We start from the raw sequence: 70833 nt of genomic DNA, 5'->3' as shown, positions 1-70833 counted from the left end.
GACAGCAGAAGAGAAAGGTAAAGTAATGAATCCTACATGCCACATGCATAACTCTTCATTCAAGGCTATTTTCAAAATGAGAAAAAAAAAAAATCATCTTTTCCTCAGAGAGGAAAAGTGGAGTAACTGGATTGTGTTGCCTTGCCTACAGTTACCAGAAAAGTCAACAGCAGAGTTGAAAACTCCTGAAGCTGGCTAACTACACCTCTAAATGTTTTACTACTGTGTTATAATTCTGTCTTCAGTTAATAGAACCCGATATACAACAAAGAGATGGGAGCACATGGAGATGCATTGGAGAGCCTACGCTGGAGGTAACACATTCATTTTTTACTCAAACAAATCCAAATTAGAAATGTTGAAAATGACCTGGGGCCATTTCAACAGCCAGCAAACTAACACAACCAACCTTTGGCTTTTATTCAATCCTTTGCTTGTTTTACCTGGACCTTGAAGATCTGTCTGCAGCCTTCCTCTCTGCAAATATATCACACTCGTCCTATTGAGAACCCTTGGCTCATCACAGCTGCTTCGCCACGCCTGCTTCCAGAAGAACTGGCAACTACAAGCTGGGAGCCAAGAGATACAACACTTCACTTGGAAAAGGGCCTTCCATGAATCCTAGAATCCCAGAATGGTTTGGACTGGAAGCGACCTTAGAGACAGATTCTCTTCTTCCCACATCCTGACATGGGCAGGGACACTTTTCCACTAGTCCAGGTTGCTCCATGTCCGCTCCAGCCTGGCCCTGGACGCTTCCTGCCATGGGGCTCCTACACAGCCTCTTTGAGCAACATGTGCCAGGCCTCAGCACCCACACAAGGAAGAATTCCTTTCCAATATCCCATCTACCCCAGCCTTCTGGCAGTTGGAAGCTATTCTTCCTTGTCCTGCGAGTCCAGACCCTTTTCCAAAGTCCCTCCCCAGCTATCTTGGAGCCCCAGCAGGCACTGCAAGGGGCTCGAAGGTCTCCCTGGAGCCTTCTGTTCTCCAGATTGGACACCCTCAGCTCTCCCAGACTGTCCTAGAGCAAAGAAGCTCCACCTTTCAAAGCACCTTAGAAGCCTCCTACCGGCCAAACTCGATGGCAACGCTGGCCTTCCGGGCCCTACGGATATCGCTTCCGGTGTCGCTCGGAGTCACTCCCGGCTCTCTTCCCGCCCCCCATGGGGCCCTCAGGCGATGCCGCTCCGACGCAGCTCCTGCCGCTGTCAGACCAGCGGGGGGGCGGGGGGCCAGCCCAGACTCATCCACAATCCACACTGTCCTCGGCGGCTGCTGCGGGCTCATGGCGGCCCACACACCCGGAAGCAGAGCTCCGAACACAGAGGATCATAGCCCCACATTTGTGTTCGTCTCTGCACAAGGCACGCCAGACTTGCCATGCCCGGACTTTTCAGTTCAGCACGAGAATGAGAATACACCTGCGCCATGGGGGAGGAAACCTCTAAAGACTCCCTCATACGTGGTCGCTCAACTTAATGCCTAGGCACTTGCCATTCCTAAGGCTACACTAAAGCATTTTTTACCTTGCGGGTAAGAAATGCCATTGTTCTGGTGCACAGCAAAAGGCGCAGCACAGGCAGACCAGGGCAAAAGCTGGGCCAGTGCCCTTCCTCACACCTCCGCTGTGCTGTACTCCAAGCAGCTAGAGCGAAGCGAGAAGGACGCGAGGAAGAAGAAGGCGTTCTTAAAGTAGCCCCCTGGCAGCAGCCCTGAAAGGGCGCATAACACACGGCGTCTCGCTGCCCTCCGTTCTACATACTCGCGGCTCCCTCTGCCGACTCATAAAAGTTGCTACCAGAACAGAGGCGGCCAGATTGAAGAGGCAGTGCCTAGGTTCACCTTCTACTTACTGCACGTAAGCCACATCCAGCTCCTCGCTGCACTCTGGATTTCCCTTCTCCGTGGCACTTACCGTGGTGCTGTGTGTGTGAAACTCGGCGCCTAGAAGTGACCGCCAATGCTTTCAGAGCGGGCTGCAAGGGAACCAAGGAGCAGCACAAGCAGCAGTGCTTCAGCTTGCTCCTTCTGACTGCTAAGGGCACTTGGGAAGGCAAGCGAGAGTCAACCACCTTCCTCTCCTAGTAGCCTCTAAAGTGGTGCACACAAGCACGGCACTTGTGCCGCTTCGTTCACCGCCCTCGCCCACGCCTGGCGCCGCTTTCAATTGCCGGCGGCCAGAAGCCGCTGCAGGGGCACCAAATACCCAGCAGTGTGCCGGCAGCCAAGAGCTCGAGAACGCTGCTTCTGCCCAAGCCCGCCTAGGGCGTGCAACTTTGTTCTCAGAGCTCCGTGCAACAGTCTGCTTCTCTCGCAGTTCGAATGGAAAACGAAAGCTTTACGCCTACGCCCTTCACAGAGATCCGTTGCCAGGACGAGAATGTCTTGTGGCCGGAGCTCGCCCCCGCCGCCAGGAAGCTGCTCTTAGCGCCACGTTGCAGGGACACGTCTCGCTTCTTGACTTCGTGCTTAGCGCTCTCCGAATTCGCTGCTAGCTCCACGGTCCTTCTCAGCTGCAAGTAGCAGCGCTCGCAGTACATAGAGCTTCGCAAGCACCGAAGACCCGAAGGGACATAGCGCACACGACAATGTGCCAGGACAGAGACGTGTTCTACATTGTCCCTTCTCGTCGTCCAGTTTGTGCCTCTGTTGCTCCTGCTGTTAGGAATCGCTCCTTGAAAGACGAGCGAGAGCGTCTTTCTGGGTGCATTGCACTGAGTGAGTGCTCGCTAGGGACTTTGCACTCAGAGCCAAGGCAACAGGGCGTGCTTGTCCGCAGAACTGAGAGCACGCTGTTGGGCAGAGCTGAAACTGCCCGCTGCAGTTCAGCTCTCTCCGGACGGCAGACGCCGAAGAACGAAGCCGCTTTTGAGGGGCGCAGTGCAGCGAAGAGCACACGAGCAGCCAAAGAGCTCCTTCACAATCGCTTTCACTTCTCAGTACTCTTGCTGCTTGGAAAAGCAGCACACAGCCCTTGCACGCCAGGGCAAAAGCTGGGGCAGTGCCCATCCTCACGCCTTCGCTGTGCTGTACTCCTTGTAGCTAGAGCGAAGCGAGAAGGACGCGAGGAAGTAGAAGGCGTTCTTAAAGTAGCTCCCTGTCAGAGCCCTGAAAGGGCGCATAACACACGGCGTCTCGCTGCCCTCCGTTCTACATACTCGCGGTTCCCTTTTCCGACTCGCAAAAGTTGCTACCAGAGCAGAGGCGGCCAGATTGAAGAGGCAGTGCTTAGGTTCACCTTCTCCTTACTGCACGTAAGCCACGTCCAGCTCCTCGCTGCACTCTGGATTTCTCTTCTCCGCGGCACTTACCGTGCTGCTGTGTATTTGCAAGTCGGCGCCTAGAAGTGACCGCCAATGCTTTCAGAGCGGTCTGGAAGGGAACCAAGGAGCAGCACAAGCAGCAGTGCTTCAGCTTGCTCCTTCCGACTGCTAAGGGCACTTGGGAAGGCAAGCGAGAGTCAACCACCTTCCTCTCCTAGTAGCCTCTAACGTGGTGCACACAAGCACGGCACTTGTGCCGCTTCGTTCACCGCCCTCGCCCACGCCTACGCCTGGCGCCGCTTTCACTTGCCGGCGGCCAGAAGCTGCTGCAAGGGCGCCACATAGCCAGCAGCGTGCCGGCAGCCAAGATCTCAAAAAAGCAGCTTGTGCCCAAGCTCGCCTAGGGCGTGCACCTTTGTTCTCAGAGCTCCGTGCAACAGTCTGCCTCTCTTGCGGTTGTAATGGAAAAAGAAAACTTTTCGCCTACGCCCTTCGCAGAGATCCGTTGCCAGGACGAGAATGTCTTGTGGCCGGAGCTCGCCCCCACCGCGAGGAAGCTGCTCTTAGCACCGCATTGCAGGTGCACTTCTCGCTCCTTCACTTTACTATGATTTTGAAATTAAAGGGCTCTCAGGCTGACATATGGGGGTAGGAATAACAGTTCTTTACTGATATGTATATATATAGGTAACAAGGGAAACAAAACACAACAACAGTAACTGTGAGATCCACTACACCAGAGCAGAAAACCCAGCAAAGAGTTCTCTCGGGTGTGGACACTTTCCTCTGAGGTCCAGTTACGCTTCTGGTGCTGCCTGCCAGCCCCTGGTGAGCAGGGAGTGGATGTGGTGATCTCACGTGTCTGGAAGGCTGCTGTGGTGAATTGCGTCTGTGTCCCAGATGGGAAGAGCGGAGGGGAGACTCTGCTCACAGATCCCAATGCTCCAAAAGGATGTTCAGGGGAGAGAGAGAGCATCCGAGCAGAGAGGTTGCGGGATCCCACAGAGCAGAGTTTCTAGTGACCGTCCTTCTCCGAGCCAGACCAGCAAGAGAGCCAGAGCCCGAGATGGTAGGCCCCTACCCTACCTCTCCTTTCCGATGTTCTCCCTCTCCCCACGGCCTGCAAGAGGAACTGTCACCTTAGCTATCTGAGCTTGGGTGTAGCCTGAAACACTTAGCATAACAATGGGGAAAATTCCACAGAAAAAAAAAGGGAAAAATTCAACCCTCAACATCCTCCCTGAAATTCCCATGGAATAATCACATTTAAGGTGTTTTGAATTTTGAATACTCCAGTTCCGCTTCCAAATTCCCACCAAACTGCCACGGAATCATGACATTTTGGGTGTTGAGAATGTAGAATCTTCCAGTTCCCCTTCCAAATTCCCACCACAACCATGGAATAAGAGCATTCCAGGCATCGGGTGTTTCGAACTTTCCAGCTCTCCTCCCAAATTTCCATAGAATAGCTGCATTCCTGGTGTCGGGATTTTTGAATCCTCCATATGCCCTGTTAAATTCCCACAAAACCCTAGGAATAATGGCATTCAGGGTGCTGGGAATTTTGAATCCTCCAGTTCCCTTCCCAAATTCCACTGGAATAATGGCATTCCAGACAACAGGAATTTCAAATCGTCCCTATGCCCTCCCAAATTCCCATGGAATAACAACCATCCAGGCATGGGGAATTTGGAATCGTCTTGTTCCCCTCCCAAAATCCCATGGAATTACAGTATTCTGGGCATTGGGAATTTAGAATTTGCCACTTCCCTTCCCAAATTCCCAGGGAATAACAGAATTCTGGGCATTAGGAATTTGGAATCCTCCAGCTCCGCACCCAAATCCCCAAGGAATAACAGAATTCCAGGTGTCAGGAATTGAGAATCCTCCAGTTCCCCTCCCAATTTCCTATGGAATAATGGCATTCCGAGTGTTGGGAATTTAGAATCCTCCAGAAGCAGTCCCAAAATCCCACATTATTCCCATGGAATAAGAGCATTCCAGGTGCCTGGAATTTCGAATACTCCAGTTCCGCACCCAAATTGCCATCGAATAATGGTTTATCTGGGTGTTGGGAATCTTGAACCCTCCAGTTCCCCTCCCATACTCTCATGGAATACTGCCATTCCGGGTGTCAAAAATTTAGAATCCCCCATAAGCCGTCCCAAAATCCCACCAAATTCCCCTGGAATAGCATCATTCCTGGAGTCAAGAATTTAGCATATTCCCTTTCCTGACCCAAATTCCCATGTAATAAAGGTATTCCTTCCAGGTATCAGGAATTTAGAATCCCTGAGCTGCCCTCAACAAATTCACTGGAAATAATGGCATTCAAAGTCTTGGGAATTTGAAATCCTCCAGTTCTCCTCCCAATTTCCCAAGGAATAATGGCATTCCAGGTGTCAAGAATTTAGGATACTCTCATTCCCCACACTAATTCCCATGTGATTACAGCATTCCCGGTTTTGGGAATTTTGAACCCTCCAGTTCCCTTTGCAAATTCCCATGCAAAAACGGCATTCCAGGTGTTGAGAATTTAGAGTCCTCCTGCTTCCCTCCCAAATTCCCACCAAAACCTTGGAAGGATAGCATTCTAGTCTTTGGGAATGTAGAATTCTCCAGTTCTCCCTTTAAATTCCCATGGAATAACCAAATTTCAGGTGTTGGGGATTTCGAATACTCCGGTTCCACTCCCAATTTCCCTCCAAACTGCCATTATGCCATGGAATAATGACAATTCGGGTGTTCAGAATTTAGTATCCTCCAGTTCCCCTTCCAAGTTCCCACCACAACCATGGAATTACAGTATTCTGGGCCCTTGAAATTTAGAATCCTCCAATTCCTCTCCCAAATTCCCATGGAAATAACCTCATTTTGGGTGTTGGGAATTTCAAATACTCCAGTTCCCCACCCAAAATCCCATGGAATAATGGCATTCTGTGCATTGGGAATTTAGAATTTGCCAGTTCCCCTCCAAATTCTGAGGGAATAACAGAAATCCAGGCCTCAGGAATTTGGAATCCTCCAGATCTGCACCCAAATCTCCATGGAATAATAGCAATCCAGGGGTCAGGAATTGAGAATCCTCCAGTTCCCCTCCCAATTTTCCATGGAATAATGGCATTCCAGGTTTCAGGAATTTAGAAACCCCTTACGCCCTTCCAAATTCCCACAGCATTCCAGGTGTCAGGAATTTAGAATCGTCCAGGTCCCCACCCAATTTCCCATGGAATAATGGCATTCCGAGTGTCGGGAATTTGGAATCTCCCATAAGCTGTCCTAAATTCCCATTAAATTCCCAAGGAATAACAACATTCCGGGTATCAGAAATTTCTAATTACCCATACACCCTTTCAAATTACCGCTGAATTCCCATGGAATAACATCATTCCAGGTATTAGTAATTTAGAAACCTCCAGCTCCCCTCTCAATTTCCGATGAAATACTGGCATTCCAGGCATCAGGAATCTCAAATGATCCATATGCTCTCCCAGATTCTCATGGAATTACAGCATTCGGGGTATTGGGAATTTCAAACCCTTCAATTTCCCTCTCACATTCCCATGGAATAACGACATTATGGGCAGTGAGAATTTAGAACCCTCCAGTTCCATTCCCAGATTCCCACCAAAACTATGGAGTTACAGCAGTCCGGGCATTGGGAATTTAGAATTCTCCAGTTCACCTTAGAGATTCCCATGGAATCATGGCCTTCTGGGCACTGGGAATTTGGACTCCTCCAATTCTCCTCCCATATTCCCATGGAATTATGGCATTCCAAGCTTTGGCAATTTGGAATCCTCCAGCTCTCCTCCCTACTTCCCACCAAAACAAATAATGTACCAAAATTTACTCCCCAAAAATACTGCAAAGAAGAAATATTGAGATTCTTGTCGATTTTTTTTTTAATTTCAATTTTTTCTCTTTTTACCTACCCATGGTGTCCTATGATTCTGATTTAGAGCAAAAAGAGCACTAGACAAAGAAAGCTTTATAACAAAAAGCCAGGCACTTAGACATGGTAAAGTTCTGATTTTTAATATTTTGGGAGGTTTTTTATTGCTTTTTTCCTCTTCTTTTCAATGCAATTGCATCAAAAGTAATGAGAATGAAAAAAAAAAGGCCACAGTCCATCATCATTTTCACCATTTTACAGAAGTTTCAATAAATATTCCGGAAGGAGGATGGGCAAAAGCAGCACTCTACAAACAGGAGGCAACTTCCAGTCCCATCAGAAAGGAAAAGTGGGATTATCTTGGGGAAAAAAAGACAAAAATATTTTTTTTAAACCCCCAAAAATTCCCAAATAAAACCAAAAATGTGGGTCCGCCCAAGCCCTGGTGCCCAGTTGTATTGAAATTTCTTCTATTCCACCTCCAAGTTATTAATTTCCAATGGATTTGTTTGCAATTTTATTTTATTTTCCCCTTATTTTTCTTCTTAAAACTTCTCTTTTTTTTTCAGTTCCTTTGTGCTTGTTTCCACTGCAATCTCCATATTCCCTGTGGTATCCAGGATTTTTCAGGATCCACATTGTGTCCTGCCTCTCTTGCCCATAACCAGCCCCATGAAATCACAACAAAATATCCCAAAAAAACCCCTCGGAAGACGGAATCAGCACAAGGTACATCAGCACCGTCATTGGAGTGTTCCTAGACAAATGGGCCTAATATCCGGGATGAGCATTCACTATCTAGATGATCCATGAATTCCGGCAATGTGGAGGTGGAGAAAGCTGCTAAAATTGGGATTTTGCCATTCCAGGAGCATTTTTGAGTTAGGTTTTACTCCCATGGTGTATAAAATCCTTCCCAGTTTTAACCAGTCCCTTTGGAATGCTGCACATGGCTCACCCGGGCTGGAAAAAACTTGGAAAATCCTTGGTCACATACCTGAGGGAGAGGTTTGTTAATCCTGGCTCATCCCAGGAACATCCGTTCCTCAGTCCAGGATGGATGGATTACAGAACTCCTCAGGCCTGGAGCAGCTATGGCACCCCCCAAAAAACCTGAATTCCTGGATCATTTTCCATCAGGAAATCGGGTTAATTAAAGTCCAGGTTGATTTCCCAGGGTTGCAGTCCTCAGCAGTCCAGTGATTCTGGTGATCCAAATCCCAGGAATGATGCAAGAGGGTTGGTATCTCCTGGAAAAGTGGGTTTTATGGTTTATTCCTTGGAACCTCAAGTGCTCCGATGCTGGCACATCCTGGCATTCTCATCCCCCTCAGATAAATCTGCTCCAATTCCAGCTTTTTTCCTACCATGATTCAACTCCTCCAGCTAAATCCACCACCACATTTGAGGAATTTCCTGCCAACTCCAAACACAGGAAGTTCACTCATTGCCAATTTGCAGTTCTGGGCTCATCGAGGCAGGAATGGGGAACATTTTGGGGGTAAAATCTCAATTCATCTGACTCCCCACTACCTCATCACGTGCCCCAGCAGAGGAGCCTTGTGCTCCTTGTCCTCAGCCAGCCCAGCCTGGGCACCTTGGGGATGTCCCCACCCTCCTACTGGGGGGCTGTCCCGGCCTCGAGGGCTTCAGCTGCAGAGCTGGGAGAGGCTTTGGGGAAGCGCCAGAGCAGCCGGGTGTCAGGAACAAGGCGGCTGCCTGGGGGCAGCTTATGGCCTCTGACACCCAATTCCTCAGGGCTCCCCACCACAGCCCCTCAGGTGCCTCCTGTCACCTTGTAGCCTCCTGGCACCCACTCTCTCACATGCACCCCTCGTGCCTTCCCCTTGTCCCATCAGGGCCTCCACAGCTCCTCATCCCTTCACAGACCGTTGTGACACAGTGCAGCATGGTTACCGTGGAACAGAACGGAACAGGGTATCCAAGGACCCCTTGTAACACGTGGTGACATAGGAGCTGGCGGTGACACGGCCACGCCAGAGTGCCTGGAGCACGCGACGGGACAGGACGCACCAGAGCAGTGCTGTGAGGAGCCCCCGCACAGTGCACTCGTTTGTGCCTGACCCGGAGCTTTTCCAAAGCTTTATTCCTGCCAGTCACCTCGAGGGCAGACCACAGGGCCTGGTGATCTGTGGCCTTCCTGAGTCTGCTATTCTGCAGGTGCCCTTGAGGGCAGAGTGTGGGACTTGGTGCCCCACAGCTTCTTCAAAGCATCGCCCATCCCCGCCGCAGCTGCCCTCGAGACCACATTGAGGGATTTGCTGACCACAATCCCTGACGAGGAGTCTCTCATCATTGTGGTATGAATGTTTGAGACCAGAGTGCAGGACCTGCTGTCCTGTACTCTTCCCAGGACATCAGTCTTGCAGGTGCCTTCCAGGCATGACTGCAGGACTTGCTGACTCGGAGCTTTGCTGAGGCATCTCTCCTGTCAGTAGCCATCAATCCAGTCTCTGACATGGAGCAGAGACCCCCAAGAGTGCCCAAGCTGTCCAGGGTGAAGAAGGAGGAGGAACAAAGCCCTGGAGCTGCCTCAGCAAAGGACACTGAAGAGGTGGTGCCGTTCCAGCCAGCACAGGAGGGTGAGTGGCAGAGCTGGGCCACAGGGCTGATGGCTGCTGACACCTTGGCCCCATTCCACCCCACCCACTGTGGACATGGCCAGGGACAGGACGGAAGAGGGGCTGAGCAGACACCCTGCAGCAGCCGTGCTGCTCCATCCGCTGGGGCATCCCAGGGCTGTCCCTGCCTGGGGAGCACAGGGCTGGGCTGTGTTCTCCGGCCTCTCCCGCAGCCCCTCAGCTCTGGCTGCGCTCACTCTTTGCCAGGGACAGCCATGGACCCGACACAAGAGCAGGAACCCACCGGTGGCCGCTTCCGCAGAACAGCGCAGGTACCTGCAGCCATCCCCAACTGGGCTGGGCCTGCTGTCACTGCTCAGCCCAACTCCATGAAACATCCCTGTCTTCCTGCCCTTCTCCTATAGCTGGTCTGCGAATTCCTCAAGAGAATTCGGGAGGAAGAGACCGTGGGCACTGGGGTCAGAGCATACCCCCACATCTTCAAAACCAAGGCCAGTGCTGCGCTGCTGGATATGCTTGTAGAAGAGGGTTTGCCGAGTCCAAAGCAAGTAAGCAGCCTGTGGCCAGGGTTTGATCCTCCCAGGAATTCCTTGGCCTCTCAAGCCACTAGGGCCTCCTGGTCCCTGTAAGCCTTTGAGGCCATTCCAGTGTGGTGGGAAGGGAAGCACTTTTCTGGGGAAGCTGGGGACATTACTCCCTCTGGCAGCTTTCCAAGTCTCCTCGTGCCTCCTTCAGGTGCCTGCCATGGTTAGGTACATCCACCAGTGGTCATGGCAAATCAGTTTGCTGAGCACAGGCTGGACAGAACCCTGATGGATCTCACCGAGGCACAGCCCAATGATGTGGTGATGACTCTCCTGCGTGTGGCCCCATCGTGTGACAGGTATGGGGCCCACCTGCCCAGAGGGCTTAGGGCCCACCAGCCCAGACCCTGTACAGACTGTTCCAGGTGTCTGAACAACAGAGAGTTCCAGGCCCTCTGGCTGCTCCCTTTTCCCAGCCCTGGCATGTCAGCCCCTGAGCCTGCTGTCATGCTCCCTCCCTGCCCCTCAGGGACCTGTCCCCACAGGGCTGGGCTGCCTGGGTCTTGCCAGCGAGGGACAGTGGGCAGAGGCAGAGCTGGCAGCCAGCTCAGCTCCCCGCTGCTGCCCAGGCAACAGTTCTGTGTCTGAGACTGCCCTGAGACAGAGCTCTGGCCCCACAGAGCTGCCATGACCACGTGGAAGACGATCATGTCCTCGAGCAGGATTGCGAAGCTGGTGCAGCTGAGACTCCTGGACGTGATGCGGAACTGGCCAGAGCACAGCACATGCACATCTGATGGGGACAGAACGGGTGTCTTTGCCCTGGCTGTGAGTTTTCTGGAAGTGGCCTTTGCTCACCCCAAGGCCGCCTCTCCAGCAGCTCTCCACCCTCCTTTCCCCTCTGCATCTCCCTGTCTCAGGTGCTGGGCTGAATCCTGGCCTAGGGGTAGCTTCAGGGGCACCAGGCCTGGTGCTCCCCCTGCGTCTCCCCTGGTCTCTCCTTGACATGCTCGGGCCCTGCCGCACCGACACCTCGGCACTGAGCGCTGTCTCGGGGTGCTTTGTCCTTTGCAGGCAACTCTGGTGATGTGGGAGATCCTCCACGTACCCTGTGTCGCACATACAGTGCCGATGTATTTTCCCCGCCTATTTGTCCACCTGCTCTTCCAAGTGTTCTTCAGCACTCTGGATATGCCAGAGGAGGTCAATAGCTTCTGGAAGGGATGCCAAGAAGAACACGGCCTTGCTACCAGCCCCAACAGGTTCCCCACCGTAGTCCTTCTGTCCCTGCCACATCTCCTGGCAAGGAGCCAGTGCTCCCAGCATGGCCTGAGCTTTGCTCTGTACACAGGTTTGCAGTGCAGACCCTGAAGTCCCATGGAACGCAAGCGTGGCTGGGAGACGCTGCTCTGTGTTGACACCCACCACTATGCTGTGGGTCTGCTGGCCAGGTGAGATCCCCCTCTCCCCTCTGCCCATGCATATGTGCTCGGTACCCGGGGTGTGCCACACAGTCCCTGTGGTCATAGACCAGAGGGCCTTGTTACAGAGGGATGGCCGAGCAGACTGGAAAAGGCTGGGAGAGGAGGGTGCCCACAAGGAACTGCCTCTCAAATGGCCCAGGCCCCCTTGCAGGATGGTGGGCAAAAAACAGGCCTCTGGGAGTCAATCCCGGGAGAGTTTTTTCCCCCCTGGCTCACAGTCTTAGTTACTTTTACTCCTGCCAGGGAGATGTCCCGTGTCTCCCTACCCTTGTGTTCCCGGATCTTTCACTACCTGCTCTGGCTTCTCAGCACACAAGAGGCATCCTGGGATCTGCCTGCCCTGGCATTCCCTGTGGAGGTGAGCCTGATGGCCAGCGCTGCCGCGCTGAGCTCCCTCCCAGTTCTTTGTCCTCTCATCGCCACAGCTGCCTGGGATGGTGCCCACGCCCCGTGCTGCTGTCTGGGCCCAGCACTGTGCAGTTCTGGGCTCCTGCTGGTCAGGTCCCCTGCCATTGCCCTGTGCCTTTCAGATCCTGAAATACCAGGATTTGAGTGAACGCAGTGGGAAATGCGTCCTACAAATCATGTCATGGCACTTGAGGAGCGAGTGCAGGGAGAGGTGTTGCCTGGCGCTCAGGGCCCTTCTGCAGCTCATTGGCGATCCCTCCATGGTGAGAAAGGGCAGTGGCTGAATCTCAGCTGGGAAAAGTAGCCCCTTGGGCTTCCCAGGGCTTCGGGTGCTGGGGCACCTACTCCCAGCTCTCCTGCCTCCCTCTTCAGCTGCCAAAGTGCTTCGAGACAGGACTTAAGCCTCTGGGTCAGCAGGGTGGGGCTTCACAGACTTGTGTTCTGTAAAGATCAAAAAAATGTGCAGCCTGACTGAAAGTCTTGTGGAGCTCGCGTAGGACACAGATGGAGAGATAGTTAGGATGATAGTCATGGTACTCAGCTTTATACTTTTCAAAAACAACATGCTGATACCCAGCCCTATTGCCATGCAGCTGGCTGAGGTGCTCCTGCCACTCTTTGACCATGTAAGGTTCTGTGCCCCCAGCCACAGCCACTGGGTGCGGCCAGGACACTTGGTGCCCTATGGATTTGCAGGCTAGCACCCAGCTGAGCCCTGAGCAGACGATGCTGAGTTCTTATTTTCTTCCTTTCATACAGAATAGCCAGGTGCAGCAGGTGTCCATATTAATCCTACAAACATTGGTGACTCTTCTACTGGAAAAAGAGAAAATGGTCTTGAATACACACGTGCAGCAGAGCCTGCTCCCTCTCTTCTTCCACTGCCATGATAAGAATCCACATGTGGCAGAGGTGAGGACTCGTGGGCTGCTGGTGTCCCCCTGGGAGGGGCTGGGCTGCCTCTCCTGCCCTGGCACCTCCCGGGCTGCAGCCTCCTGCAGGCCTTGGCACAGGGATGTGGCTCCTGTGCCCTGAGCTGCGGTGCCATCTACACATCTCTGCTGCTCCCCAGGCCTCTCGGGAAACCCTGCTCTGCGCAGCCAAGTTCCTGAAGAGGAGGAATCTCGAGATGCTGCTGAAGAAGGAGCAGCTGTTGCAGTTCGCCGAGTGCCTGGTAAGGAAGGCCTGGAAGTGCCAGGCTCAGCCTAGAGAAGCCCCCTGAGCGCGGTGCTCACTGTGTGCACTTGGCAGCTGTGACCCTGCCCAGTGCTGCACGCGGGGGCCGCACGGGCTCTTCTCCAGGCTCCTGTGGGCCCGAGCCGGGTGCCGACGGAGCCCCGGCCCAGCGGGGCGGGGCAGCACGGCGGCTCCCCGGGCAGCACCCGGCCCTCTGCCCCCTGCAGAGCCCGGCACCAGCGGCTGCTGGCCGCGCCTCAGGGCTGTGCGGGCAGCGGAGGCCGGGGCCTGGCAAAGGGACACAGCCCGGCCCGGCTGGACCCTTCCCTCCCGCCGCTCTCTCTAGCCGGCAGAGGACAGGAGCCGAACGGCCGAGCACCTGCGGCAGGCCCTGCCGTACCTGCGGAGCCCACAGGAGCCCCTGCGAGAGGCAGCCATCAGGTTCATGGGTGAGCCCCGGCTCCCTCCCCGCCCCTCCCCGCCGCAGCTTGGCCCTAGCCCCGGCTGCTGCCCCGGCCGCGGCATCCGGGCCCGGCGCCGTGGAGCCGCGGCTGCCCTCGGGGCTGCTGCCGCCCTGTCACAGCCGTGCCCTTGGGCGTCAGTATGCGGCAAGTGCCCGGGCTGAGCCCTGCCGGGCCAGGAGGGCGTGTGGCCACAGGGCTGGCAGCTGGCAGGCAGCTGTGTCGCTGGGCAGAGCCATGACACGCTCTGTCTTCCCAGGGATCGCCGGACAGAGCTTAAGGGGGCAGCAGGAAAAGTTGCAGCTGATCTACAGAGGTGAGTGAGGACAGCGGGCTGGCAGCGGGGGTGGCAGGAGTAGCTGCAATTCCTGTCCCGGCGGCGGAGGGCTCTTCCCTGTGCGGACGGTGGTCGGCGTGGGCAGAGTACACAGACATTTCAGGGGCACATGGGGGATTCGTGGCCAGCAGCTTTGGGCTGATCCCAGTGGTCCCTTGCTCCCTGCTGGCCATAGCTAGAGCGGGCAGGGATGTCCCTGCCACGGGGTTCTTGTTGTGTCTCCACAGACGTGGAATCTGACCGTGCCTCTGTTCCTCTCTTCCAGCCGTTGAAGAGATGGGAGATGACACCAGCCTTGCCGTCGGAAGCCTGGCAATTCAAACCTGGTGCATGCTCCGGGGAGTGGAGCGGCCTAGCATCTCCGTGTTCCAGAGGCTGCAAGATCAGCTCCGCCGGCCATGGAATACACGGCCTCATCTGTCAGGCCTCGGCCATCTGTCCTGCTGGAGATCTGCATTGAGCTGATCTGGGAGGCTCTGTCTGCTGTGGCCACCTGAGCCGTTGGATTTTCTTTTTCTTCACGGCTGTTCATTTCTTCTTTTTCTTTAGTTTTAGGATAGAAATATAGGATGTGTTAGAATAGACAGATTCCCAGGAGCTTTCTTTTGCTGCCAAGGTGTGCAGTGCATTGAGGAAGAGGGGAGAAGGGTTCCTGTGCTCAGCAAGCTGCCCAGGCATGTAATGTTGTAGGGAAAATGGCCAGATGCCCCTTGGCCTTTGGTGGTTCTGCTGAAGCCTTTGTGCTGGTGACAGAGCGGGTGGGCAGGGGCTAGAGCTGCGGGAATCCCTGCGAGACCAATGCCTGGAGATGGCCACGACTCCTGTTCCACCCAGGAACCACCATCAGTGTCCTCCTGCCCAGGTGTTGCTGGCTGGATTGCTGAGTGCTCCTGTGGTGTGTCATGACTGGGCTCCTCTGGAGCTGCAGTGAGGCTGCAGCGCTGCTGCCGGGCAGGTTGGCCGGGCTGGGGGAGACCCTGAGGGGACGGATCCACAAAGCTGTGAGGGGCTGCGGAGGCTCTGATGGGACAAAGCAGTGGGAAGGCACGAGGGGGATGTTTGAGTTGTGTTAGGAGGCTACAAGGGCAGAAGAGGCACCTGAGAGGCCGGGGGCAGTGGGAAGCCCTGAGGAACTGGGTATCAGAGGCCATAGGCAGCTGCCTTGTTCTGACACGTGCCTGCTCTGGTGCTTCCCCAGAGAAGAAGCAGGGGCTGTTTTGCAGCCGTTCCCAAGGGAGAATGGAAGGGTGCCCTCCCTCTGGTCTCGCTTGTCTTTCTGACTGGGTTGGAGGCAGGGGCTGCGATTCCTCACTTGTGGGGACCAGAACCACACCCAGGATCCCGGCACTGCCTGACAGCACTCCGGACACTGGCACGGTCACGTGTCCGAGTCTCGGGCACTGTGCTGATGCTTCATGTGCTCTTTGGCACACCCAAAGCTCCCTGTTAAGCCGTGACGGTCTCTGGTTCTGCCCTCTTCCTGACCCTGTGCAGTGATGAAGCATTGCTGTGGTTTCAGGAAGCTGTTCTTGAAACCTTCCAGCATTCCAAGCTCCTTTGTCCTCTGTGCATGCTTGCCATGGAATCCCTCCCAGCTGCGTTCAGAGCATACTCAGGTTGGCTTTTCTAAAACCCAGGGCTTCAGGGTGCTCAGCAAGACCTTTAACTCCTCAGTGTTGTGGAACTGGACCTTCAGCACAGAGACTTTTCCAGCGTGACCTGCCCTCGTTCCTGTGACTGTCTGCAGAAAGCACGGCACGGAAGAGAACAGCAGGAGGGGCCTGCGTGTCCCAGGGCTCTGGATTTGCGCCACTTGAGCTCCACAGCGATGCAGGCAAAGTGAAGAAGCCAAACTGTTTATTGATGGAAGGTGAAGCAAGGGGATGATCTGGAAGAGAAAAAAGGGGATGGGGAGGGTGTGAAGGCTGGATGGAGGGAGCAGGCAAAACGGACAAATACTGGAAAGAAAAAAAGAGGATGGGCAGTGTCTGAAGGCTAGAGGGAGGGAGCTATCTACAGGCAGGGAGAGGGCTGAAGGCTCAAGAACTGTGCCAGTCATCATCTCTGCCTGGAGCTGCAGCAGCCCGGAGAGGTGGTCCCCTCTTGAGTGTCTCCTGGTGTGTTCTTGGGACACTGCTTCACTGGATCCTGAAGATGATTCTAATTCTTAGCTCTCTGGGGAAACTGGGCTTAATTGTCCTGGCGAGACCATGATGGGCTGGCGTCTTGTGTCTGGACTTAAATAGCAGGAAGAGATTTGAACACAGCCATGATCAGATCCCAGATCTGTGGTGGCACCACGAGACCCCCATGCCAGGGCCATCCCAGCCCTCTCCAGCCATGGCCAGCAGGGAGCAGGGACCACCTGGATCAGCCCAAAGCTGCTGGCTACAAATCCCCCATGTGCCCCTGAAATGTCTGTGTGCTCTGCCCGTGCCACCCTTTGTCCACACAAGGAGCATAGCCCCCTGCAGCCAGGACAGGGCTTGTAGCTCCTCCTGCCAGCCCCTGCTGCCAGCCCGCTGTCCTCACTCACCTTCATTGAGCACCTGGAGCTCTTCCTTCTTCTCCCTCATGAGTGCCCCGGCGATCCCTGGGAAGACAGAGCGTGTCATGGCTCTGCCCAGCGACACAGCTGCCTGCCAGCTGCCAGCCCTGTGGCCACACGCCCTCCTGGCCCGGCAGGGCTCAGCCCGGGCACTTGCCGCATACTGACGCCCAAGGGCACGGCTGTGACAGGGCGGCAGCAGCCCCGAGGGCAGCCGCGGCTCCACGGCGCCGGGCCCGGATGCCGCGGCCGGGGCAGCAGCCGGGGCTAGGGCCAAGCTGCGGCGGGGAGGGGCGGGGAGGGAGCCGGGGCTCACCCATGAACCTGATGGCTGCCTCTCGCAGGGGCTCCTGTGGGCTCCGCAGGTACGGCAGGGCCTGCCGCAGGTGCTCGGCCGTTCGGCTCCTGTCCTCTGCCGGCTAGAGAGAGCGGCGGGAGGGAAGGGTCCAGCCGGGCCGGGCTGTGTCCCTTTGCCAGGCCCCGGCCTCCGCTGCCCGCACAGCCCTGAGGCGCGGCCAGCAGCCGCTGGTGCCGGGCTCTGCAGGGGACAGAGGGCCGGGTGCTGCCCGGGGAGCCGCCGTGCTGCCCCGCCCCGCTGGGCCGGGGCTCCGTCGGCACCCGGCTCGGGCCCACAGGAGCCTGGAGAAGAGCCCGTGCGGCCCCCGCGTGCAGCACTGGGCAGGGTCACAGCTGCCAAGTGCACACAGTGAGCACCGCGCTCAGGGGCCTTCTCCAGGCTGAGTCTGGTGTTTCCAGGCCTTCCTACCAGGCACTCGGAAATTTCCAGAGCTTCTCTGTCTTCACCAGTTGCATGAGATTCCTTCTTTTCAGGAACTTGGTCACACGAAGCAGTGTTTCCTGAGAGGCCTGGAGAGCAGCAGAGATGTGCAGATGGCACCACAGCTCAGGGCACAGGAGTTGCATCCCTGTGCCAAGGCCTGCAGGAGGCTGCAGCCCGGGAGGTGCCATGGCCGGAGGCAGCCCAGCCCCTCCCAGAGATCCACCAATGTCACACAAATCCTCACCTTCACCAGGTGCTGTTTCTCATCATGGCAGTAGATTAAAAGTGGGTACAGACTGTTGTGAATAATTGTCTTCAGGGACTTTTTTCCCTCACCCACTACCAATTCCATCACTTTACAGAAGACGTGAATGGAGAGCAGCTGCACTTGGCTGTTGTCCTAGAGGAAAATGAAAAACTTAAGCGCTAACTACTCCAGGCCCACCAAGGCAAAGGCCTTAAAATGCAGAGGACACAAAGTTTCTGGGAAGCACCCAATGCCTATGGCTTGGGATACAGAACCTTAGGTGGTCAAAGAGCTCCAGGAGTGCCTTGGCCAGCTTCGGGGCGGTGGTGCTGGATATCAAGATGACTTTGTCCTAGAGCACATTCGTGAACACATGGAGGGTCTTGCCAGTCACCTCTCCATCTGCATCACCCAGCAGCTCCAAAAGACTTGGAGACAGGCTGCACATTTTTCTGGCCTATGTGGAACAAAAGGCTGTGCTGTGAAGCCATGAGCAGCTGCAGCACCACCACCGCCCTGGCACTGCAACCCCACCCTGCTGCTGCAGGGCCCAGATGCCAAAGGCCTGTCCTGAAGAAGTCAGGGAGATGAGGCAGGAGAGCTGGGAGCATCTGCTGCAGCTCCTGAAACCCAGGCAGCCCAAGGGGCTGCTTTCTCCAGGACAGCTTCAGCCGCTGCCCCCTTCTCACCGTTGAGGGATCCTTGCTGAGCACCACAAGGCCTCTGAGAGCCAGGCGACGTCTCTCCCTGTACTTGCTCTGCAGGTGCCTTGACATGATCTCAAGGATGCTGTCACCACATTTAGTGAAATCCAAGCAGTCCAGGACCTGAAAGGCACAGGCCAATGATGGGATCCAGCCGGCAGGAGCCCGGAACCGCACAGGGCTGGGCTCAGAGAGCAGCATAGGGCACGGGCACCGTCCCAGGCAGCTGTGGTGATGAGAGGACAGAGAGCTGGGAGGGAGCTCAGCGAGGCAGCACTGGCCATCAGGCTCACCTCCACAAGGAATGCCAGGAAGGGCAGATCCCAGGATGGCTCTTCTTTACTGACCCACCCAAGCAGGTGGTGAGGAAATCCCCGATCAGAAAGAGAGGGAGACATGACGCATCTCCCTGGTAGGGGAGAAAAGGCACCAAGACACTGAGGTGGGCAGGCAAACCACTCCCAGCACAGACTCACAGAGATCCAGTCTTTCCCCAGCATCCCTGGAGGTCATGTGGGCACTTTGGGAGGTGGTTCCTTCTGGACACCTCGTCTCCCAGCCTTTTCCAGTCTGCTTGGCCATTCCTCGGTGACAAGGCTCTCTGGCCCATGACCACAGGACTGTGTGGGGCACCCCAGGCATTGGGCACAGATGTTGGGGTCAGAGGGGAAATGGGCGGTCTCACTGGCCAGCAGACCCACGGCATAGTGCTGGGTGCCAGCACAGAGCAGTGTGTCCCAGCTATGGTTGCACTCCATGGCCATCACCTCAGGGTCATACTGCAGACAGAAGAGCAGAGCCTTCATGGTCTGCACTGTAAACCTGTGTGGAGAGCAAAGCCCAGGTCACACTGGGAGCACTGGTGCTGGCCACAAAGGCATGGGAAGGACAGGAGGGCCGGAACCTGTTAGGCTTGCTGGGAAGGTGGTGATCCTACCAGCACACCCTTCAGAAGTTATCAACTTCCTCTGGCATCTGCTGTGTTGTGATGACAACATGGAAGAGTTGTCAACATCCATCAAATTGGATTTAGAGCATGTGTTCCTATCTCGCTGTGCACATCTCCAGCATCAGTGGGGAGCATGAGTCCTTGCTGTGCTCCACTGCTGAGCTGGAAGCTTGGTGGATACGGCCAGGACGTTCTCTGTTTCCCCCACAGCTGGGACCTGCAGGCACCTTGGCACCCCTTGGCACAGGCTGTGCTACCCAACAAAGTCCGGGAGGCCGGGAGGAGAGCCCGGGGGCAGCACAGCTGCTTAGGCAGTCACTCCTTCCAGGGACCCGGCCAAACCCATCCCTGAGTAGCCACTGCCAGCCCTGATCCTCCTTGCCCCGTGACAGCTCCCCCAGCCCAAGGGGACACAGTCAGCCCCTCTCAGGACACACTGGAGCTCTGCTCTCCCCCTCTGCCCTTTCCCCACCATGGTTACCCCTTGCAGCCCCTCCCAGCTTTCGGGCAGTGTCTCCCACGGAGGGACTTCAGCAGGAGTGCTCAGTACCCGAGACCCCTGAGCCTGTTCGGGATAATTCTTCTGTGCTGTGCCGGTCTTGCCCAGCCTGTGCAAGAGTAAACATTAAAAATTGATGCAATTTTATTATTTATTGCAGAAGAGTCCAAAGATTCTAGGTTTTGTTATAAATGAGGAAAAAAGTCTCAATATTCAGCAAAATTTAGATTGCTTTATTTGATATAGATCGAGCAATGCAGCACTGGAGAACGTGAGGGGTCACTGCCCACTCCATGCTCCACCGAACCCCGGCCTGCAGCCTTTTCTTATACTATGGTTTATCTCCCTAATCAATAATTTTTGGTTTTTTAGCTGTCATAATTTTGCCAGATAAGCAGTGGCGGTCAAATAAACATCCTTATACAAATTCACAAAGTCTCTGGTGATAGTCAGTTTCACAGATAACCATGTGGTCCTTGTAGATAACCACCAGCGAAGTTCTGGAAGTCTGGTCCTTGAGATAGGCAGAATTGATCAAACAAAGGCAGGAAAGATTATCGGGAAGTCTGATTTTGCAAGCTGGTAGTAGATACAACTTACTTGGAAAACATATAACATAACATAACATAACATAACATAACATAACATAACATAACATAACATAACATAACATAACATGGTGATTTAAAACAGAATGATTTAATCATATAATTTCCTTTATCTAGTGTCTATGCTTCGCTTCAGGGCTTAGTATTCTGGTTTATACTAACCCCAATGCTTTTGTGATTAACACGACTCTTTTATCAATTATCACAGTTTCTATAACTGCAAAACTACTTTGATAAATACAGGACTGCTGGGGGAAAGGGAAATAAACATTTCGGATTTATGTTCTATGAAAACTGTTTTTAATTGCTGGAAATGAAAAACATTCCTAAATGTTTCAAAATGAAAAACAAAGATAACATGAGGTGTCTGTCTGTAGCAGGAGCCCCATGCCCAGCTGCTGCCTGCCCAGCCCTGGCTGTGCCAGACAAGGAGCTCCACCAGTGCTGCTGGTACCACTCAGATACCAGAGCTGAAGTCCAAAGGTGATGCTGGACTCAAGCACTGTGTTGGCTGGAAGGCTCCACCTCCTGCCCTGGCTGGAGAGTGGGGCCAGTCCCTTTGGGGACAAAGGGACCTGTTCAGCATGCTAGGTAGCAGCATATACACAGCAATTAGCTGGTATTTCCGTTGTGGCATGGAAAACGCACACGTGCTTGGAGATGCAAGATGACAGATCCAGTCTATCCAGACTGAAGTCGTCGGCCAGTCTTGAGAAGGGTCAGAAGTGCTCCTGTGGAGAGAGAAGTGTCTGAGGCCCCAGCTGCCGGTGGCACACAGGGACCCTCCTGCACAGCAGAGCCCAGAGCTGGCAACGCTCCCCAGCACGGCTGGAGCTGCTGGCACACCTTGGCCCAGCTGCACAGCTGCCCCTCAGGGCCCTGGCGAGAAGGGGATGGCTCTGGGCAGGGTCCCTGGCCAGGAGTGGGCCCCAGAGCGCGTCTGCCTTCCAAGGGCATTCTGCTCCCTGCTCTTTCTCCTCCCCACCTTGCTTTGTCTCTGCCTGCTGCTCCTGGGGCTGCTCTTGGCCACGCAGCCTCAGTGGGAGCCAGCACTGGCTGCAGCCCCAGCGGGCTCCCCAGGACAAGGCCCAGCAATTAAGAGGCCAATTAAAGCACTAGGCTGCAGCAGAACCCTCAGCAGAGTTATATGGACAACCACTGACCATCCACAACTCCACAGCAGCCTCACTAGGAATGTTTCCTTTCTACAAGCAGCCATCAAATGAAGCTGTGTGAGGGGGAGAGCGACAAAACACTCACCATTTTCTCTTCCAGCAATACCAGATTCTGACACACAAAATGAAGACAAGCTCCAAAACAAAGAGGCCTGCCATTATCTCTACCCAACAGCGTGTTCCCTCACAGAAACCCTTTCCAATGCCCTTCTGGGAATCAGGAAGATGTGTTGAGGTGTTGGCTGCATCTGTGAGAGCAATGGGGATCGTGAGCCTGTGCTGTGCTCCACTGCTCAGCTGGCAGCTCGCTGGATACGGCCAGGACGTTCTCTGTTTCCACCACAGCTGGGACCTGCAGGCACCTTGGCACCCCTTGGCACAGGCTGTGCCACCCAACAAAGCCCAGGAGGCCGGGAGGAGAGCCCAGGGGCAGCGCAGCTGCTTGGGCAGTTGCTCCTTCCAGGGACCCTGTCCAAATCCATCCCTGAGCAGCCACTGCCAGCCCCGACCCTCCCAGCCCTGTGACAGCTCCTCCAGCCCAAGGGGACAGAGTCAGGCCCTGTCAGGATCCAGTGCAGACCCTGACCAGTCGGGAGCCAGGGCTGGCAGTGGCCCTGGGCTCGCAGCAGGGATCCCATTCGGGGCTGCTTCTGTGCCTTGAGCCTCTGGGCACTCAGGGCAGCTCTGGGAGCAGCTGCAGCAGGAGGGACCTTGGTGCACGACTCCCGTATCCCAGGGGCTGGGAACGAACTCCAGAGGCCTCCAAGCCAAAGCACCTCCAGCTTTGGCTGCTGCCAGGCCATGCAAGGGCAGGCCCTGGGAGAAGAGCTGCTGCCACACAGCCCTGCTGAGGGCTGAGCCTGGCACAGCAATTACCTCCTCTGCCTGTGCCCGTGCCTAGCATTGCCTCCTTTCCTACTGGAAATGCCTCCTTCCATAGAGCCTCGCTGTCCATCCCTTGAGAAAGGAAGAGGTAGAGCTGCATCAGATGGAACCATTACATATCAGGGAATTGGCCTCGTCAGGAGGCAATACATGTCAAAGACATGGATAAGGATCAGGAAAAGGCCCAGGCTCTTGGGGCTATGACAAGGCTCTCTCTTGTCCAAACCAGCACCTCTCCTAACCTACCCTGAGACCAGGAAATGGCAGGGATCTCAGGGTGTGCATGGCCCGTGGGGCACTTTGGGTTCCCTGTCAGCTGATGCCAAATGCCTTCCTACAGAGGCTGGGGAGAAGCTGCAGCCAGGCCAGACTGGGAAACAGTCCTGCAGGGTGTGACAGCAGCAGCAGGGCAGCGAGACTTCCTGCTGTGCCAGGCATGGTGTGTCCAGATGTGCAGAGAAAGCCCCTGGCTGCTGAGTGTCAGGAGAAGGCTGAGGGAAATGCACCCACCTTGTCTTCCCTGCCACATTTCCTTCAGCTTTTGCTGCCTGAGTTTGGATAAATCATGAAGTTTCTTGTGTTCTAAAGCTTTGTTCCTTCCTCTTGGAGGACCTTAGAGCAACAAAATTCCATTTCCCAGAAATGGATCCCACAAAAGCAGTGCTCAGCCTGTGGGGTCAGCAGGGACACACAACTCACCCCTGCGATGGGAGCCAGGCTTGTGCGCAGCAACCAGCAGAGTTGGAGAAATCTTCCCTGTAGACACACCTTTAACTCAACAGCCACAGAGGCTTCTGTCATCTCTGCACTGCTGGCCGACGTTTGGGCTCTGAGCTGGCAGCTGTCACAGGGTTAACGCCTTGACCTACCCTCACCATCTCCCAAAGACTCATTCCTGAACGTGGGTTGGGAAGCCACATCACCTTCACCAACACGTTCATCTGCAAAGAAAGGCAGGACAGAACAGCTCCCAGCACTGCAGGAGATCCTCAGGCTGCCTGGGTGTCTGGGTTTGAAAGACAGGTACCTGCCAAAAGAGACAGGGGCCTCTTTTTTTGATAGGGAGAGTATAATCCCCCTCCTTCACTCTATTAGGATTTTGAAATTAAAGGGCTCTCAGGCGAAGATATGGGGGTAGGAATAACAGTTCTTTACTGATATATGTAACAAGGGAAACCAAACACAACAACAATAACTGCGAGATCAACAACAGAGCAGAAAACCCAGCAAACAGTTCTCTCGGTTGTGGACACCTTTCCTCTGAGGTCCAGTTACATTTCTGGTGCTGCCTGCCAGCCCCTGGTGAGCAGGGAGGAGACGTGGTGATCTCACGTGTCTGGAGGGGCGCTGCGGTGAATTGCGTCTGTGTCCCAGATGGGAAGAGCGGAGGGGAGACACTACTCACAGGTTCCAGGGCAGTGTCAGTCCTGATGATCCAAAAGGATGTGCTGGAGTCAGTAGGACGTGCTGGAGAGTGTCCAAACAGGGAGGTTGCGAAATCGCACAGCCAAGGAAGGCAGCTCCCGGCGTCAGCGTGGCAGAGCCGAATTTCTAGCGACCGTCCTTCTCCGAGCCAGACCAGCGAGAGAAGCAGAGAGCAGCTCCTACCCCACCTCTCCTTTTCCGCTATTGCCCCTTCTCCTCCCACTTCGAGAGAAACTGTTAACTTAGCTATCCCAGCTTCTGGATGTAGCTCCAAATACTTAGCATAACAATAGGAAAAATTACACAGAAAGAAAAGGGGAAAATTCTACCCCCAACACTGGGGCCAGCAAAGGAGCCCAGCAAGGCACAGCCCCGGGGCACAGCCCTGGGTCCTTCCCTTCCCTCTCTGCCCTTCTCAGTGGCTGCACAGAGCACACGGAAGGAGACACTGGCATTGCACATGGGAAGAGGATTGACAGCTAAATGCTCCTTCCTCCCACTGACAGCAATCCGCTGGGATCACCAGGGCTCAAAAAGCGAGCGGGGCAAGAATTCCACTATCCTTCAACCTTGAGGTGATCTTAAGGGAAATGGCACATGGGTGAGCTCTTGCCCCAGTGACACTGCATATTCTATCAGGAAAGGCACATTGAGAACTTGCCTCCAGCATCTCAGAAGATCTTCAAAGCACCATTCACCAGCAATTCCAAATAATTCAAGCCAGGTTCCCAATCTAGAAGGAAGCACAGATCAGAGTATTTCCATGGTGTCCTGGGATCCCCTTCTGCCTTAGGGAACTGGGCACTGCAAGGGGGTCGGGTAAAGCTGTGGGAGTCAGATCAGAATGGATGTGGCCAAAGCTGCAGAGAGGTCTGAGAAGCTCTGGGCTGGCTCCTGATTGTGAAAAATGAGGTCCACTTTCCTGGTAGATTTTAACAAGTTTAATAAAAGACGATAAAGCAAAAAGTTAACAATGGCCCAGTGCTTGGCATTCTGCCAAGAGCACACCTTAACTCAGAGAACATTTCCTTAAATGCATCAATTTGTTGCATATTCGTGAACCTTCATGCATAATTCAAAATCACCCCCCAAACTCTAAACCAACATTTTTACTTTTTTATTTTTTTTCCTTGTGGATCCTTCTTGTCAGAGCACTCTCTGATAATGGAGATCAAAGAATCCTTTCCTTAAAGTTGTGTTCATCACCCCGCCTTCATCCAGAACAGATAATCCAAGAATGTGAAGAATTTCCTGATTATCTTTTTACCAATCTCTGAGTTAGTTACATGAACAGAAGCTTTTCACATCACCATGTTATAGTCCAAGAAATATATTTATCACACTATTCTTTTCAAGTTCTGTTAACAGCAGAACTAAAATAAACTATATTCATTCAGCAAAGCTTTCCAACATTCTACATAGAGCATTCATTTTAATATTTGTGAAAAACCAATAATATAAGATGTACTTATGACACTCATGTCACCTCAGTGGCATGTAGGGCACCAGCCACCCACTTCCCCATCAGCGACCTCCCTGTCACCTCAGTGGCATGCAGGTGCCTGGCATTCAGAGACCATCATGACACCTCAGTGGCACACGGGACATCCACCTCCCTTGAGTGATGCATGAGGCACTTGTGTCAGGAAAATTAATCCACAAACACCAGAGGTTTATGTCCAAATAGGAGACAGAGGAGTCCTGTTACTTTATCTGAATAAAGGGACAGGCCATGGGACATTCCCCTGGGGAGTTTCAAATTTTTAGAGGATGCAGCCTCCTTTTTGTCCTCATTTCCTGGCCGCATTTCCCTCTCTCTAACCCCATTGGCTAATACAGGTACTAATACAGACCCCTTCTAATGTAGACCTGCACTTTTTCTTTTCCTATGGAATTGATGGTTCCACCCATTGCTTCTTTCATCTCTCATTATCTAGCTTTACCCATAGTTTGTTTGTAAAGACAAATCTCTCTCATTCCTTTCACCTGCAACCTGCTCTGGGACCCTAATATTCTCTCAGTGACCAAATGTCCCCTCAGCATCACCTGGGACACCCACCTTTTCCTCAGTGACCCTCACGTCCCATCAGCAACCCCAGGGGCAGCAGCCACCCTCTCAGAGACACAGCCCCAGCAGAGTGGGTCATGCTGGCCCTAGGCCAGCAGCAGGTAGAAAGCCGTAGGGCTGGGGAAAAGGCTCCGCTCTGCTTACAGTCTGGGCCATGGGCCGGGACAGCTCCATTTCCCCCTTCAGGATTTGGAGACAGGGGCTTGCACTCTCCTTATAGGGCTGCCCTTGTCTCCTCGTAGCCAGAGGAGCACGACAGCAAAAGGCCAACGACAGCAAAGCAGAGAGCCAGCTCTGCACACAGGGAGGTCACACAGCCCCAAGCCAGCCATGGCACCCTGAAAGTGCTCACCACACTCTCTATGTGCCTGCCCTGGCAATGCCACCAATGCCCTTTGCCCACAGGGCCTTTCTGCAGGCTTTCTCTTGGGCTCGAAGCCGCTGCTCGTCTCACTCAGTCATGCCTAAAGCCAAGGATCTTAGCCTCCCTCATCACAACAGGAACATGACTCAGCACCCAGGCAGTCGAGCTCCTGGCATGAGGCTGAGGGGACTCCAGTGCCGAGGACAGGGTGGGCACACACCCAGTGCTAAACCTCCTGGGTCCACAGCTCAGAAAGGCCGGCATCAGGGTGACACTCCTGGTTATAGGGAGCCCCTTAAACAGCCTGCTGTCGGAAATACATTGGGAAAGCACCAGAGTGGGCAGGCTACAGGAACAAGGCAGCTGTCCAGGGACTACTTATGGCCTCTGACACCCAATTCCTCAGGGCTTCCCACCACAGCCCCTCAGGTGCCTCCTGTCACCTTGTAGCTGAGAGGAATGTTGAATTGGTCTTTACAAATGAGCTGTGGATCTGCTTGTAGATAAGGCTAGCACTGAGAGATAAAAGAAACAATGGGATGGATTCCACTGTTTGATGAATGGAGTTATTTGCCTTTACAAACAAACTGTAAGGCTGTTGATAAATGAAATTGGATATCGAAAGATGAAAGAAGCAACGGGGGGGGAAAACTATGAATTCTATAAGAATTAAAAATTAAAAGGGAGGGTTATACATTAGAGGGGAATTTCAGGTATCAGGCGTTCCGGGAAGTCTGTGCCTCTCAAGTACCTCAGCCAATGGGGAAAGAGAGAGGGAAATGTGGCTGGGAAAATGGAATAAAAAGGAGGCCGCGCCATCCGAAAATTTGAGAGATCCCAGGGGAATGTCCCATGGCCTCTCCCTTTATTCGAACAAAGCAAAAGGTCTGTCTCCTTTTTGGACATAAACCTCTGGTGTTTGTGGATTAATTTTCCTGATATAGCCTCCTGGCACGCACTCCCTCACATGCACCCCTCGTGCCTTCCCACTGCCTTGTCCCATCAGAGCCTCCATAGCCCCTCATCCCTTCATGGCCTCCGACTGCCTGTCCCCTCAGGGTCTCCCCCAGCCCGGCCAACCTGCCCGGCAGCAGCGCTGCAGCCTCACTGCAGCTCCAGAGGAGCCCAGTCATGACACACCACAGGAGCACTCAGCAATCCAGCCAGCAACACCTGGGCAGGAGGACACTGATGGTGGTTCCTGGGTGGAACAGGAGTCGTGGCCATCTCCAGGCATTGGTCTCGCAGGGATTCCCGCAGCTCTAGCCCCTGCCCACCCGCTCTGTCACCAGCACAAAGGCTTCAGCAGAACCACCAAAGGCCAAGGGGCATCTGGCCATTTTCCCTACAACATTACATGCCTGGGCAGCTTGCTGAGCACAGGAACCCTTCTCCCCTCTTCCTCAATGCACTGCACACCTTGGCAGCAAAAGAAAGCTCCTGGGAATCTGTCTATTCTAACACATCCTATATTTCTATCCTAAAACTAAAGAAAAAGAAGAAATGAACAGCCGTGAAGAAAAAGAAAATCCAACGGCTCAGGTGGCCACAGCAGACAGAGCCTCCCAGATCAGCTCAATGCAGATCTCCAGCAGGACAGATGGCCGAGGCCTGACAGATGAGGCCGTGTATTCCATGGCCGGCGGAGCTGATCTTGCAGCCTCTGGAACACGGAGATGCTAGGCCGCTCCACTCCCCGGAGCATGCACCAGGTTTGAATTGCCAGGCTTCCGACGGCAAGGCTGGTGTCATCTCCCATCTCTTCAACGGCTGGAAGAGAGGAACAGAGGCACGGTCAGATTCCACGTCTGTGGAGACACAACAAGAACCCCGTGGCAGGGACATCCCTGCCCGCTCTAGCTATGGCCAGCAGGGAGCAAGGGACCACTGGGATCAGCCCAAAGCTGCTGGCCACGAATCCCCCATGTGCCCCTGAAATGTCTGTGTACTCTGCCCACGCCGACCACCGTCCGCACAGGGAAGAGCCCTCCGCCGCCGGGACAGGAATTGCAGCTACTCCTGCCACCCCCGCTGCCAGCCCGCTGTCCTCACTCACCTCTGTAGATCAGCTGCAACTTTTCCTGCTGCCCCCTTAAGCTCTGTCCGGCGATCCCTGGGAAGACAGAGCGTGTCATGGCTCTGCCCAGCGACACAGCTGCCTGCCAGCTGCCAGCCCTGTGGCCACACGCCCTCCTGGCCCGGCAGGGCTCAGCCCGGGCACTTGCCGCATACTGACGCCCAAGGGCACGGCTGTGACAGGGCGGCAGCAGCCCCGAGGGCAGCCGCGGCTCCACGGCGCCGGGCCCGGATGCCGCGGCCGGGGCAGCAGCCGGGGCTAGGGCCAAGCTGCGGCGGGGAGGGGCGGGGAGGGAGCCGGGGCTCACCCATGAACCTGATGGCTGCCTCTCGCAGGGGCTCCTGTGGGCTCCGCAGGTACGGCAGGGCCTGCCGCAGGTGCTCGGCCGTTCGGCTCCTGTCCTCTGCCGGCTAGAGAGAGCGGCGGGAGGGAAGGGTCCAGCCGGGCCGGGCTGTGTCCCTTTGCCAGGCCCCGGCCTCCGCTGCCCGCACAGCCCTGAGGCGCGGCCAGCAGCCGCTGGTGCCGGGCTCTGCAGGGGACAGAGGGCCGGGTGCTGCCCGGGGAGCCGCCGTGCTGCCCCGCCCCGCTGGGCCGGGGCTCCGTCGGCACCCGGCTCGGGCCCACAGGAGCCTGGAGAAGAGCCCGTGCGGCCCCCGCGTGCAGCACTGGGCAGGGTCACAGCTGCCAAGTGCACACAGTGAGCACCGCGCTCAGGGGGCTTCTCTAGGCTGAGCCTGGCACTTCCAGGCCTTCCTTACCAGGCACTCGGCGAACTGCAACAGCTGCTCCTTCTTCAGCAGCATCTCGAGATTCCTCCTCTTCAGGAACTTGGCTGCGCAGAGCAGGGTTTCCCGAGAGGCCTGGGGAGCAGCAGAGATGTGTAGATGGCACCGCAGCTCAGGGCACAGGAGCCACATCCCTGTGCCAAGGCCTGCAGGAGGCTGCAGCCCGGGAGGTGCCAGGGCAGGAGAGGCAGCCCAGCCCCTCCCAGGGGGACACCAGCAGCCCACGAGTCCTCACCTCTGCCACATGTGGATTCTTATCATGGCAGTGGAAGAAGAGAGGGAGCAGGCTCTGCTGCACGTGTGTATTCAAGACCATTTTCTCTTTTTCCAGTAGAAGAGTCACCAATGTTTGTAGGATTAATATGGACACCTGCTGCACCTGGCTATTCTGTATGAAAGGAAGAAAATAAGAACTCAGCATCGTCTGCTCAGGGCTCAGCTGGGTGCTAGCCTGCAAATCCATAGGGCACCAAGTGTCCTGGCCGCACCCAGTGGCTGTGGCTGGGGGCACAGAACCTTACATGGTCAAAGAGTGGCAGGAGCACCTCAGCCAGCTGCATGGCAATAGGGCTGGGTATCAGCATGTTGTTTTTGAAAAGTATAAAGCTGAGTACCATGACTATCATCCTAACTATCTCTCCATCTGTGTCCTATGCGAGCTCCACAAGACTTTCAGTCAGGCTGCACATTTTTTTGATCTTTACAGAACACAAGTCTGTGAAGCCCCACCCTGCTGACCCAGAGGCTTAAGTCCTGTCTCGAAGCACTTTGGCAGCTGAAGAGGGAGGCAGGAGAGCTGGGAGTAGGTGCCCCAGCACCCGAAGCCCTGGGAAGCCCAAGGGGCTACTTTTCCTAGCTGAGATTCAGCCACTGCCCTTTCTCACCATGGAGGGATCGCCAATGAGCTGCAGAAGGGCCCTGAGCGCCAGGCAACACCTCTCCCTGCACTCGCTCCTCAAGTGCCATGACATGATTTGTAGGACGCATTTCCCACTGCGTTCACTCAAATCCTGGTATTTCAGGATCTGAAAGGCACAGGGCAATGGCAGGGGACCTGACCAGCAGGAGCCCAGAACTGCACAGTGCTGGGCCCAGACAGCAGCACGGGGCGTGGGCACCATCCCAGGCAGCTGTGGCGATGAGAGGACAAAGAACTGGGAGGGAGCTCAGCGCGGCAGCGCTGGCCATCAGGCTCACCTCCACAGGGAATGCCAGGGCAGGCAGATCCCAGGATGCCTCTTGTGTGCTGAGAAGCCAGAGCAGGTAGTGAAAGATCCGGGAACACAAGGGTAGGGAGACACGGGACATCTCCCTGGCAGGAGTAAAAGTAACTAAGACTGTGAGCCAGGGGGGAAAAAACTCTCCCGGGATTGACTCCCAGAGGCCTGTTTTTTGCCCACCATCCTGCAAGGGGGCCTGGGCCATTTGAGAGGCAGTTCCTTGTGGGCACCCTCCTCTCCCAGCCTTTTCCAGTCTGCTCGGCCATCCCTCTGTAACAAGGCCCTCTGGTCTATGACCACAGGGACTGTGTGGCACACCCCGGGTACCGAGCACATATGCATGGGCAGAGGGGAGAGGGGGATCTCACCTGGCCAGCAGACCCACAGCATAGTGGTGGGTGTCAACACAGAGCAGCGTCTCCCAGCCACGCTTGCGTTCCATGGGACTTCAGGGTCTGCACTGCAAACCTGTGTACAGAGCAAAGCTCAGGCCATGCTGGGAGCACTGGCTCCTTGCCAGGAGATGTGGCAGGGACAGAAGGACTACGGTGGGGAACCTGTTGGGGCTGGTAGCAAGGCCGTGTTCTTCTTGGCATCCCTTCCAGAAGCTATTGACCTCCTCTGGCATATCCAGAGTGCTGAAGAACACTTGGAAGAGCAGGTGGACAAATAGGCGGGGAAAATACATCGGCACTGTATGTGCGACACAGGGTACGTGGAGGATCTCCCACATCACCAGAGTTGCCTGCAAAGGACAAAGCACCCCGAGACAGCGCTCAGTGCCGAGGTGTCGGTGCGGCAGGGCCCGAGCATGTCAAGGAGAGACCAGGGGAGACGCAGGGGGAGCACCAGGCCTGGTGCCCCTGAAGCTACCCCTAGGCCAGGATTCAGCCCAGCACCTGAGACAGGGAGATGCAGAGGGGAAAGGAGGGTGGAGAGCTGCTGGAGAGGCGGCCTTGGGGTGAGCAAAGGCCACTTCCAGAAAACTCACAGCCAGGGCAAAGACACCCGTTCTGTCCCCATCAGATGTGCATGTGCTGTGCTCTGGCCAGTTCCGCATCACGTCCAGGAGTCTCAGCTGCACCAGCTTCGCAATCCTGCTCGAGGACATGATCGTCTTCCACGTGGTCATGGCAGCTCTGTGGGGCCAGAGCTCTGTCTCAGGGCAGTCTCAGACACAGAACTGTTGCCTGGGCAGCAGCGGGGAGCTGAGCTGGCTGCCAGCTCTGCCTCTGCCCACTGTCCCTCGCTGGCAAGACCCAGGCAGCCCAGCCCTGTGGGGACAGGTCCCTGAGGGGCAGGGAGGGAGCATGACAGCAGGCTCAGGGGCTGACATGCCAGGGCTGGGAAAAGGGAGCAGCCAGAGGGCCTGGAACTCTCTGTTGTTCAGACACCTGGAACAGTCTGTACAGGGTCTGGGCTGGTGGGCCCTAAGCCCTCTGGGCAGGTGGGCCCCATACCTGTCACACGATGGGGCCACACGCAGGAGAGTCATCACCACATCATTGGGCTGTGCCTCGGTGAGATCCATCAGGGTTCTGTCCAGCCTGTGCTCAGCAAACTGATTTGCCATGACCACTGGTGGATGTACCTAACCATGGCAGGCACCTGAAGGAGGCACGAGGAGACTTGGAAAGCTGCCAGAGGGAGTAATGTCCCCAGCTTCCCCAGAAAAGTGCTTCCCTTCCCACCACACTGGAATGGCCTCAAAGGCTTACAGGGACCAGGAGGCCCTAGTGGCTTGAGAGGCCAAGGAATTCCTGGGAGGATCAAACCCTGGCCACAGGCTGCTTACTTGCTTTGGACTCGGCAAACCCTCTTCTACAAGCATATCCAGCAGCGCAGCACTGGCCTTGGTTTTGAAGATGTGGGGGTATGCTCTGACCCCAGTGCCCACGGTCTCTTCCTCCCGAATTCTCTTGAGGAATTCGCAGACCAGCTATAGGAGAAGGGCAGGAAGACAGGGATGTTTCATGGAGTTGGGCTGAGCAGTGACAGCAGGCCCAGCCCAGTTGGGGATGGCTGCAGGTACCTGCGCTGTTCTGCGGAAGCGGCCACCGGTGGGTTCCTGCTCTTGTGTCGGGTCCATGGCTGTCCCTGGCAAAGAGTGAGCGCAGCCAGAGCTGAGGGGCTGCGGGAGAGGCCGGAGAACACAGCCCAGCCCTGTGCTCCCCAGGCAGGGACAGCCCTGGGATGCCCCAGCGGATGGAGCAGCACGGCTGCTGCAGGGTGTCTGCTCAGCCCCTCTTCCGTCCTGTCCCTGGCCATGTCCACAGTGGGTGGGGTGGAATGGGGCCAAGGTGTCAGCAGCCATCAGCCCTGTGGCCCAGCTCTGCCACTCACCCTCCTGTGCTGGCTGGAACGGCACCACCTCTTCAGTGTCCTTTGCTGAGGCAGCTCCAGGGCTTTGTTCCTCCTCCTTCTTCACCCTGGACAGCTTGGGCACTCTTGGGGGTCTCTGCTCCATGTCAGAGACTGGATTGATGGCTACTGACAGGAGAGATGCCTCAGCAAAGCTCCGAGTCAGCAAGTCCTGCAGTCATGCCTGGAAGGCACCTGCAAGACTGATGTCCTGGGAAGAGTACAGGACAGCAGGTCCTGCACTCTGGTCTCAAACATTCATACCACAATGATGAGAGACTCCTCGTCAGGGATTGTGGTCAGCAAATCCCTCAATGTGGTCTCGAGGGCAGCTGCGGCGGGGATGGGCGATGCTTTGAAGAAGCTGTGGGGCACCAAGTCCCACACTCTGCCCTCAAGGGCACCTGCAGAATAGCAGACTCAGGAAGGCCACAGATCACCAGGCCCTGTGGTCTGCCCTCGAGGTGACTGGCAGGAATAAAGCTTTGGAAAAGCTCCGGGTCAGGCACAAACGAGTGCACTGTGCGGGGGCTCCTCACAGCACTGCTCTGGTGCGTCCTGTCCCGTCGCGTGCTCCAGGCACTCTGGCGTGGCCGTGTCACCGCCAGCTCCTATGTCACCACGTGTTACAAGGGGTCCTTGGATACCCTGTTCCGTTCTGTTCCACGGTAACCATGCTGCACTGTGTCACAACGGTCTGTGAAGGGATGAGGAGCTGTGGAGGCCCTGATGGGACAAGGGGAAGGCACGAGGGGTGCATGTGAGAGAGTGGGTGCCAGGAGGCTACAAGGTGACAGGAGGCACCTGAGGGGCTGTGGTGGGGAGCCCTGAGGAATTGGGTGTCAGAGGCCATAAGCTGCCCCCAGGCAGCCGCCTTGTTCCTGACACCCGGCTGCTCTGGCGCTTCCCCAAAGCCTCTCCCAGCTCTGCAGCTGAAGCCCTCGAGGCCGGGACAGCCCCCCAGTAGGAGGGTGGGGACATCCCCAAGGTGCCCAGGCTGGGCTGGCTGAGGACAAGGAGCACAAGGCTCCTCTGCTGGGGCACGTGATGAGGTAGTGGGGAGTCAGATGAATTGAGATTTTACCCCCAAAATGTTCCCCATTCCTGCCTCGATGAGCCCAGAACTGCAAATTGGCAATGAGTGAACTTCCTGTGTTTGGAGTTGGCAGGAAATTCCTCAAATGTGGTGGTGGATTTAGCTGGAGGAGTTGAATCATGGTAGGAAAAAAGCTGGAATTGGAGCAGATTTATCTGAGGGGGATGAGAATGCCAGGATGTGCCAGCATCGGAGCACTTGAGGTTCCAAGGAATAAACCATAAAACCCACTTTTCCAGGAGATACCAACCCTCTTGCATCATTCCTGGGATTTGGATCACCAGAATCACTGGACTGCTGAGGACTGCAACCCTGGGAAATCAACCTGGACTTTAATTAACCCGATTTCCTGATGGAAAATGATCCAGGAATTCAGGTTTTTTGGGGGGTGCCATAGCTGCTCCAGGCCTGAGGAGTTCTGTAATCCATCCATCCTGGACTGAGGAACGGATGTTCCTGGGATGAGCCAGGATTAACAAACCTCTCCCTCAGGTATGTGACCAAGGATTTTCCAAGTTTTTTCCAGCCCGGGTGAGCCATGTGCAGCATTCCAAAGGGACTGGTTAAAACTGGGAAGGATTTTATACACCATGGGAGTAAAACCTAACTCAAAAATGCTCCTGGAATGGCAAAATCCCAATTTTAGCAGCTTTCTCCACCTCCACATTGCCGGAATTCATGGATCATCTAGATAGTGAATGCTCATCCCGGATATTAGGCCCATTTGTCTAGGAACACTCCAATGACGGTGCTGATGTACCTTGTGCTGATTCCGTCTTCCGAGGGGTTTTTTTGGGATATTTTGTTGTGATTTCATGGGGCTGGTTATGGGCAAGAGAGGCAGGACACAATGTGGATCCTGAAAAATCCTGGATACCACAGGGAATATGGAGATTGCAGTGGAAACAAGCACAAAGGAACTGAAAAAAAAAGAGAAGTTTTAAGAAGAAAAATAAGGGGAAAATAAAATAAAATTGCAAACAAATCCATTGGAAATTAATAACTTGGAGGTGGAATAGAAGAAATTTCAATACAACTGGGCACCAGGGCTTGGGCGGACCCACATTTTTGGTTTTATTTGGGAATTTTTGGGGGTTTAAAAAAAATATTTTTGTCTTTTTTTCCCCAAGATAATCCCACTTTTCCTTTCTGATGGGACTGGAAGTTGCCTCCTGTTTGTAGAGTGCTGCTTTTGCCCATCCTCCTTCCGGAATATTTATTGAAACTTCTGTAAAATGGTGAAAATGATGATGGACTGTGGCCTTTTTTCATTCTCATTACTTTTGATGCAATTGCATTGAAAAGAAGAGGAAAAAAGCAATAAAAAACCTCCCAAAATATTAAAAATCAGAACTTTACCATGTCTAAGTGCCTGGCTTTTTGTTATAAAGCTTTCTTTGTCTAGTGCTCTTTTTGCTCTAAATCAGAATCATAGGACACCATGGGTAGGTAAAAAGAGAAAAAATTGAAATTAAAAAAAAAATCGACAAGAATCTCAATATTTCTTCTTTGCAGTATTTTTGGGGAGTAAATTTTGGTACATTATTTGTTTTGGTGGGAAGTAGGGAGGAGAGCTGGAGGATTCCAAATTGCCAAAGCTTGGAATGCCATAATTCCATGGGAATATGGGAGGAGAATTGGAGGAGTCCAAATTCCCAGTGCCCAGAAGGCCATGATTCCATGGGAATCTCTAAGGTGAACTGGAGAATTCTAAATTCCCAATGCCCGGACTGCTGTAACTCCATAGTTTTGGTGGGAATCTGGGAATGGAACTGGAGGGTTCTAAATTCTCACTGCCCATAATGTCGTTATTCCATGGGAATGTGAGAGGGAAATTGAAGGGTTTGAAATTCCCAATACCCCGAATGCTGTAATTCCATGAGAATCTGGGAGAGCATATGGATCATTTGAGATTCCTGATGCCTGGAATGCCAGTATTTCATCGGAAATTGAGAGGGGAGCTGGAGGTTTCTAAATTACTAATACCTGGAATGATGTTATTCCATGGGAATTCAGCGGTAATTTGAAAGGGTGTATGGGTAATTAGAAATTTCTGATACCCGGAATGTTGTTATTCCTTGGGAATTTAATGGGAATTTAGGACAGCTTATGGGAGATTCCAAATTCCCGACACTCGGAATGCCATTATTCCATGGGAAATTGGGTGGGGACCTGGACGATTCTAAATTCCTGACACCTGGAATGCTGTGGGAATTTGGAAGGGCGTAAGGGGTTTCTAAATTCCTGAAACCTGGAATGCCATTATTCCATGGAAAATTGGGAGGGGAACTGGAGGATTCTCAATTCCTGACCCCTGGATTGCTATTATTCCATGGAGATTTGGGTGCAGATCTGGAGGATTCCAAATTCCTGAGGCCTGGATTTCTGTTATTCCCTCAGAATTTGGAGGGGAACTGGCAAATTCTAAATTCCCAATGCACAGAATGCCATTATTCCATGGGATTTTGGGTGGGGAACTGGAGTATTTGAAATTCCCAACACCCAAAATGAGGTTATTTCCATGGGAATTTGGGAGAGGAATTGGAGGATTCTAAATTTCAAGGGCCCAGAATACTGTAATTCCATGGTTGTGGTGGGAACTTGGAAGGGGAACTGGAGGATACTAAATTCTGAACACCCGAATTGTCATTATTCCATGGCATAATGGCAGTTTGGAGGGAAATTGGGAGTGGAACCGGAGTATTCGAAATCCCCAACACCTGAAATTTGGTTATTCCATGGGAATTTAAAGGGAGAACTGGAGAATTCTACATTCCCAAAGACTAGAATGCTATCCTTCCAAGGTTTTGGTGGGAATTTGGGAGGGAAGCAGGAGGACTCTAAATTCTCAACACCTGGAATGCCGTTTTTGCATGGGAATTTGCAAAGGGAACTGGAGGGTTCAAAATTCCCAAAACCGGGAATGCTGTAATCACATGGGAATTAGTGTGGGGAATGAGAGTATCCTAAATTCTTGACACCTGGAATGCCATTATTCCTTGGGAAATTGGGAGGAGAACTGGAGGATTTCAAATTCCCAAGACTTTGAATGCCATTATTTCCAGTGAATTTGTTGAGGGCAGCTCAGGGATTCTAAATTCCTGATACCTGGAAGGAATACCTTTATTACATGGGAATTTGGGTCAGGAAAGGGAATATGCTAAATTCTTGACTCCAGGAATGATGCTATTCCAGGGGAATTTGGTGGGATTTTGGGACGGCTTATGGGGGATTCTAAATTTTTGACACCCGGAATGGCAGTATTCCATGAGAGTATGGGAGGGGAACTGGAGGGTTCAAGATTCCCAACACCCAGATAAACCATTATTCGATGGCAATTTGGGTGCGGAACTGGAGTATTCGAAATTCCAGGCACCTGGAATGCTCTTATTCCATGGGAATAATGTGGGATTTTGGGACTGCTTCTGGAGGATTCTAAATTCCCAACACTCGGAATGCCATTATTCCATAGGAAATTGGGAGGGGAACTGGAGGATTCTCAATTCCTGACACCTGGAATTCTGTTATTCCTTGGGGATTTGGGTGCGGAGCTGGAGGATTCCAAATTCCTAATGCCCAGAATTCTGTTATTCCCTGGGAATTTGGGAAGGGAAGTGGCAAATTCTAAATTCCCAATGCCCAGAATACTGTAATTCCATGGGATTTTGGGAGGGGAACAAGACGATTCCAAATTCCCCATGCCTGGATGGTTGTTATTCCATGGGAATTTGGGAGGGCATAGGGACGATTTGAAATTCCTGTTGTCTGGAATGCCATTATTCCAGTGGAATTTGGGAAGGGAACTGGAGGATTCAAAATTCCCAGCACCCTGAATGCCATTATTCCTAGGGTTTTGTGGGAATTTAACAGGGCATATGGAGGATTCAAAAATCCCGACACCAGGAATGCAGCTATTCTATGGAAATTTGGGAGGAGAGCTGGAAAGTTCGAAACACCCGATGCCTGGAATGCTCTTATTCCATGGTTGTGGTGGGAATTTGGAAGGGGAACTGGAAGATTCTACATTCTCAACACCCAAAATGTCATGATTCCGTGGCAGTTTGGTGGGAATTTGGAAGCGGAACTGGAGTATTCAAAATTCAAAACACCTTAAATGTGATTATTCCATGGGAATTTCAGGGAGGATGTTGAGGGTTGAATTTTTCCCTTTTTTTTTCTGTGGAATTTTCCCCATTGTTATGCTAAGTGTTTCAGGCTACACCCAAGCTCAGATAGCTAAGGTGACAGTTCCTCTTGCAGGCCGTGGGGAGAGGGAGAACATCGGAAAGGAGAGGTAGGGTAGGGGCCTACCATCTCGGGCTCTGGCTCTCTTGCTGGTCTGGCTCGGAGAAGGACGGTCACTAGAAACTCTGCTCTGTGGGATCCCGCAACCTCTCTGCTCGGATGCTCTCTCTCTCCCCTGAACATCCTTTTGGAGCATTGGGATCTGTGAGCAGAGTCTCCCCTCCGCTCTTCCCATCTGGGACACAGACGCAATTCACCACAGCAGCCTTCCAGACACGTGAGATCACCACATCCACTCCCTGCTCACCAGGGGCTGGCAGGCAGCACCAGAAGCGTAACTGGACCTCAGAGGAAAGTGTCCACACCCGAGAGAACTCTTTGCTGGGTTTTCTGCTCTGGTGTAGTGGATCTCACAGTTACTGTTGTTGTGTTTTGTTTCCCTTGTTACCTATATATATACATATCAGTAAAGAACTGTTATTCCTACCCCCATATGTCAGCCTGAGAGCCCTTTAATTTCAAAATCATAGTAAAGTGAAGGAGCGAGAAGTGCACCTGCAATGCGGTGCTAAGAGCAGCTTCCTCGCGGTGGGGGCGAGCTCCGGCCACAAGACATTCTCGTCCTGGCAACGGATCTCTGCGAAGGGCGTAGGCGAAAAGTTTTCTTTTTCCATTACAACCGCAAGAGAGGCAGACTGTTGCACGGAGCTCTGAGAACAAAGGTGCACGCCCTAGGCGAGCTTGGGCACAAGCTGCTTTTTTGAGATCTTGGCTGCCGGCACGCTGCTGGCTATGTGGCGCCCTTGCAGCAGCTTCTGGCCGCCGGCAAGTGAAAGCGGCGCCAGGCGTAGGCGTGGGCGAGGGCGGTGAACGAAGCGGCACAAGTGCCGTGCTTGTGTGCACCACGTTAGAGGCTACTAGGAGAGGAAGGTGGTTGACTCTCGCTTGCCTTCCCAAGTGCCCTTAGCAGTCGGAAGGAGCAAGCTGAAGCACTGCTGCTTGTGCTGCTCCTTGGTTCCCTTCCAGACCGCTCTGAAAGCATTGGCGGTCACTTCTAGGCGCCGACTTGCAAATACACAGCAGCACGGTAAGTGCCGCGGAGAAGAGAAATCCAGAGTGCAGCGAGGAGCTGGACGTGGCTTACGTGCAGTAAGGAGAAGGTGAACCTAAGCACTGCCTCTTCAATCTGGCCGCCTCTGCTCTGGTAGCAACTTTTGCGAGTTGGAAAAGGGAACCGCGAGTATGTAGAACGGAGGGCAGCGAGACGCCGTGTGTTATGCGCCCTTTCAGGGCTGCTGCCAGGGGGCTACTTTAAGAACGCCTTCTTCTTCCTCGCGTCCTTCTCGCTTCGCTCTAGCTGCATGGAGTACAACACAGCGAAGGAGTGAGGACGGGCACTGTCCCAGCTTTTGCCCTGGCGTGCAACGGCTGCGTGCTGCTTTTCCAAGCAGCAAGAGCACTGAGAAGTGAAAGCGATTGTGAAGGAGCTCTTTGGCTGCTCGTGTGCTCTTCGCTGCACTGCGCCGCTCGCAAGCGGCTTCGTTCTTCGGCGTCTGCCGTCCGGAGAGAGCTGAACTGCAGCGGTCAGTTTCAGCTCTGCCCAACAGCGTGCTCTCAGTTCTGCGGACAAGCACGCCCTGTTGCCTTGGCTCCGAGTGCAAAGTCCCTAGCGAGCACTCACTCAGTGCAATGCACCCAGAAAGACGCTCTCGCTCGTCTTTCAAGGAGCGATTCCTAACAGCAGAAGCAGCAGAGGCACAAACTGCATGACGAGAAGGGACAATGTAGAACACGTCTCTGTCCTGGCACATTGTCGTGTGCGCTATGTCCCTTCGGGTCTTCGGTGCTTGCGAAGCTCTATGTACTGCGAGCGCTGCTACTTGCAGCTGAGAAGGACCGCGGAGCTAGCAGCGAATTCGGAGAGCGCTAAGCACGAAGTCAAGAAGCGAGACGTGTCCCTGCAACGCGGTGCTAAGAGCAGCTTCCTCGCGGCGGGGGCGAACTCCAGCCACAAGACATTCTCGTCCTGGCAACGGATCTCTGTGAAGGGCGTAGGCGTAAAGCTTTCGTTTTCCATTCGAACTGCGAGAGAGGCAGACTGTTGCACGGAGCTCTGAGAACAAAGGTGCACGCCCTAGGCGGGCTTGGGCAGAAGCAGCGTTCTCGAGCTCTTGGCTGCCGGCACACTGCTGGGTATTTGGCGCCCCTGCAGCGGCTTCTGGCCGCCGGCAAGTGAAAGCGGAGCCAGGCGTAGGCGTGGGCGAGGGCGGTGAACGAAGCGGCTCAAGCGCCGTGCTTGTGTGCACCACGTTAGAGGCTACTAGGAGAGGAAGGTGGTTGACTCTCGCTTGCCTTCCCAAGTGCCCTTAGCAGTCGGAAGGAGCAAGCTGAAGCACTGCTGCTTGTGCTGCTCCTTGGTTCCCTTGCAGCCCGCTCTGAAAGCATTGGCGGTCGATTCTAGGCGCCGAGTTGCACACACACAGCACCACGCTAAGTGCCGCGGAGAAGGGAAATCCAGAGTGCAGCGAGCAGCTTGACGTGGCTTACGTGCAGTAAGGAGAAGGTGAACCTAAGCACTGCCTCTTCAATCTGGCCGCCTCTGCTCTGGTAGCAACTTTTGCGAGTCGTAGAAAGGGAGCCGCGAGTATGTAGAACGGAGGGCAGCGAGACGCCGTGTGTTATGCGCACTTTCAGGGCTGCTGACAGGGAGCTACTTTAAGATGGCCTTCTTCTTCCTCGCGTCCTTCTCGCTTCGCTCTAGCTGCATGGAGTACAGCACAGCGAAGGAGTGAAGACGGGCGCTGCCCCAGCTATTTCCCTGGCGTGCAACGGCTGTGTGCTACTTTTCCAAGCAGCAAGAGCACTGAGAAGTAAAAGCGATTGTGAAGGAGCTCTTTGGCTGCTCGTGTGCTCTTCGCTGCACTGCGCAGCTCGCAAACGGCTTCGTTCTTCGCCTCCTGCCGTCCGGAGAGAGCTGAACTGCAGCGGTCAGTTTCAGCTCTGCCCAACAGCGTGCTCTCAGTTCTGTGGGCAAGCACGCCCTGTTGCCTTGGCTCCGAGTGCAAAGTCCGGAGCGAGCACTCACTCAGTGCAATGCACCCAGAAAGACGCTCTCGCTCGTCTTTCAAGGAGCGATTCCTAACAGCAGAAGCAGCAGAGGCACAAACTGCATGACGAGAAGGGACAATGTAGAACACGTTTCTGTCCTGGCACGTTGTCGTGTGCGATATGTCCCTCCGGGTCTTCGGTCCTTGCGAAGCTCTATGTACTGCGAGCGCAGCTACTTGCAGCTGAGAAGGACCGCGGAGCTAGCAGCGAATTCGGAGAGCGCTAAGCACGAAGTCAAGAAGCGAGACGTGTCCCTGCAACGCGGTGCTAAGAGCAGCTTCCTCGCGGCGGGGGCGAGCTCCGGCCACAAGACATTCTCGTCCTGGCAACGGATCTCTGTGAAGGGCGTAGGCGAAAAGCTTTCGTTTTCCATTCGAACTGCGAGAGAGGCAGACTGTTACACGGAGCTCTGAGAACAAAGGTGCACGCCCTAGGCTGGCTTGGGCAGAAGAAGCGTTCTCGAGCTCTTGGCTGCCGGCACACTGCTGGGTATGTGGCGCCCCTGCAGCGGCTTCTGGCCGCCGGCAAGTGAAAGCGGAGCAAGGCGTGGGCAAGGGCGGTGAACGAAGCGGCACTAGTCCCGTGCTTGTGTGCACCACGTTAGAGGCTACTAGGAGAGGAAGGTGGTTGACTCTCGCTTGCCTTCCCAAGTGCCCTTAGCAGTCGGAAGGAGCAAGCTGAAGCACTGCTGCTTGTGCTGCTCCTTGGTTCCCTTGCAGCCCGCTCTGAAAGCATTGGCGGTCACTTCTAGGCGCCGAGTTGCACACACACAGCACCACGCTAAGTGCCGCGGAGAAGGGAAATCCAGAGTGCAGCGAGGAGCTGGACGTGGCTTACGTGCAGTAAGGAGAAGGTGAACCTAAGCACTGCCTCTTCAATCTGGCCGCCTCTGCTCTGGTAGCAACTTTTGCGAGTCGTAGAAAGGGAGCCGCGAGTATGTAGAACGGAGGGCAACGAGACGCCGTGTGTTATGCGCACTTTCAGGGCTGCTGACAGGGAGCTACTTTAAGATGGCCTTCTTCTTCCTCGCGTCCTTCTCGCTTCGCTCTAGCTGCATGGAGTACAGCACAGCGAAGGAGTGAAGACGGGCGCTGCCCCAGCTATTTCCCTGGCGTGCAACGGCTGTGTGCTACTTTTCCAAGCAGCAAGAGCACTGAGAAGTAAAAGCGATTGTGAAGGAGCTCTTTGGCTGCTCGTGTGCTCTTCGCTGCACTGCGCAGCTCGCAAACGGCTTCGTTCTTTGCCTCCTGCCGTCCGGAGAGAGCTGAACTGCAGCGGTCAGTTTCAGCTCTGCCCAACAGCGTGCTCTCAGTTCTGTGGGCAAGCACGCCCTGTTGCCTTGGCTCCGAGTGCAAAGTCCGGAGCGAGCACTCACTCAGTGCAATGCACCCAGAAAGACGCTCTCGCTCGTCTTTCAAGGAGCGATTCCTAACAGCAGAAGCAGCAGAGGCACAAACTGCATGACGAGAAGGGACAATGTAGAACACGTTTCTGTCCTGGCACGTTGTCGTGTGCGATATGTCCCTCCGGGTCTTCGGTCCTTGCGAAGCTCTATGTACTGCGAGCGCAGCTACTTGCAGCTGAGAAGGACCGCGGAGCTAGCAGCGAATTCGGAGAGCGCTAAGCACGAAGTCAAGAAGCGAGACGTGTCCCTGCAACGCGGTGCTAAGAGCAGCTTCCTGGCGGCGGGGGCGAGCCCCGGCCACAAGACATTCTCGTCCTGGCAACGGATCTCTGTGAAGGGCGTAGGCGAAAAGCTTTCGTTTTCCATTCGAACTGCGAGAGAGGCAGACTGTTACACGGAGCTCTGAGAACAAAGGTGCACGCCCTAGGCTGGCTTGGGCAGAAGAAGCGTTCTCGAGCTCTTGGCTGCCGGCACACTGCTGGGTATGTGGCGCCCCTGCAGCGGCTTCTGGCCGCCGGCAAGTGACAGCGGAGCAAGGCGTGGGCAAGGGCGGTGAACGAAGCGGCACTAGTCCCGTGCTTGTGTGCACCACGTTAGAGGCTACTAGGAGAGGAAGGTGGTTGACTCTCGCTTGCCTTCCCAAGTGCCCTTAGCAGTCGGAAGGAGCAAGCTGAAGCACTGCTGCTTGTGCTGCTCCTTGGTTCCCTTGCAGCCCGCTCTGAAAGCATTGGCGGTCACTTCTAGGCGCCGAGTTGCACACACACAGCACCACGCTAAGTGCCGCGGAGAAGGGAAATCCAGAGTGCAGCGAGCAGCTTGACGTGGCTTACGTGCAGTAAGGAAAAGGTGAACCTAAGAACTGCCTCTTCAATCTGGCCGCCTCTGCTCTGGTAGCAACTTTTGCGAGTCGGCAAAGGGAGCCGCGAGTATGTAGAAGGGAGGGCAGCGAGACGCCGAGTGTTATGCGCCCTTTCAGGGCTGCTGACAAGGGGCTACTTTAAGAAGGCCTTCTTCGTCCTCGCGTCCTTCTCGCTTCGTTCTAGCTGCATGGAGTACAGCACAGCGAAGGAGTGAAGACGGGCACTGCCCCAGCTTTTGCCCTGGCGTGCAACGGCTGTGTGCTGCTTTTCCAAGCAGCAAGAGCACTGAGAAGTGAAAGCGATTGTGAAGGAGCTCTTTGGCTGCTCGTGTGCTCTTCGCTGCACTGCGCCGCTCGCAAGCGGCTTCGTTCTTCGGCGTCTGCCGTCCGGAGAGAGATGAACTGCAGCGGTCAGTTTCAGCTCTGCCCAACAGCGTACTCTCAGTTCTGCGGGCAAGCACGCCCTGTTGCCTTGGCTCCGAGTGCAAAGTCCCTAGCGAGCACTCACTTAGTGCAATGCACCCAGAAAGACGCTCTCGCTCGTCTTTCAAGGAGCGATTCCTAACAGCAGAAGCAGCAGAGGCACAAACTGGATGACGAGAAGGGACAATGTAGAACACGTCTCTGTCCTGGCACGTTGTCGTGTGCGATATGTCCCTCCGGGTCTTCGGTCCTTGCGAAGCTCTATGTACTGCGAGCGCAGCTACTTGCAGCTGAGAAGGACCGCGGAGCTAGCAGCGAATTCGGAGAGCGCTAAGCACGAAGTCAAGAAGCGAGACGTGTCCCTGCAACGCGGTGCTAAGAGCAGCTTCCTGGCGGCGGGGGCGAGCCCCGGCCACAAGACATTCTCGTCCTGGCAACGGATCTCTGTGAAGGGCGTAGGCGAAAAGCTTTCGTTTTCCATTCGAACTGCGAGAGAGGCAGACTGTTACACGGAGCTCTGAGAACAAAGGTGCACGCCCTAGGCTGGCTTGGGCAGAAGAAGCGTTCTCGAGCTCTTGGCTGCCGGCACACTGCTGGGTATGTGGCGCCCCTGCAGCGGCTTCTGGCCGCCGGCAAGTGACAGCGGAGCAAGGCGTGGGCAAGGGCGGTGAACGAAGCGGCACTAGTCCCGTGCTTGTGTGCACCACGTTAGAGGCTACTAGGAGAGGAAGGTGGTTGACTCTCGCTTGCCTTCCCAAGTGCCCTTAGCAGTCGGAAGGAGCAAGCTGAAGCACTGCTGCTTGTGCTGCTCCTTGGTTCCCTTGCAGCCCGCTCTGAAAGCATTGGCGGTCACTTCTAGGCGCCGAGTTGCACACACGCAGCACCACGTTAAGTGCCGCGGAGAAGGGAAATCCAGAGTGCAGCGAGCAGCTTGACGTGGCTTACGTGCAGTAAGGAAAAGGTGAACCTAAGAACTGCCTCTTCAATCTGGCCGCCTCTGCTCTGGTAGCAACTTTTGCGAGTCGGCAAAGGGAGCCGCGAGTATGTAGAAGGGAGGGCAGCGAGACGCCGAGTGTTATGCGCCCTTTCAGGGCTGCTGACAAGGGGCTACTTTAAGAAGGCCTTCTTCGTCCTCGCGTCCTTCTCGCTTCGTTCTAGCTGCATGGAGTACAGCACAGCGAAGGAGTGAAGACGGGCACTGCCCCAGCTTTTGCCCTGGCGTGCAACGGCTGTGTGCTGCTTTTCCAAGCAGCAAGAGCACTGAGAAGTGAAAGCGATTGTGAAGGAGCTCTTTGGCTGCTCGTGTGCTCTTCGCTGCACTGCGCCGCTCGCAAGCGGCTTCGTTCTTCGGCGTCTGCCGTCCGGAGAGAGATGAACTGCAGCGGTCAGTTTCAGCTCTGCCCAACAGCGTGCTCTCAGTTCTGCGGGCAAGCACGCCCTGTTGCCTTGGCTCCGAGTGCAAAGTCCCTAGCGAGCACTCACTTAGTGCAATGCACCCAGAAAGACGCTCTCGCTCGTCTTTCAAGGAGCGATTCCTAACAGCAGAAGCAGCAGAGGCACAAACTGGATGACGAGAAGGGACAATGTAGAACACGTCTCTGTCCTGGCACGTTGTCGTGTGCGATATGTCCCTCCGGGTCTTCGGTCCTTGCGAAGCTCTATGTACTGCGAGCGCAGCTACTTGCAGCTGAGAAGGACCGCGGAGCTAGCAGCGAATTCCGAGAGCGCTAAGCACGAAGTCAAGAAGCGAGACGTGTCCCTGCAACGCGGTGCTAAGAGCAGCTTCCTGGCGGCGGGGGCGAGCTCCGGCCACAAGACATTCTCGTCCTGGCAACGGATCTCTGTGAAGGGCGTAGGCGAAAAGCTTTCGTTTTCCATTCGAACGGCGAGAGAGGCAGACTGTTACACGGAGCTCTGAGAACAAAGGTGCACGCCCTAGGCGGGCTTGGGCAGAAGAAGCGTTCTCGAGCTCTTGGCTGCCCGCACACTGCTGGGTATGTGGCGCCCCTGCAGCGGCTTCTGGCCGCCGGCAAGTGAAAGCGGAGCAAGGCGTGGGCGAGGGCGGTGAACGAAGTGGCTATGTGCCGTCCTTGTGTGCACCACGTTAGAGGCTACTAGGAGAGGAAGGTGGTTGACTCTCGCTTGCCTTCCCAAGTGCCCTTAGCAGTCGGAAGGAGCAAGCTGAAGCACTGCTGCTTGTGCTGCTCCTTGGTTCCCTTGCAGCCCGCTCTGAAAGCATTGGCGGTCACTTCTAGGCGCCGAGTTGCACACACACAGCACCACGCTAAGTGCCGCGGAGAAGGGAAATCCAGAGTGCAGCGAGGAGCTTGACGTGGCTTACGTGCAGTAAGGAAAAGGTGAACCTAAGCACTGCCTCTTCAATCTGGCCGCCTCTGCTCTGGTAGCAACTTTTGCGAGTCGGCAAAGGGAGCCGCGAGTATGTAGAACGGAGGGCAGCGAGACGCCGTGTTTTATGCGCCCTTTCAGGGCTGCTGACAGGGGGCTACTTTAAGAAGGCCTTCTTCTTCCTCGCGTCCTTCTCGCTTCGTTCTAGCTGCATGGAGTACAGCACAGCGAAGGATTGAAGACAGGCACTGCCCCAGCTTTTGCCCTGGCCTGCCTGTGCTGCGCCTTTAGCTGCACACCAGAACAATGGCATTTCTTACCCGCAAGTTAAAAAGGGCTGTAGTGTAGCCTTAGGAATGGCAAGTGCCTAGGCATTAAGCTGGGCGACCACGTATGAGGGAGTCTTTAGAGGTTTCCTCCCCCATGGCGCAGGTTTATTCTCATTTTCGTGCTGAACTGAAAAGTCCGGGCATGGCAAGTCTGCCCTGCCTTCTGCAGAGACGAACACAAATGTGGGGCTATGATCCTCTGTGTTGGGAGCTCTGCTTCCGGGTGTGTGGGCCGCCATGAGCCCGCAGCAGCCGCCGAGGACACTGTGGATTGTGGATGAGGCTGGGCTGGCCCCCCGCCCCCCCGCTGGTCTGACAGCGGCAGGAGCTGCGTCGGAGCGGCATCGCCTGAGGGCCCCATGGGGGGCGGGGAGAGAGCCGGGAGTGACCCCGAGCGACACCGGAAGCGATATCCGTAGGGCCCGGAAGGCCAGCGTTGCCATCGAGTTTGGCCGGTAGGAGGCTTCTAAGGTGCTTTGAAAGGTGGAGCTTCTTTGCTCTAGGACAGTCTGGGAGAGCTGAGGGTGTCCAATCTGGAGAACAGAAGGCTCCAGGGAGACCTTCGAGCCCCTTGCAGTGCCTGCTGGGGCTCCAAGATAGCTGGGGAGGGACTTTGGAAAAGGTTCTGGACTCGCAGGACAAGGGGGAATAGCTTCCAACTGCCAGAGGGCTGGGGTAGATGGGATATTGGAAAGGAATTCTTCCTTGTGTGGGTGCTGAGGCCTGGCACATGTTGCTCAAAGAGGCTGTGTAGGAGCCCCATGGCAGGAAGCGTCCAGGGCCAGGCTGGAGCGGACATGGAGCAACCTGGACTAGTGGAAAAGTGTCCCTGCCCATGTCAGGATGTGGGAAGAAGAGAATCTGTCTCTAAGGTCGCTTCCAGTCCAAACCATTCTGGGATTCTAGGATTCATGGAAGGCCCTTTTCCAAGTGAAGTGTTGTATCTCTTGGCTCCCAGCTTGTAGTTGCCAGTTCTTCTGGAAGCAGGCGTGGCGAAGCAGCTGTGATGAGCCATGGGTTCTCAATAGGACGAGTGTGATATATTTGCAGAGAGGAAGGCTGCAGACAGATCTTCAAGGTCCAGGTAAAACAAGCAAAGGATTGAATAAAAGCCAAAGGTTGGTTGTGTTAGTTTGCTGGCTGTTGAAATGGCCCCAGGTCATTTTCAACATTTCTAATTTGGATTTGTTTGAGTAAAAAATGAATGTGTTACCTCCAGCGTAGGCTCTCCAATGCATCTCCATGTGCTCCCATCTCTTTGTTGTATATCGGGTTCTATTAACTGAAGACAGAATCATAACACAGTAGTAAAACATTTAGAGGCGTAGTTAGCCAGCTTCAGGAGTTTTCAACTCTGCTGTTGACTTTTCTGGTAACTGTAGGCAAGGCAACACAATCCAGTTACTCCACTTTTGCTCTCTGAGGAAAAAGTGATTTTTTTTTTTTTTTTTTCTTTCTTCTCATTTTGAAAATAGCCTTGAATGAAGAGAGTTATGCATGTGGCATGTAGGATTCATTATTTTACTTTTCTCTTCTGCTGTCTTTCGCGTACTAGTCTTTTTAAAATTTTTTTGTCGCTGTTCTCCATTCAGTAGGTTTGAAAGAATTCTAATTGTTGAGATGATGGTTCTTTGAAGGCTCACTTAGCCCACCTTTTGGGTGAAGGAAAGAAGAAGACAAGGTCCTCTAGGAAGAGTAAAAAGCATACTTTCAAGAGACATTCAGAGATGTCTGCTGATGCCATGCAATGACCGTGTAATCAGCAGAAATGTGTTGGAAAAACACCCATCAGTGACTTCACAAGAAAGCCACACTCAAGACAGGTAAAGAACAGAAGCATAAAACCCCAAAGGTATGAAATGGACAGATTTTCATTGGGAATGAGCAACTCCTGAATTCTTGGTTCTAGAACTAGGGGCTTGTAATAAATAGACTGTCTCCTTGCCAAACGTAAACTTGGTGTCATGATCTGCTCACTGCCCGTTGAAGTGCAGGGCTAGTAGACTAATATTTGCCATGGCAGGCATATTGTATGGCTTTCCTGTTAAAAAGAAATTGGTTTTGCTCATAGCAATCTAGATATGTACCCAGTCTGACACCTATTTTTTAGGCTATATTTCCAAGTAAATGGCTTCCACGATGATGCAGTAAGTTTATGTCATGAACAGGAATGAAGTGATTGCATGCATCCTTTTTTACCCTAAGCCAGCTGCTGAATAATGAGACAGAGATTCTCACTGACGCCAAGGAGTGCCCGTGCTTTTGGGAAAAGCACTGGGCAGATAAAGCCTATTTCCACATTTCTTGCTAGCGTCTCCTTCAAAGTTCATGGGTTTGCTCATCTTTTAGAGCTGTTCTAGATGTCTTTGTAGTTTACATGTACTAAATGTAGCAGGTATTGCTTTCATGGCGTCCTACTAGATTTGAAGTTGGGATCTACTCAGGCTTCAATGTCTCAGAAGAAGCAACGTTGATTCTTTGAATTCCGTTCTTGAACGTGAGAATGCTACTTATGTAGTTAATGAATTAATTAAATCGAATTCACTTGAATGGAAAAATTGTCTTGTTCATGTAGATTTTAACTTGGGAAATTGATATTTGAGTTCTACTTTTCATTGTTGTTGCTTTTCTGTATTCTTTGATTGCACAGATAGCAGATGTACTGACCAAGTATTGTGTGAAACTGGAGGAAATGTCCTTCCTCTTGGCAGCTGATGTTCACAAGCTCATTAACGCTAAGGCCATGGTAAATGTTTTACCTGGGGCAAGATAGCAGTCTGAATATTCCTAGAATGTCTTTCTTTCCCCAGATGAAATTCATTTTTTTCTGCCTATCAGTCACTGAAATATAGAAGAAATTTCTACTTGGCAGGGTATTGGTTATCATTTGTGTTCTTTTCTCCCCTCATTTTCTGTAGAAGAGACAATTTTTGGTTTGTTTTTGCATGTTGAAGCAGAGGAAGAAGAAGATGAGGAGAGGATTCCTTGTAAAAGTGAAGAAAATGAGCATGCAGAACAGGGACTAAGCATTATGCAGGTAAGCGAGCAAGAGATTAAGTTTGAAAGTGAAAGCAGTTTTGTCCAAAAGAAGGAGGAATAGGACGTCTTTTTGCTGAGAATGAATAGAAAGGTTTTTTGCATTTAGTTTGTATACGAAGCGCACAGGGCTCTAGATCCTTTTGTGGGAAAATGGAGTGTGTAAAGTTGCCAATCATTTTGGAGCGAATTTGGAGGGTGAATTTGGGGTGCCAGGTGAATTTTGGGTCGAATTCTGGGGATTTGGGGTTTCCCAGGTGAATTTCTGAGGTGAAAAGGTTCAAAAAGGTTTTTTTTTTGAAAGCAAGTTAAAGCCAGAAGGTTATTGAAAATTAATAGATGTGATGCAAGTAGGTAATATGCAGACGATACACAGCGAGACAAATCATGGGAAAAATACAGTGGTAACACATGAGTGTGTGAGGATGGGATCAGTATAGCTAAGGCTCAGTTGAAGCTGAATTTGGAAAAGCATGCCAAAACTAAGAATAATAAAGGCACCTACGGGTATTTCAGTGGGAAAAGGAAGATGAAAAGAAACCTATCACACCTCCCCTATTCCCCCCCCACCCCCATAAGCCAGACAGGACTAGTGACAACAGACAAGGAGAAGGCTGAGGTACTCAACAAGTGTTGGTCTCAATTTTTACTGCCAGTCACTATTTCCACATCTCTCAGGTTATTGGACTGGTGGACTTGATTCTAACCCATAGTAGCAGGTCAGCTTTCAGACCACTTGAGGAACCTGAGCATGCAAGACCATGGCACCCACCCAGAGGCATGTCAGGGCCCTGAGAGAACTGGCAGCTGTAGTTGCTAAGGTGCTTCCTCCATCATATTTGAGAAATCAAGGCAACCAGCTGAAGTCTCCAGACACTGTGTTGTATTGACTCCAATCCTCTTGGTCTTTTTTGTAAATCTTAGAGCTCTGAGTCAATTTCTGCAGAGGATTCCCAATGCAGTTTCAAAAATGGAATCTTTGTTACTGGTCCTCCTGTTGATCTTGGATATTTCCATTTTCTGCACTCCTTTATTTTCGAAACATTTGTAATGACTGAAAAGAAAGCTGAGACGAGGCATTATGCTCTTTCCAGTGATAGAAATGGACCTGTATTCTTTTCAGACAAATATATTTTTGCTGTGTCTAAGCACATGTGCATACCTGTGTTTGATTTATGTGTCCAGGTTTTGGCAATGGGGCAGCCACAGGGCCATCCTGTGACAATGGCCCAGGTGCTGCCCCGTCCCGCTTTCTTCCAACTGGCTCCACTTCAGCATGTCCTCCCTGCTGAGAGAAGAGGCTGGGACAGCACCTTTAGAAATGTGACTTTCTGGGGTTTTTTTGTTTCGTTTTGTTTTGTTTTGTTATTTGTAAAGTTACTAAAAACCTTCACCCTGATTTTTTGTGTTGGGTTTGGGGCTTTTTTTTCCGGTTTTGGGTGGGTTTTTTGGTGGGCTTTTTTGGGGGCCTTTTTTGTCTCTTTGGGGATTATTGGTTGGGAGTTTTTGTGTGTTTGTTTGGTCTGCTTTTTTTGTTTGTTTTTTTATTACGGTTTTGTAGAGTTTTTTAAGCAAATTGATTGGAAAACTGAATAGTCCTCCACTATAGTCTCCTGGATTCACCTGAGACTCTTCCTAGGCATCTCCCTGATCCTTTTTGCAATGAGTCTCACATCATTCTCCTGAAGAAACTGTCTGCTTATGGTTTGCATGGGTGGGCTGTTTGCTGGGTGACAAACTGGGTGATGGCCAGGCCCACAGAGTGGTGGGAAATAGAGTTCATCCAGCTGGTCCCCAAGGCTCAGTCTTGGGCCCAGTCCTGTTTAATATCTTGCTCAGTGATCTGGACAAGGGGATAGAGTACACGCCCAGGAAGTTCACAGATGATGCAAAGTTGGCTGGTAGTGTTTTTTTTCTTCTGGAGGACAGCAAGCTCTGCTTCTTCTTCCTCCTGTTCCGAGGTCGCTGCTCCCTCTTCATCCCTCATTAAGTGTGCTGATTTTGTCACTTGGATGAGAAAACAAACAATTTTAGCAACAATACTGGTGGCAGGGTACAAGAAAGGAAGAGTTCACATGAATCCCCCCCCAACAACAGACAATACCTGATGGCTCCTCTGCCCAGCTTACTGACTACACCGCAACCCATTGTCCCCCAAAGATACTCCCTTCTCCCTGCCCCCAGCCATGATGTGAGATGGAATAGAATAACTAAGATTAAGATTCTCCCTATATAACTCCATCATACTTCGATTCTGGCAAAAACAATTCTTGAAGTTCTATCATTTCAGATCATTTGAATTTGAATTGGCATACTAAAAGGTCTAGCCAGAAACTCACGACAATATTAATAGCCCATTCTAGAATGTCCGAGATGATAGACACTTCTTTCAAGAGAATGTGATACCTCACGTGACTTCTCCAGAATTTAAATGAACAGCGGGAGTAGTCTACAAGATTCTTGCTGCCATCTGGATTTCCTGGTTTTTGGCTGGTCTATGTAAGCCAACCAGCTATTCAGCAGAGGGAATATTAGTGTGATACTTGATGGTATGTGAGATGGAACACAGTAATTTATGGCTTTTTGCATAGTGATGAAGCTGTAAAGAAAGCTCCGTAATGCTCTGACAAGGAGGCTGCTGGACTTCAAGCAGCAAAGGCCCAAAACGAACCAGTGAAAAGGTGTCATTGAAAAAAAAAAAAAAAAAAAAAAAGCCAGGTGGGGAGCAAAGTGATACTTAAGGGCAGTTTACTGAAAGAGGAAATCTAGTGAAAAAAAGGTCCAAGAGTGAAGGAATAACAGGGAAAATGAAACTAAGGAAGGAAATCAATCTCAGCTAATCATTTCAGAAGCTAACAAGTTGTCATTGCAATGATGCATAAAGTGAGAAATTATAAATATGTCTGCGCCAAAATCTGAATTATGAACTTTATTGCATTCTGTCTTTCACGGAATCATACAACAGTCTGTGATTAAAGATCACCTAGTCCTACTTCCTTGCCAGGTAGATCTTACAGTAGATGAAATTGCTCAAGACTAGCCAAACTGATAAGGAGCACTCTCAATGATGGGGCATCCACAACTTCTCTGGAACAGCCGTTTGAGTGTCTCACCAGCTTCATTGTAGAAAAGCTTTTCCTTTTAGCCAATCTAAACCTAGTCTCAGTTTGAAAGCATGTCCCCTTGTCCTTTCTCTGCAAACCTTCCTAAAAAGTCTTTCTCCATTTGTCTTATACCCTCTTTACATATTCAAAGGCCACAATACTGTCTCTCCAGAAACCTCTCTTCTCCAGGCTAAAAGATCCTATTTTTCACAAGAACCAGGTCATAAACTGAAATGGAAGACATCTCAGGAGATCAGATCATCCAACAGCTCAGCGAAAGAATAGCTCTGAAGTCAGATCAACTAGCTTAGGGCTGTGTCTGTTTGAATTTTGAAAATTAGCAGGACTTGAAATGCTTCAAGGAAGAGAACTCTGGGTGGCTCCAGAAACAGCCTGAGAAACTCGAGCAAACTCGAAACCTCAGAAACTACCACTGCTTTCTCTCCCTCAGCCCAAGCAGTCCCAAAGAAGAAGTGTTCCCAGCAGGCTGGGATAGCACGCATATACACTACATATACATGACAGGCATCGCCAGCAGCCACATCCTGCTCCTTTCTGTGGCTGGCAAGAGTGAGACTGGATGTTTACATGTGGGCAACCTGGGTCCCTCCAGCACCTCAGACACTCAGCCTGCCCAGTGACCCCACTGAATTCCAGTATTCGCAGTGTGCCAAGACCACAGCACTACTCCGCTTGCTGGCACAGACCATCACACGCCTCCTAAATCAGTCAGGACTCCCCTGGTCCCACAGCCAGCACCCCACTTGCTCTCCCCCAGGCCACTGCCATTGTTCACCAACTTCTCCACTTTGATCTTTGCTGGTGCTCTCAACACTGGCACACCCAGATGTTCTGCAGCTGTTGTCTCCTGGTGGAAAGGACTTGTAAAGCCGTGTTTCCACACAGGACTTCCACAACCTTTCAAAGCAACCTTTTCTGGGGTATGAACAATCTCATTCAAATGTCAACATTTCTTTTCCCATATGTGAAATCAGAATTTCCTTCTTCCGGGCATGCCCAAAACAAGGCACAAACTACATTGTGCCTTCTGTTTCACATGCTGACTCGTTTGTAAACAATGCTAGGAGAATACCTGTTTTGATCCAAGCTAATCTCTGGCCCTTATAGTGCTTTCGGTAGTTAGTTTTGCTTTGCTATTTACTTGATGTCCCATTGAATTGTTGAATCATAAACAGACTATCTGTCTGTATAGCAGCATAGCAGTGATGAATAAATGCAAGAGAAGGAGCAAGGTGATTGTTTGCTAGACTCTTCCTAGAAACTGAGAAATCTGTTACTTAATGCTGACCACAGCAGATGGAGGAAGCATCCTACATGATGTCAAAGCAATGAAGCTGTAATCACTTTTATGATTACAGTCAAGGCACTGCTTTTGCCACCATAAGTGGAGTGCAGGGAATCTTAAAAGACGACACTCTAACTGTTGTCCATGCTCACTGAGAAAATAATGCTTTTACAGCAGAGCAGGTCTCACCGCAGCTAAATCATGGCTTCAACTGTACACCGCCTTCAAAAAAGCCCACAAAAATACAAATGAAAGGATTTGGAACCCAAGGGAATCTCGGATTGTGACATCAGCTCACTTTGGATTCTTTCCAAATTCTCAGTTCCATTTTCTTCCCAGCCAATTATCCCACCTAACCTGAGATGTAATTTATGGATATCCAACACATCTAGTTACCTTAGAATTAGATTGCCACTAGGCAAAAAGACAGAAACAAGCAGTTAAGTTCAGACTGAAACCAAGGGTGTTTAGAACAGCAATACTTGGACGTAACTATTCTTGATCAAACCAAAACTTTTAGGACTTACCCATGAATTTTTGGAGGTGGAAAAAGTCCCTAGGGAGCTCACACTCAGTGCCTGGAGAGGCGCTCTCGCTGGTCTTTCAAGGACCGATTCGTCACAGCAGAGGCAGCAGAGCACAAGATGGCCGACGAGAAGGGGCAGTGTAGAATTCTCGGTCTGTCTCTGTCTCCACTCAGGGTAGAACGTCCCTGTCCTGGCACATTTTCGTGTGCGCTATGTCCCTCCAGGTCTTCGGTCCTTGCGAAGCTCTATGTACTGCGAGCGCTGCTACTTGCAGCTGAGAAGGACCGCGGAGCTAGCAGCGAATTCGGAGAGCGCTAAGCACGAAGTCAAGAAGCGAGACGTGTCCCTGCAACGCGGTGCTAAGAGCAGCTTCCTGGCGGCGGGGGCGAGCTCCGGCCACAAGACATTCTCGTCCTGGCAACGGATCTCCGTGAAGGGCGTAGGCGAAAAGCTTTCGTTTTCCATTCGAACTGCGAGAGAGGCAGACTGTTACACGGAGCTCTGAGAACAAAGGTGCACGCCCTAGGCGGGCTTGGGCAGAAGAAGCGTTCTCGAGCTCTTGGCTGCCCGCACACTGCTGGGTATGTGGCGCCCCTGCAGCGGCTTCTGGCCGCCGGCAAGTGAAAGCGGAGCAAGGCGTGGGCGTGGGCGAGGGCGGTGAACGAAGCGGCAAGAGCGCCGTGCTTGTGTGCACCACGTTAGAGGCTACTAGGAGAGGAAGGTGGTTGACTCTCGCTTGCCTTCCCAAGTGCCCTTAGCAGTCGGAAGGAGCAAGCTGAAGCACTGCTGCTTGTGCTGCTCCTTGGTTCCCTTGCAGCCCGCTCTGAAAGCATTGGCGGTCACTTCTAGGCGCCGAGTTGCACACACGCAGCACCACGTTAAGTGCCGCGGAGAAGGGAAATCCAGAGTGCAGCGAGGAGCTTGACGTGGCTTACGTGCAGTAAGGAAAAGGTGAACCTAAGCACTGCCTCTTCAATCTGGCCGCCTCTGCTCTGGTAGCAACTTTTGCAAGTCGGCAAAGGGAGCCGCGAGTATGTAGAAGGGAGGGCAGCGAGACGCCGTGCGTTATGCGCCCTTTCAGGGCTGCTGACAAGGGGCTACTTTAAGAACGCCTTCTTCGTCCTCGCGTCCTTCTCGCTTCGTTCTAGCTGCATGGAGTACAGCACAGCGAAGGAGTGAAGACGGGCACTGCCCCAGCTTTTGCCCTGGCGTGCAACGGCTGTGTGCTGCTTTTCCAAGCAGCAAGAGCACTGAGAAGTGAAAGCGATTGTGAAGGAGCTCTTTGGCTGCTCGTGTGCTCTTCGCTGCACTGCGCCGCTCGCAAGCGGCTTCGTTCTTTGTCGTCTGCCGTCCGGAGAGAGCTGAACTGCAGCGGTCAGTTTCAGCTCTGCCCAACAGCGTGCTCTCAGTTCTGCGGACAAGCACGCCCTGTTGCCTTGGCTCCGAGTGCAAAGTCCCTAGCGAGCACTCACTCAGTGCAATGCACCCAGAAAGACGCTCTCGCTCGTCTTTCAAGGAGCGATTCCTAACAGCAGAAGCAGCAGAGGCACAAACTGGATGACGAGAAGGGACAATGTAGAACACGTCTCTGTCCTGGCACGTTGTCGTGTGCGATATGTCCCTCCGGGTCTTCGGTCCTTGCGAAGCTCTGTGTACTGCGAGCGCTGCTACTTGCAGCTGAGAAGGACCGCGGAGCTAGCAGCGAATTCGGAGAGCGCTAAGCACGAAGTCAAGAAGCGAGACGTGTCCCTGCAACGCGGTGCTAAGAGCAGCTTCCTGGCGGCGGGGGCGAGCTCCGGCCACAAGACATTCTCGTCCTGGCAACGGATCTCCGTGAAGGGCGTAGGCGAAAAGCTTTCGTTTTCCATTCGAACTGCGAGAGAGGCAGACTGTTACACGGAGCTCTGAGAACAAAGGTGCACGCCCTAGGCGGGCTTGGGCAGAAGAAGCGTTCTCGAGCTCTTGGCTGCCCGCACACTGCTGGGTATGTGGCGCCCCTGCAGCGGCTTCTGGCCGCCGGCAAGTGAAAGCGGAGCAAGGCGTGGGCGTGGGCGAGGGCGGTGAACGAAGCGGCAAGAGCGCCGTGCTTGTGTGCACCACGTTAGAGGCTACTAGGAGAGGAAGGTGGTTGACTCTCGCTTGCCTTCCCAAGTGCCCTTAGCAGTCGGAAGGAGCAAGCTGAAGCACTGCTGCTTGTGCTGCTCCTTGGTTCCCTTGCAGCCCGCTCTGAAAGCATTGGCGGTCACTTCTAGGCGCCGAGTTGCACACACGCAGCACCACGTTAAGTGCCGCGGAGAAGGGAAATCCAGAGTGCAGCGAGGAGCTTGACGTGGCTTACGTGCAGTAAGGAAAAGGTGAACCTAAGCACTGCCTCTTCAATCTGGCCGCCTCTGCTCTGGTAGCAACTTTTGCAAGTCGGCAAAGGGAGCCGCGAGTATGTAGAAGGGAGGGCAGCGAGACGCCGTGCGTTATGCGCCCTTTCAGGGCTGCTGACAAGGGGCTACTTTAAGAACGCCTTCTTCGTCCTCGCGTCCTTCTCGCTTCGTTCTAGCTGCATGGAGTACAGCACAGCGAAGGAGTGAAGACGGGCACTGCCCCAGCTTTTGCCCTGGCGTGCAACGGCTGTGTGCTGCTTTTCCAAGCAGCAAGAGCACTGAGAAGTGAAAGCGATTGTGAAGGAGCTCTTTGGCTGCTCGTGTGCTCTTCGCTGCACTGCGCCGCTCGCAAGCGGCTTCGTTCTTCGTCGTCTGCCGTCCGGAGAGAGCTGAACTGCAGCGGTCAGTTTCAGCTCTGCCCAACAGCGTGCTCTCAGTTCTGCGGACAAGCACGCCCTGTTGCCTTGGCTCCGAGTGCAAAGTCCCTAGCGAGCACTCACTCAGTGCAATGCACCCAGAAAGACGCTCTCGCTCGTCTTTCAAGGAGCGATTCCTAACAGCAGAAGCAGCAGAGGCACAAACTGGATGACGAGAAGGGACAATGTAGAACACGTCTCTGTCCTGGCACGTTGTCGTGTGCGATATGTCCCTCCGGGTCTTCGGTCCTTGCGAAGCTCTGTGTACTGCGAGCGCTGCTACTTGCAGCTGAGAAGGACCGCGGAGCTAGCAGCGAATTCGGAGAGCGCTAAGCACGAAGTCAAGAAGCGAGACGTGTCCCTGCAACGCGGTGCTAAGAGCAGCTTCCTGGCGGCGGGGGCGAGCTCCGGCCACAAGACATTCTCGTCCTGGCAACGGATCTCTGTGAAGGGCGTAGGCGAAAAGCTTTCGTTTTCCATTCGAACGGCGAGAGAGGCAGACTGTTACACGGAGCTCTGAGAACAAAGGTGCACGCCCTAGGCGGGCTTGGGCAGAAGAAGCTTTCTCGAGCTCTTGGCTGCCGGCACACTGCTGGGTATGTGGCGCCCCTGCAGCGGCTTCTGGCCGCCGGCAAGTGAAAGCGGAGCAAGGCGTGGGCGTGGGCGAGGGCGGTGAACGAAGCGGCAAGAGCGCCGTGCTTGTGTGCACCACGTTAGAGGCTACTAGGAGAGGAAGGTGGTTGACTCTCGCTTGCCTTCCCAAGTGCCCTTAGCAGTCGGAAGGAGCAAGCTGAAGCACTGCTGCTTGTGCTGCTCCTTGGTTCCCTTGCAGCCCGCTCTGAAAGCATTGGCGGTCACTTCTAGGCGCCGAGTTGCACACACGCAGCACCACGTTAAGTGCCGCGGAGAAGGGAAATCCAGAGTGCAGCGAGGAGCTTGACGTGGCTTACGTGCAGTAAGGAAAAGGTGAACCTAAGCACTGCCTCTTCAATCTGGCCGCCTCTGCTCTGGTAGCAACTTTTGCAAGTCGGCAAAGGGAGCCGCGAGTATGTAGAAGGGAGGGCAGCGAGACGCCGTGCGTTATGCGCCCTTTCAGGGCTGCTGACAAGGGGCTACTTTAAGAAGGCCTTCTTCGTCCTCGCGTCCTTCTCGCTTCGTTCTAGCTGCATGGAGTACAGCACAGCGAAGGAGTGAAGACGGGCACTGCCCCAGCTTTTGCCCTGGCGTGCAACGGCTGTGTGCTGCTTTTCCAAGCAGCAAGAGCACTGAGAAGTGAAAGCGATTGTGAAGGAGCTCTTTGGCTGCTCGTGTGCTCTTCGCTGCACTGCGCCCCTCGCAAGCGGCTTCGTTCTTTGTCGTCTGCCGTCCGGAGAGAGCTGAACTGCAGCGGTCAGTTTCAGCTCTGCCCAACAGCGTGCTCTCAGTTCTGCGGACAAGCACGCCCTGTTGCCTTGGCTCCGAGTGCAAAGTCCCTAGCGAGCACTCACTCAGTGCAATGCACCCAGAAAGACGCTCTCGCTCGTCTTTCAAGGAGCGATTCCTAACAGCAGAAGCAGCAGAGGCACAAACTGGATGACGAGAAGGGACAATGTAGAACACGTCTCTGTCCTGGCACGTTGTCGTGTGCGATATGTCCCTCCGGGTCTTCGGTCCTTGCGAAGCTCTGTGTACTGCGAGCGCTGCTACTTGCAGCTGAGAAGGACCGCGGAGCTAGCAGCGAATTCGGAGAGCGCTAAGCACGAAGTCAAGAAGCGAGACGTGTCCCTGCAACGCGGTGCTAAGAGCAGCTTCCTGGCGGCGGGGGCGAGCTCCGGCCACAAGACATTCTCGTCCTGGCAACGGATCTCTGTGAAGGGCGTAGGCGAAAAGCTTTCGTTTTCCATTCGAACGGCGAGAGAGGCAGACTGTTACACGGAGCTCTGAGAACAAAGGTGCACGCCCTAGGCGGGCTTGGGCAGAAGAAGCTTTCTCGAGCTCTTGGCTGCCGGCACACTGCTGGGTATGTGGCGCCCCTGCAGCGGCTTCTGGCCGCCGGCAAGTGAAAGCGGAGCAAGGCGTGGGCGAGGGCGGTGAACGAAGCGGCAAGAGCGCCGTGCTTGTGTGCACCACGTTAGAGGCTACTAGGAGAGGAAGGTGGTTGACTCTCGCTTGCCTTCCCAAGTGCCCTTAGCAGTCGGAAGGAGCAAGCTGAAGCACTGCTGCTTGTGCTGCTCCTTGGTTCCCTTGCAGCCCGCTCTGAAAGCATTGGCGGTCACTTCTAGGCGCCGAGTTGCACACACGCAGCACCACGTTAAGTGCCGCGGAGAAGGGAAATCCAGAGTGCAGCGAGGAGCTTGACGTGGCTTACGTGCAGTAAGGAAAAGGTGAACCTAAGCACTGCCTCTTCAATCTGGCCGCCTCTGCTCTGGTAGCAACTTTTGCAAGTCGGCAAAGGGAGCCGCGAGTATGTAGAAGGGAGGGCAGCGAGACGCCGTGCGTTATGCGCCCTTTCAGGGCTGCTGACAAGGGGCTACTTTAAGAAGGCCTTCTTCGTCCTCGCGTCCTTCTCGCTTCGTTCTAGCTGCATGGAGTACAGCACAGCGAAGGAGTGAAGACGGGCACTGCCCCAGCTTTTGCCCTGGCGTGCAACGGCTGTGTGCTGCTTTTCCAAGCAGCAAGAGCACTGAGAAGTGAAAGCGATTGTGAAGGAGCTCTTTGGCTGCTCGTGTGCTCTTCGCTGCACTGCGCCGCTCGCAAGCGGCTTCGTTCTTCGTCGTCTGCCGTCCGGAGAGAGCTGAACTGCAGCGGTCAGTTTCAGCTCTGCCCAACAGCGTGCTCTCAGTTCTGCGGACAAGCACGCCCTGTTGCCTTGGCTCCGAGTGCAAAGTCCCTAGCGAGCACTCACTCAGTGCAATGCACCCAGAAAGACGCTCTCGCTCGTCTTTCAAGGAGCGATTCCTAACAGCAGAAGCAGCAGAGGCACAAACTGGATGACGAGAAGGGACAATGTAGAACACGTCTCTGTCCTGGCACGTTGTCGTGTGCGATATGTCCCTCCGGGTCTTCGGTCCTTGCGAAGCTCTGTGTACTGCGAGCGCTGCTACTTGCAGCTGAGAAGGACCGCGGAGCTAGCAGCGAATTCGGAGAGCGCTAAGCACGAAGTCAAGAAGCGAGACGTGTCCCTGCAACGCGGTGCTAAGAGCAGCTTCCTGGCGGCGGGGGCGAGCTCCGGCCACAAGACATTCTCGTCCTGGCAACGGATCTCTGTGAAGGGCGTAGGCGAAAAGCTTTCGTTTTCCATTCGAACGGCGAGAGAGGCAGACTGTTACACGGAGCTCTGAGAACAAAGGTGCACGCCCTAGGCGGGCTTGGGCAGAAGAAGCTTTCTCGAGCTCTTGGCTGCCGGCACACTGCTGGGTATGTGGCGCCCCTGCAGCGGCTTCTGGCCGCCGGCAAGTGAAAGCGGAGCAAGGCGTGGGCGAGGGCGGTGAACGAAGCGGCAAGAGCGCCGTGCTTGTGTGCACCACGTTAGAGGCTACTAGGAGAGGAAGGTGGTTGACTCTCGCTTGCCTTCCCAAGTGCCCTTAGCAGTCGGAAGGAGCAAGCTGAAGCACTGCTGCTTGTGCTGCTCCTTGGTTCCCTTGCAGCCCGCTCTGAAAGCATTGGCGGTCACTTCTAGGCGCCGAGTTGCACACACACAGCACCACGCTAAGTGCCGCGGAGAAGGGAAATCCAGAGTGCAGCGAGGAGCTTGACGTGGCTTACGTGCAGTAAGGAAAAGGTGAACCTAAGCACTGCCTCTTCAATCTGGCCGCCTCTGCTCTGGTAGCAACTTTTGCGAGTCGGCAAAGGGAGCCGCGAGTATGTAGAACGGAGGGCAGCGAGACGCCGTGTTTTATGCGCCCTTTCAGGGCTGCTGACAGGGGGCTACTTTAAGAAGGCCTTCTTCTTCCTCGCGTCCTTCTCGCTTCGTTCTAGCTGCATGGAGTACAGCACAGCGAAGGATTGAAGACAGGCACTGCCCCAGCTTTTGCCCTGGCCTGCCTGTGCTGCGCCTTTAGCTGCACACCAGAACAATGGCATTTCTTACCCGCAAGTTAAAAAGGGCTGTAGTGTAGCCTTAGGAATGGCAAGTGCCTAGGCATTAAGCTGGGCGACCACGTATGAGGGAGTCTTTAGAGGTTTCCTCCCCCATGGCGCAGGTTTATTCTCATTTTCGTGCTGAACTGAAAAGTCCGGGCATGGCAAGTCTGCCCTGCCTTCTGCAGAGACGAACACAAATGTGGGGCTATGATCCTCTGTGTTGGGAGCTCTGCTTCCGGGTGTGTGGGCCGCCATGAGCCCGCAGCAGCCGCCGAGGACACTGTGGATTGTGGATGAGGCTGGGCTGGCCCCCCGCCCCCCCGCTGGTCTGACAGCGGCAGGAGCTGCGTCGGAGCGGCATCGCCTGAGGGCCCCATGGGGGGCGGGGAGAGAGCCGGGAGTGACCCCGAGCGACACCGGAAGCGATATCCGTAGGGCCCGGAAGGCCAGCGTTGCCATCGAGTTTGGCCGGTAGGAGGCTTCTAAGGTGCTTTGAAAGGTGGAGCTTCTTTGCTCTAGGACAGTCTGGGAGAGCTGAGGGTGTCCAATCTGGAGAACAGAAGGCTCCAGGGAGACCTTCGAGCCCCTTGCAGTGCCTGCTGGGGCTCCAAGATAGCTGGGGAGGGACTTTGGAAAAGGTTCTGGACTCGCAGGACAAGGGGGAATAGCTTCCAACTGCCAGAGGGCTGGGGTAGATGGGATATTGGAAAGGAATTCTTCCTTGTGTGGGTGCTGAGGCCTGGCACATGTTGCTCAAAGAGGCTGTGTAGGAGCCCCATGGCAGGAAGCGTCCAGGGCCAGGCTGGAGCGGACATGGAGCAACCTGGACTAGTGGAAAAGTGTCCCTGCCCATGTCAGGATGTGGGAAGAAGAGAATCTGTCTCTAAGGTCGCTTCCAGTCCAAACCATTCTGGGATTCTAGGATTCATGGAAGGCCCTTTTCCAAGTGAAGTGTTGTATCTCTTGGCTCCCAGCTTGTAGTTGCCAGTTCTTCTGGAAGCAGGCGTGGCGAAGCAGCTGTGATGAGCCATGGGTTCTCAATAGGACGAGTGTGATATATTTGCAGAGAGGAAGGCTGCAGACAGATCTTCAAGGTCCAGGTAAAACAAGCAAAGGATTGAATAAAAGCCAAAGGTTGGTTGTGTTAGTTTGCTGGCTGTTGAAATGGCCCCAGGTCATTTTCAACATTTCTAATTTGGATTTGTTTGAGTAAAAAATGAATGTGTTACCTCCAGCGTAGGCTCTCCAATGCATCTCCATGTGCTCCCATCTCTTTGTTGTATATCGGGTTCTATTAACTGAAGACAGAATCATAACACAGTAGTAAAACATTTAGAGGCGTAGTTAGCCAGCTTCAGGAGTTTTCAACTCTGCTGTTGACTTTTCTGGTAACTGTAGGCAAGGCAACACAATCCAGTTACTCCACTTTTGCTCTCTGAGGAAAAAGTGATTTTTTTTTTTTTTTTTTCTTTCTTCTCATTTTGAAAATAGCCTTGAATGAAGAGAGTTATGCATGTGGCATGTAGGATTCATTATTTTACTTTTCTCTTCTGCTGTCTTTCGCGTACTAGTCTTTTTAAAATTTTTTTGTCGCTGTTCTCCATTCAGTAGGTTTGAAAGAATTCTAATTGTTGAGATGATGGTTCTTTGAAGGCTCACTTAGCCCACCTTTTGGGTGAAGGAAAGAAGAAGACAAGGTCCTCTAGGAAGAGTAAAAAGCATACTTTCAAGAGACATTCAGAGATGTCTGCTGATGCCATGCAATGACCGTGTAATCAGCAGAAATGTGTTGGAAAAACACCCATCAGTGACTTCACAAGAAAGCCACACTCAAGACAGGTAAAGAACAGAAGCATAAAACCCCAAAGGTATGAAATGGACAGATTTTCATTGGGAATGAGCAACTCCTGAATTCTTGGTTCTAGAACTAGGGGCTTGTAATAAATAGACTGTCTCCTTGCCAAACGTAAACTTGGTGTCATGATCTGCTCACTGCCCGTTGAAGTGCAGGGCTAGTAGACTAATATTTGCCATGGCAGGCATATTGTATGGCTTTCCTGTTAAAAAGAAATTGGTTTTGCTCATAGCAATCTAGATATGTACCCAGTCTGACACCTATTTTTTAGGCTATATTTCCAAGTAAATGGCTTCCACGATGATGCAGTAAGTTTATGTCATGAACAGGAATGAAGTGATTGCATGCATCCTTTTTTACCCTAAGCCAGCTGCTGAATAATGAGACAGAGATTCTCACTGACGCCAAGGAGTGCCCGTGCTTTTGGGAAAAGCACTGGGCAGATAAAGCCTATTTCCACATTTCTTGCTAGCGTCTCCTTCAAAGTTCATGGGTTTGCTCATCTTTTAGAGCTGTTCTAGATGTCTTTGTAGTTTACATGTACTAAATGTAGCAGGTATTGCTTTCATGGCGTCCTACTAGATTTGAAGTTGGGATCTACTCAGGCTTCAATGTCTCAGAAGAAGCAACGTTGATTCTTTGAATTCCGTTCTTGAACGTGAGAATGCTACTTATGTAGTTAATGAATTAATTAAATCGAATTCACTTGAATGGAAAAATTGTCTTGTTCATGTAGATTTTAACTTGGGAAATTGATATTTGAGTTCTACTTTTCATTGTTGTTGCTTTTCTGTATTCTTTGATTGCACAGATAGCAGATGTACTGACCAAGTATTGTGTGAAACTGGAGGAAATGTCCTTCCTCTTGGCAGCTGATGTTCACAAGCTCATTAACGCTAAGGCCATGGTAAATGTTTTACCTGGGGCAAGATAGCAGTCTGAATATTCCTAGAATGTCTTTCTTTCCCCAGATGAAATTCATTTTTTTCTGCCTATCAGTCACTGAAATATAGAAGAAATTTCTACTTGGCAGGGTATTGGTTATCATTTGTGTTCTTTTCTCCCCTCATTTTCTGTAGAAGAGACAATTTTTGGTTTGTTTTTGCATGTTGAAGCAGAGGAAGAAGAAGATGAGGAGAGGATTCCTTGTAAAAGTGAAGAAAATGAGCATGCAGAACAGGGACTAAGCATTATGCAGGTAAGCGAGCAAGAGATTAAGTTTGAAAGTGAAAGCAGTTTTGTCCAAAAGAAGGAGGAATAGGACGTCTTTTTGCTGAGAATGAATAGAAAGGTTTTTTGCATTTAGTTTGTATACGAAGCGCACAGGGCTCTAGATCCTTTTGTGGGAAAATGGAGTGTGTAAAGTTGCCAATCATTTTGGAGCGAATTTGGAGGGTGAATTTGGGGTGCCAGGTGAATTTTGGGTCGAATTCTGGGGATTTGGGGTTTCCCAGGTGAATTTCTGAGGTGAAAAGGTTCAAAAAGGTTTTTTTTTTGAAAGCAAGTTAAAGCCAGAAGGTTATTGAAAATTAATAGATGTGATGCAAGTAGGTAATATGCAGACGATACACAGCGAGACAAATCATGGGAAAAATACAGTGGTAACACATGAGTGTGTGAGGATGGGATCAGTATAGCTAAGGCTCAGTTGAAGCTGAATTTGGAAAAGCATGCCAAAACTAAGAATAATAAAGGCACCTACGGGTATTTCAGTGGGAAAAGGAAGATGAAAAGAAACCTATCACACCTCCCCTATTCCCCCCCCACCCCCATAAGCCAGACAGGACTAGTGACAACAGACAAGGAGAAGGCTGAGGTACTCAACAAGTGTTGGTCTCAATTTTTACTGCCAGTCACTATTTCCACATCTCTCAGGTTATTGGACTGGTGGACTTGATTCTAACCCATAGTAGCAGGTCAGCTTTCAGACCACTTGAGGAACCTGAGCATGCAAGACCATGGCACCCACCCAGAGGCATGTCAGGGCCCTGAGAGAACTGGCAGCTGTAGTTGCTAAGGTGCTTCCTCCATCATATTTGAGAAATCAAGGCAACCAGCTGAAGTCTCCAGACACTGTGTTGTATTGACTCCAATCCTCTTGGTCTTTTTTGTAAATCTTAGAGCTCTGAGTCAATTTCTGCAGAGGATTCCCAATGCAGTTTCAAAAATGGAATCTTTGTTACTGGTCCTCCTGTTGATCTTGGATATTTCCATTTTCTGCACTCCTTTATTTTCGAAACATTTGTAATGACTGAAAAGAAAGCTGAGACGAGGCATTATGCTCTTTCCAGTGATAGAAATGGACCTGTATTCTTTTCAGACAAATATATTTTTGCTGTGTCTAAGCACATGTGCATACCTGTGTTTGATTTATGTGTCCAGGTTTTGGCAATGGGGCAGCCACAGGGCCATCCTGTGACAATGGCCCAGGTGCTGCCCCGTCCCGCTTTCTTCCAACTGGCTCCACTTCAGCATGTCCTCCCTGCTGAGAGAAGAGGCTGGGACAGCACCTTTAGAAATGTGACTTTCTGGGGTTTTTTTGTTTCGTTTTGTTTTGTTTTGTTATTTGTAAAGTTACTAAAAACCTTCACCCTGATTTTTTGTGTTGGGTTTGGGGCTTTTTTTTCCGGTTTTGGGTGGGTTTTTTGGTGGGCTTTTTTGGGGGCTTTTTTTGTCTCTTTGGGGATTATTGGTTGGGAGTTTTTGTGTGTTTGTTTGGTCTGCTTTTTTTGTTTGTTTTTTTATTACGGTTTTGTAGAGTTTTTTAAGCAAATTGATTGGAAAACTGAATAGTCCTCCACTATAGTCTCCTGGATTCACCTGAGACTCTTCCTAGGCATCTCCCTGATCCTTTTTGCAATGAGTCTCACATCATTCTCCTGAAGAAACTGTCTGCTTATGGTTTGCATGGGTGGGCTGTTTGCTGGGTGACAAACTGGGTGATGGCCAGGCCCACAGAGTGGTGGGAAATAGAGTTCATCCAGCTGGTCCCCAAGGCTCAGTCTTGGGCCCAGTCCTGTTTAATATCTTGCTCAGTGATCTGGACAAGGGGATAGAGTACACGCCCAGGAAGTTCACAGATGATGCAAAGTTGGCTGGTAGTGTTTTTTTTCTTCTGGAGGACAGCAAGCTCTGCTTCTTCTTCCTCCTGTTCCGAGGTCGCTGCTCCCTCTTCATCCCTCATTAAGTGTGCTGATTTTGTCACTTGGATGAGAAAACAAACAATTTTAGCAACAATACTGGTGGCAGGGTACAAGAAAGGAAGAGTTCACATGAATCCCCCCCCAACAACAGACAATACCTGATGGCTCCTCTGCCCAGCTTACTGACTACACCGCAACCCATTGTCCCCCAAAGATACTCCCTTCTCCCTGCCCCCAGCCATGATGTGAGATGGAATAGAATAACTAAGATTAAGATTCTCCCTATATAACTCCATCATACTTCGATTCTGGCAAAAACAATTCTTGAAGTTCTATCATTTCAGATCATTTGAATTTGAATTGGCATACTAAAAGGTCTAGCCAGAAACTCACGACAATATTAATAGCCCATTCTAGAATGTCCGAGATGATAGACACTTCTTTCAAGAGAATGTGATACCTCACGTGACTTCTCCAGAATTTAAATGAACAGCGGGAGTAGTCTACAAGATTCTTGCTGCCATCTGGATTTCCTGGTTTTTGGCTGGTCTATGTAAGCCAACCAGCTATTCAGCAGAGGGAATATTAGTGTGATACTTGATGGTATGTGAGATGGAACACAGTAATTTATGGCTTTTTGCATAGTGATGAAGCTGTAAAGAAAGCTCCGTAATGCTCTGACAAGGAGGCTGCTGGACTTCAAGCAGCAAAGGCCCAAAACGAACCAGTGAAAAGGTGTCATTGAAAAAAAAAAAAAAAAAAAAAAAAGCCAGGTGGGGAGCAAAGTGATACTTAAGGGCAGTTTACTGAAAGAGGAAATCTAGTGAAAAAAAGGTCCAAGAGTGAAGGAATAACAGGGAAAATGAAACTAAGGAAGGAAATCAATCTCAGCTAATCATTTCAGAAGCTAACAAGTTGTCATTGCAATGATGCATAAAGTGAGAAATTATAAATATGTCTGCGCCAAAATCTGAATTATGAACTTTATTGCATTCTGTCTTTCACGGAATCATACAACAGTCTGTGATTAAAGATCACCTAGTCCTACTTCCTTGCCAGGTAGATCTTACAGTAGATGAAATTGCTCAAGACTAGCCAAACTGATAAGGAGCACTCTCAATGATGGGGCATCCACAACTTCTCTGGAACAGCCGTTTGAGTGTCTCACCAGCTTCATTGTAGAAAAGCTTTTCCTTTTAGCCAATCTAAACCTAGTCTCAGTTTGAAAGCATGTCCCCTTGTCCTTTCTCTGCAAACCTTCCTAAAAAGTCTTTCTCCATTTGTCTTATACCCTCTTTACATATTCAAAGGCCACAATACTGTCTCTCCAGAAACCTCTCTTCTCCAGGCTAAAAGATCCTATTTTTCACAAGAACCAGGTCATAAACTGAAATGGAAGACATCTCAGGAGATCAGATCATCCAACAGCTCAGCGAAAGAATAGCTCTGAAGTCAGATCAACTAGCTTAGGGCTGTGTCTGTTTGAATTTTGAAAATTAGCAGGACTTGAAATGCTTCAAGGAAGAGAACTCTGGGTGGCTCCAGAAACAGCCTGAGAAACTCGAGCAAACTCGAAACCTCAGAAACTACCACTGCTTTCTCTCCCTCAGCCCAAGCAGTCCCAAAGAAGAAGTGTTCCCAGCAGGCTGGGATAGCACGCATATACACTACATATACATGACAGGCATCGCCAGCAGCCACATCCTGCTCCTTTCTGTGGCTGGCAAGAGTGAGACTGGATGTTTACATGTGGGCAACCTGGGTCCCTCCAGCACCTCAGACACTCAGCCTGCCCAGTGACCCCACTGAATTCCAGTATTCGCAGTGTGCCAAGACCACAGCACTACTCCGCTTGCTGGCACAGACCATCACACGCCTCCTAAATCAGTCAGGACTCCCCTGGTCCCACAGCCAGCACCCCACTTGCTCTCCCCCAGGCCACTGCCATTGTTCACCAACTTCTCCACTTTGATCTTTGCTGGTGCTCTCAACACTGGCACACCCAGATGTTCTGCAGCTGTTGTCTCCTGGTGGAAAGGACTTGTAAAGCCGTGTTTCCACACAGGACTTCCACAACCTTTCAAAGCAACCTTTTCTGGGGTATGAACAATCTCATTCAAATGTCAACATTTCTTTTCCCATATGTGAAATCAGAATTTCCTTCTTCCGGGCATGCCCAAAACAAGGCACAAACTACATTGTGCCTTCTGTTTCACATGCTGACTCGTTTGTAAACAATGCTAGGAGAATACCTGTTTTGATCCAAGCTAATCTCTGGCCCTTATAGTGCTTTCGGTAGTTAGTTTTGCTTTGCTATTTACTTGATGTCCCATTGAATTGTTGAATCATAAACAGACTATCTGTCTGTATAGCAGCATAGCAGTGATGAATAAATGCAAGAGAAGGAGCAAGGTGATTGTTTGCTAGACTCTTCCTAGAAACTGAGAAATCTGTTACTTAATGCTGACCACAGCAGATGGAGGAAGCATCCTACATGATGTCAAAGCAATGAAGCTGTAATCACTTTTATGATTACAGTCAAGGCACTGCTTTTGCCACCATAAGTGGAGTGCAGGGAATCTTAAAAGACGACACTCTAACTGTTGTCCATGCTCACTGAGAAAATAATGCTTTTACAGCAGAGCAGGTCTCACCGCAGCTAAATCATGGCTTCAACTGTACACCGCCTTCAAAAAAGCCCACAAAAATACAAATGAAAGGATTTGGAACCCAAGGGAATCTCGGATTGTGACATCAGCTCACTTTGGATTCTTTCCAAATTCTCAGTTCCATTTTCTTCCCAGCCAATTATCCCACCTAACCTGAGATGTAATTTATGGATATCCAACACATCTAGTTACCTTAGAATTAGATTGCCACTAGGCAAAAAGACAGAAACAAGCAGTTAAGTTCAGACTGAAACCAAGGGTGTTTAGAACAGCAATACTTGGACGTAACTATTCTTGATCAAACCAAAACTTTTAGGACTTACCCATGAATTTTTGGAGGTGGAAAAAGTCCCTAGGGAGCTCACACTCAGTGCCTGGAGAGGCGCTCTCGCTGGTCTTTCAAGGACCGATTCGTCACAGCAGAGGCAGCAGAGCACAAGATGGCCGACGAGAAGGGGCAGTGTAGAATTCTCGGTCTGTCTCTGTCTCCACTCAGGGTAGAACGTCCCTGTCCTGGCACATTTTCGTGTGCGCTATGTCCCTCCAGGTCTTCGGTCCTTGCGAAGCTCTATGTACTGCGAGCGCTGCTACTTGCAGCTGAGAAGGACCGCGGAGCTAGCAGCGAATTCGGAGAGCGCTAAGCACGAAGTCAAGAAGCGAGACGTGTCCCTGCAACGCGGTGCTAAGAGCAGCTTCCTGGCGGCGGGGGCGAGCTCCGGCCACAAGACATTCTCGTCCTGGCAACGGATCTCCGTGAAGGGCGTAGGCGAAAAGCTTTCGTTTTCCATTCGAACTGCGAGAGAGGCAGACTGTTACACGGAGCTCTGAGAACAAAGGTGCACGCCCTAGGCGGGCTTGGGCAGAAGAAGCGTTCTCGAGCTCTTGGCTGCCCGCACACTGCTGGGTATGTGGCGCCCCTGCAGCGGCTTCTGGCCGCCGGCAAGTGAAAGCGGAGCAAGGCGTGGGCGTGGGCGAGGGCGGTGAACGAAGCGGCAAGAGCGCCGTGCTTGTGTGCACCACGTTAGAGGCTACTAGGAGAGGAAGGTGGTTGACTCTCGCTTGCCTTCCCAAGTGCCCTTAGCAGTCGGAAGGAGCAAGCTGAAGCACTGCTGCTTGTGCTGCTCCTTGGTTCCCTTGCAGCCCGCTCTGAAAGCATTGGCGGTCACTTCTAGGCGCCGAGTTGCACACACGCAGCACCACGTTAAGTGCCGCGGAGAAGGGAAATCCAGAGTGCAGCGAGGAGCTTGACGTGGCTTACGTGCAGTAAGGAAAAGGTGAACCTAAGCACTGCCTCTTCAATCTGGCCGCCTCTGCTCTGGTAGCAACTTTTGCAAGTCGGCAAAGGGAGCCGCGAGTATGTAGAAGGGAGGGCAGCGAGACGCCGTGCGTTATGCGCCCTTTCAGGGCTGCTGACAAGGGGCTACTTTAAGAACGCCTTCTTCGTCCTCGCGTCCTTCTCGCTTCGTTCTAGCTGCATGGAGTACAGCACAGCGAAGGAGTGAAGACGGGCACTGCCCCAGCTTTTGCCCTGGCGTGCAACGGCTGTGTGCTGCTTTTCCAAGCAGCAAGAGCACTGAGAAGTGAAAGCGATTGTGAAGGAGCTCTTTGGCTGCTCGTGTGCTCTTCGCTGCACTGCGCCCCTCGCAAGCGGCTTCGTTCTTCGGCGTCTGCCGTCCGGA

The sequence above is a fragment of the Sturnus vulgaris genome, chromosome 17 (assembly GCF_052056855.1).
Source record: "Sturnus vulgaris isolate bStuVul1 chromosome 17, bStuVul1.hap1, whole genome shotgun sequence".
In the NCBI taxonomy this organism is placed as follows: Eukaryota; Metazoa; Chordata; class Aves; order Passeriformes; family Sturnidae; genus Sturnus; species Sturnus vulgaris.
The sequence above is the reverse complement of the archived record's forward strand: the minus strand, read 5'-3'. Positions refer to the sequence as shown.